At 50.0% G+C, this 71,428-nt stretch overlaps 2 protein-coding genes and 1 pseudogene across 2 annotated transcripts; 2 read left to right on the top strand and 1 right to left on the bottom strand.

The window, feature by feature from the left end:
* Window positions 1-41,045: 41,045 nt before the first annotated feature.
* On the top strand, window positions 41,046-43,738 carry LOC136517787 (subtilisin-like protease SBT1.7). The gene has a single exon (XM_066511433.1). The coding sequence runs from the start codon at window positions 41,250-41,252 to the stop codon at window positions 43,533-43,535; it is 2,286 nt and encodes a 761-aa protein (XP_066367530.1). The 5' UTR covers window positions 41,046-41,249; the 3' UTR covers window positions 43,536-43,738.
* A 9,279-nt stretch (window positions 43,739-53,017) lies between these two features.
* Window positions 53,018-55,510, bottom strand: LOC136538008 (pentatricopeptide repeat-containing protein At1g77360, mitochondrial-like). The gene is made up of 2 exons (XM_066529991.1): window positions 53,882-55,510; window positions 53,018-53,714 (listed from the first exon to the last, which is right to left on the bottom strand). The coding sequence occupies exon 1, from the start codon at window positions 55,361-55,363 to the stop codon at window positions 53,900-53,902; it is 1,464 nt and encodes a 487-aa protein (XP_066386088.1). The 5' UTR covers window positions 55,364-55,510; the 3' UTR covers window positions 53,018-53,714; window positions 53,882-53,899.
* A 158-nt stretch (window positions 55,511-55,668) lies between these two features.
* On the top strand, window positions 55,669-63,527 carry LOC136536127 (protein arginine N-methyltransferase 2-like; annotated as a pseudogene).
* Window positions 63,528-71,428: the final 7,901 nt, after the last annotated feature.

The following is a 71,428-nucleotide window of genomic DNA, read 5'->3' as shown; positions in this document are numbered from 1 at the left end:
TTGCGGTTGAGCTTGGAGTTAAACGTCTCTATGTCTACGGAGATTCGGCTCTGGTCATCAACCAACTCAACAAGGACTGGGACACGACCAGTGAAAAGATGGACGCATATTGCAAATCGATAAGAAAGCTGGAAGGCAGGTTCTATGGCATCGAGTACATACACGTGGTCCGGGACAAGAACCAGGCAGCAGATGTGTTGTCAAAGTTAGGATCATCCCGAGCCAAAATCCCACATGGCGTATTCGTCCAAGACCTGCTCACGCCCTCCATTGAAGACGAAGATTCAACGACCGACAAAGTCTCAGACCAGCAATTAGTGGCTACGGTTCCAGCGCCGAGCACAACCGAGCCGCTTCCGACCACTCATGAGCTAGACTGGAGAACACCTTTCATCAAGTACTTAACAGACGGTAGCGGTTATATCGATCGAACAGAAAATGAACGCCTGATGCGTCGTAGTAAGCAGTATCTGCTTGTCGATGGCAAGTTATGGCGCAAAAACGCTAAGGAGGAAATTTTGATGAAGTGTATAACCCAGGAGGAAGGCAAGCATCTCCTAGACCAAATCCACTCTGGCTCCTGCGGCAACCACGCGGCATCAAGAACACTGGTCGGTAAGGCTTTCCAAGCAGGGTTCTATTGGCCCTCAGCAGTGGCCGATGCAGAGAAGCTAGTCCGCCGCTGTGAAGGTTGTCAGTTCTTCTCCAAGAGAATCCATGTACCGACACACGAGATCCAGACGATTCCAGCCTCTTGGCCCTTCGCATGCTGGGGACTGGACATGATCGGGCCTTTCAAACCAGCCCCTGGGAAATTTACATGCGTCTTCGTGCTAATTGATAAGTTTTCTAAGTGGATAGAATACATGCCTCTGGTACAGGCATCCTCAGAGAAAGCCGTCACATTCCTCGACCAGGTCATCCACCGTTTCGGCGTGCCCAACAGCATCATTACTGATCTGGGTACTCAGTTCACCGGGAACGCTTTTTGGGACTTCTGCGATGAAAGGAGCATAGTTGTAAAATACGTCTCGGTGGCGCATCCTAGAGCTAATGGACAAGTCGAGCGGGCAAATGGCATGATCTTGGACGCATTGAAAAAGAGGATGTACAGAGAAAACGATAAAGCTCCTGGAAGATGGCTCAAGGAGTTACCAGCCATTGTCTGGGGCCTCCGAACTCAGCCCAGTCGTAACACTGGCGTCTCACCATACTTTATGGTTTACGGCGCTGAAGCAGTCCTCCCACCAGATATAGCTTTCCGATCAGCACGGGTAGAGAACTTCGACGAAGGCAAGGTCGACGAAGTACGGGAGCTAGAAGTCAACAGCGCAGAAGAGAAAAGGCTTGATTCTTGCGTACGCACGGCCAAGTACCTTGCTGTTTTGCGCAGGTACTACAACAAGAACGTTAAAGAGCGTTTCTTCGTGGTCGGGGACTTAGTCTTGAAGTGGAAGACGAACCAGGCTGGTGTCCACAAACTCGCAACCCCATGGGAGGGACCCTTCATGATCAAGGAAGTCACACGTCCAACGTCTTACAGGTTAGCTCATCTAGACGGCACGGACGTACCGAACTCATGGCAGTCTACCTAGGGGACTTCGTCGACACTCGGTCTCAGCCATGGACTTCTATAGCGCCGCCTCGGTCTCCACCTGGCGGACCTTTGCTGCCTCAAGCCCCTGCTTAGCGACGGTCGCTCGCTTCACCACCCATGCCTCTGTCACCTCAGCCGCCTAGCCTTGAGACTCATGGCGGGTGGACTCTAGCTCATGCTCGAGTTTGGTGACCTACCTGAAAGGTCCTAATGGCTAGAGGGGGGCGAATAGCCTATTAAAATTTTCTACAACAACACTTAACAAACCAGTTAGACAATTATGAGGCGAAGCAAGTGCTGCGCTAGCCTACTAAAAAGCAAGCCACCTACCACAATTCTAGTTTATATAGTTTCTATCCACACAATAGCTATGACACTACACTAAGTTAGTATGCTCTCAAAAGCTAACTAAAGAGCCACACTAACCAAACTAACAAGCTCTCACAACTAGCTACACTAAAGAGCTTGACAACTAGTTTGCGGTAAAGTAAAGAGAGTGAGCAAGAAGGTTATACCACCATGTCAAGGAAGGAGCCAATCAGTCACAAGAATGAATAACAATGAAGACCAATCACCTCGGAATCAAATGATGACACAATGATTTTTTTACCGAGGTTCACTTGCTTGCCGGCAAGCTAGTCCTCATTATGGCGATTCACTCACTTGGAGGTTCACGCACTAATTGGCATCACACGCCAAACCCTCAATAGGATGCCGCACAACCAACACAAGATGAGAATAACATAAGCCACGAGCAATCCACTAGAGTACCATTTGGCTCTCCGCCGGGGAAAGGTCAAGAACCCTCACAATCACCATGATCAGAGCCGGAGACAATCACCAACCTCCGCTCGACGATCCTCGCTGCTCTAAGCCATCTAGGTGGCGGTAACCACCAAGAGTAACAAAGCAAATCCCGTAGCGAAACACGAACACCAAGTGCCTCTAGATGCAAACACTCAAGCAATGCACTTGGATTCTCTCCCAATCTCATAAAGATGATGAATCAATGATGGAGATGAGTGGGAGGACTTTGGCTAAGCTCTCAAGGTTGCTATGTCAATGAAAATAGCCAAGAGAGTGAGATTGAGCCGGCCATGGGGATTAAATAGAAGCCCCCATGAAATAGAGCCATTGTACCCCTTCACTGGGCACAACACGGGGTGACTGGATGCTCTAGTCATATCGACCGGACATAGGACCCTAGCGTTCGGTCGTGCGATGCACACCACGTGTCCCCTCTCTTCAAATACTGAGCGCCTGATCCCAATGGTCAAGTGATGACCGAATGTGCTGCTACAAAGTGACCGGACGTTGGACCTCAACGTCCTGTCATTTCCAGTAAGCATCCAGAAACAATTTTTCCCTACCAGACGCATCTGGTCATACTCGACCGGACACACCTAGTGCCCGGTCACTTGGTGTCTCCTCTGTGCGCTTTCACATCAGCAGAATTGGACGCAACCCTCCAGTGTCCGGTCAGAGACAGACTCCAGCGTCTTCGCTGCTTCTACTGACTTGATGTGCCGGTCCTACCGAGACCAGCGTCTGGTCACTTATAGTGACCTCTGTCTTTTCTGTATAGGGCATCAGTGGCATAGTCAGACTGTGTATCACCTTGTGCACATGTGTTAGCATATTTTTCACAAATATTTTCAAGGGTGTTAGCACTCCACTAGATCCTAAATGCATATGCAATGAGTTAGAGCATCTAGTTGCACTTTGATAACCGCATTTCGATATGAGTTTCACCCCTCTTAATAGTATGGCTATCGATCCTAAATGTGATCACACTCACTAAGTGTCTCGATCACCAAAACAAAATAGCTCCTATCATTTATACCTTTGCCTTGAGCCTTTTGTTTTTCTCTTTCTTCTTTTCAAGTCGAAGCACTTGATCATCACCATGGCATCACCATCATCATGTCATGGTCTTCATTTGCTTCATCACTTGGAATGTGCTACCTATCTCATGATCACTTGATAAACTAGGTCAGCACTTAGGGTTTCATCAATTCACCAAAATCAAACTAGAGCTTTCACTGCTGTGACACCGTGGCCTCCTAGGCATGCTCCATTCGAAGGAAATGAGACTTGCGGCTTGACATCTCCTCTAGACCCTGCAAAACAAGAAGCAAGCATGCTAAGGCAATCGACAAAAGACCAAGGAGTCATGGACGAACACAGAAAACTCACCTCTATAACCCAGGGCAGGTCGACCATGATCGCCTGATGGATGGACTTGACCTACTCCAAGGCCTCCTCGAGCTTCACCCTAGTTTGGGTGAGATCGGACTCCATGGCGAGTCCTCTCCCCCAAGCACGTCCTAGAGCTGATTCTCCTGCTCATCTTGAAGGATGAACGAAACCTTCCTCGGGTCCTCGGGGCAGGGCCACACTAGGTCAGTAGCCCCCAGCCCGTTGGAAGGCCTAGCCGATGATCGAACCACCTCTAGCTCCAGCGACGGCGTCGGCAGCTCCACCCTATCACCAGCTTCACCGTCGGAGGAGACCTCCACTATCTCGATCTCATGGCCCACTGGCGGACCTTCCACCTCCCACCTGGCCGTGTCTTCCCCTGACACCTTGAGCTACGACTAGGAGGGCAAGCCATGTGGCCCTCCGATCAGCGAGGCAGGAAGCCCAGTCTCCCTCCCCCCTTTCACCACAGCCGGTGCAAGAGGGGCCACAATGGTCACCTCCGACGTGGCCTTCGTGTTGCCACAGGGATCACCGCCAACACCATCACCGCCGTCGTCGTCGTACTCATGATCGATCCGAGGGGCGCCGCCCCTGAAGGGAAGGTCGCACCGCCGCCACCCTGCTCTCCCCATCGCTCATCACGACGGGATGCAAGGTGGGCCTCCACTCCTCCCACACAGGAGGCAGGGTGATGCACAACCCTGGCAACATCTGGCCACTATTGAAAAAGTACAAGTCAGTTGCACTCCAAAAAACTCAACTACAAGATCGAAAAGAAACGAAGAAAGCATGTCGAGATGTAAGCGGTAGGGCTCTCAAGCCCCGACCTGCCGGCAATGGGCCCACCAGACTAGGGCTGCTCGTAGGCCGAGATCCATGCCCCTTCACCCCCACCAGGGGGAGTCGAACTGACAAGCTCTAGATCGGCCTGCGAGGCATCGCGATAGCCGGCTCGAGGCACGCCGACCAGAGCGGCCGGTGAGGCGTCCTGCTGTTGCGGGTCACGCACCGACGTCAGCCCTAAAGATGCATGGGTGCGAGCCCACTCCTCTGACCACATGGCCTGCTCGGCGACGCCTTCAAAGGGCGTGGCGACTGCGTCTGCTTTGCCTCCCGCTCGCCGATAGCGTCCGAGATTGTGGCACGCTTCCTCAGCGTAGGAACATCACCACACCTCTCTACCTCCCACCCACCAGTGGTAGATGCAGCCGTAGGCTAGCGATGCTCCATCGAGGTCACGGCAACCTCCTAGACGCCCTCATCCTCGGAGGAGATCACGTCATTACCCATCTCCGTGGGATCCTTCGACCTGAGCTCTGACTCAACATCGCTCCTGTTTTCCCCGGACCGCATGAAAGGTCCTTGTTTAGTTTTGGTAATTGAGTGACAACTTAGGTAGACTAATTGTGTTTATGTGAGATACACAGGTGATTAGTCCACAGGTACATGTGTGTGAGCAACATATGCCATGAAGGTGAAAATGGCTTTGAGATGTTGCAAAGCTCACACATGTGATGATGAAGGAGCTTAAATGCACATGAGACATGACATTGAGGCACATTTACAAAGGCGGCACTTTCGGGAAAATGGAATGTCTATTTTCTATTGCGCCGGATGCAAATTCTTGTGGTTAGCACACTTGAGCAAGGGTGAAGAGAATGGAGGAGATGCCAGCATTGGTCAAGTGACCGGACACTGGATCCAAAAGCACCAGACCCTGACTGCCTGCATCCGGTCGCGCTGACGTGGAGTGTAGCAGTAGCTGGAGAGTGACCGGACGCTGGTGCTGCGTCCGATCGCGTTCAACCGGACGCGTCCAGTCATGCTCGGGAGCTTACTGGAAATGACCGAACGCTGAGGGTCCAGCGTCCGGTCAGTTGAAGCTGGAGCATCCGGTCAGGTCAAGTGACCATTGGAATTAGGACACGTGGTCGTCTGCGAGCGACCAGACGCTGAGGTCCAGCGTTCGGTCAACACGACCGGAGCATCCGGTCGGCCCGACCGTTGCCCAATGAAGGGGTAATGGCTAGTTTAGCCCTTGGGGCTATAAATAGAAGTGGCCTTCGGCCATGGCCGGTGCTAAGCACCTTGGGGGACTTTGTGTCCATGCTTGAGAGTGCTTGGGAGCCTTCCATCACACATATACTTGATAGTGATCATTCGATTGTGTGAGTGAGCGATTCTAGTGCGATTGCATCATGAGGTTGCATCGAGTGGCACTAGGTGATCGAGTTGCAAGCCGGTGGTGCTTGTTACTCTTGGAGGTTGCCACCTCCTAGATGGCTTGGTGGTGGTCTCCGTCGAAGCGCGCAAGAAGCTTGTGCGGCGCTCCAGAGAAGTGCTTGTGAGGGGCATTGTGCTCGCCCCACGGGAGCCGCGAAGAGCAACTCTAGTAAAGCGTGTCATTGAGCTACCCTCACTTCCGGGGTAGGTTCTTGCGGCACCCGACGTGCGGGCTTAGCGGGTGATGCTAATTAGCCGCCGAACCACCAAGTGAGCGGTCGACACAACGGGGACTAGCGTGTTGGCAAACACGTGAACCTTGGGAGAAAAATCATCGTGTCAACCTCGTTCTTCCCATTGGTTTGCATCCCCATTACACAAGCTTGCAATTACTTTTATACATATTAAGCTTGTGTAGTTGCTCTTGTAATTAGATAGCTTGTGTAGCTTGCTAATTACCTTCTTGCTTGTGTAGCATAGAAGTAGCTCCCTTGCGTGGCTAATTTGGTTTTAGTAACCTTGTTAGTCACATTGCTTAGTTTGTGTAGCTAAGTATTAGCGCTCTCTAATTAGGCATTGGTTGCCTTGTTATTGAGCATTGCTAGTAAGCTTAGTTAGCTTTGTGCTTTTGCTTACTAGCATGTGTAGGAGCTCCCTTGTTGCTTAAAGTACTAGTGGTATAGGTTTGTGTAACCTTGCTCCTAGAATTGTTTAGGAGAGCTCTAACTAGCCCGGCACCTTTGTTGCATAATTGTTATCTTTGCAAGGTGCTAGTGAACATATATATTGGGGTATAGCCTTGGCTAGACCGATAGTTTTAATTCCGCATTTGTATCGGTTAGCCGACGTGTTTAAGTTTTAGAAAAGACTATTCACCCCCCCCCTCTAGTCGCCATCTCGACCCTTCACCGCACACGCCAGGTGATCTCCATCTCCTTCTCATGCTTTCGTCGAGCCTTCTCAGCTCTCTTCTTCTTCTCAACTCTGTCTCCTTCAGGGCGGCTTGCCGAGCCACGCCCTTCGGCCCCTTTGGAAGATGTGGCTGGGACTTGTAAACTCTGAGTCCCTACGAAACGAATGACACAAAGTCAAGATATAGGAGAGCAAAAGGGGAAAAGAACATAGAGTAAGGAGAGGGGAGCATACCAGATTGGACTGTTTCATGGCGTGGAGAGGTCCGGGCTTTCCATCAAGGGTCTCTGTAGCCCTCAGCTGCAGCACCCGATCGAGATGACTCGAGACCTCATCATTCACCAGCTCCTCTGGTGATGTGTGGTCAGGGTACGTCGGGCTGGTGTACATCCACATCGACCATGTCCTTTCTACAAGCAGGGTGACCCGATGGCGGAAGAAGGTGTGGAACACCCACACCCCATCGAGGCCATGCCGCAACAGCTTATGAAGCTCTGCCCCAATAATATCTAGCTTCTTGTTCTATCGGCTGACGGGGCCCCACGACCAGCTCTCCTGCCTCTCTGGCCTCCTACCGGTAAAAGGCGGGAATGGCGCCTCCGCTAGGTTCCTGATGTAGAACCATTTCCTGTGCCACCCTAATTGGAATCGTAGGGGGTGTACATGGGGTATGAGCACGACACGCTTAGTTTCTTCTGCAGCGCAAACCCCCCACCGGCGCAATCCTGAGCGATTTCCCCTCCGACAAATCTTGCCTAGAGAAGATCTACTAGAAGAAGTCCATGTGTGGCTCCATCCCACGGAAGGCCTCGCACACAGTGACGAAGCCGACGATATGCAGCACCCTAGTCAGATTGAGGTGCTGCAGCTCTAGGCCCCACTCATTGAGGAGCCCACACAGTAACCAGTGCATGGGGTATTCTAACCCATGCTCATAGAAGGCGAGGAAGGAGACAACCTCGCCGTCCTGAGGTTGTGAGAAATCCTCCCCCGTAGGAGCCCTCCAGTGCGCCACCTCCTTCGGTGGCAGCACCCCCTTCTCAGCGAAGGTGGCCAGCACCGACTTGCTCACAACAGATGACCTCTAGCTTGACATTGCGCTCTGGATTCATGAATGGATCTATGAGTTTCTCCTCTCCCTCGCTTTCCCTTTTTTCCTAGGAATCACCACGACACACGAATGCTGTTGGCAAGAAGGAAGAACGAGGAAAGGCAGCAGTTGGGGAATAGGCGAAGGAACGAACGAAATCCCTCTCCCTTCCCTTATTTAAAGAGGAGGCGTAGCAGTTGAGGAAAGACGAAAGAATGGGACGAGAAACCCTCTCCCTTCCCCCATTCAATGCGGATAGGATACAATGGGACACGCCCTGACCGATGGGACACCCCCTACCCGACAAGACAACTCCTGGTTAGACGGGACGTGGCCTAGGTATAGCCCACCACTACCGCATGCTGGGCGTGGGAAACAAGGCGTAACTACGCGTATGTGGCCCTCTGCCTTCCCAGGCAAGACTTGAAAAGGCACAACAACGGGATCTCCGGCCAGGGGAGACCAACGGGCTTCCTGAGTTGATCGGACGACTTAGGCGAACGCCAAGAGATAGGTAAGGAGCAGAGGGACAGGACACCCCATGCGGGCCATGCTGACTCTGTCATGAATGATGAGCGTGGATCCCATTCGGACATCTCCGATAAAAAGCTCTCCAAAGCCTGCCACTCGAGTTATCAAGGTAACTCTACCAATCCCACTTACTTCATTTTATTTGTCCAAATGCATAAACATTCATTCATCCATTCTCATACACGCATTCACACATTAATTCATGCAATCATTCATTCATCCCATACATCCAAAGCATCGCATATGCAGCTAATGCATCACAACGCTTCGTGTTGCGTCATGAAACGGTAGTTGCCTCATTCAACATGAGCAACGATTGACCAGGGTTCAAAGCCCAACCCATGAAGGGCTCAAGGCCGCCTCACGTCAAACAGAGCTAGGGGAGAAAACATAGATAAGCCCCAGCGGCCCTCGCCCAGTCTGCTCTAAAGCAAACATGGTCATCTTAACCTTCTCGTTCGATCCAAACCTCGAGCCATGCCCATAGAATCTCTATCGAGGGGAGGCCAGTGGGCCACCTGGGTCGGTCTTCGAAATGATCCAGGCATCTACCGGGATGCGGGTTAAGGAGTAGTAGAATGCCACATGAGGGCTATGTCAACCCCATCATGAACGACGGACCCAGATTCCACTCGAACATACCCGTTACCGAGCTCACCGAGCGCGTCACTCGAGCAACTGAGGCAGGCGATGTTAGCTCAGCCCTCCGGTTGTGAAAACCATGGACGGGGTAATGCATGAAACTCAACTAACCCCTACCAAGCCCAACGAGTCTCGGGGGCTCAGGACGCCCAATGCCTCGGCTGTCCCCCGGCAGTGCCTAACGCTTAGATTCATGAGTCCGTCTCATTCGATCCCTTGGCTGTCCCTCGGCTACGCCCGACATCTAGATCCGTAAGTCCACCTTGTCTGATCCATTGGCACGACCGATGACTTGGTTAGTGACTCCGACTCACCTGATCCCTAGATCTGTGACTCTGACTCGCTCGAAACCTCGGCACGCCCGACGCCCTGGTTGACGACTCCGTCTCGCCTAGTCCATAGGCTGCGACCAAACGCCTAGGACCGCACTCCTGGAAATGATGGGCCAGAGACTAGAAAGATGTGGCTACGCCCACTAAGGTGCACACACACACACACCCGCTGATAAAACCCCCTAGGCGATTCTTCCTGAATCGCCCGGGGGCACAGGGGCTACACCCATGGGTGCGCTCGCGCGCACCCACAGTCAAAACAAAAATTCCCCATTGGCAACACGAAAACCCCCCTAGACGATTCTACTCGAATCACCCAAGGGCTTAGGGGCTACATCCGTGGGTGCACTCGCGCGCACCCGCCGTCAAAAATAAGAAAAATCCCCCAGACGATTCTACCCGAATCACCCGAGGGCTCGGGGGCTCCTATCGGGTTCATAAACTTGGGATCTCTCATGGATCTGCTTCCTAGCAAAAGCTCAGCCCAGTAGACGATGTTGCAAATGACGTGCAACTCCTAGGCCGGCCAAAAAACCCAATGACAGGCCAGAACGGCGATCTCCGACCGCAAGGCCTAGCCAAGAAGAGGACCGACGCTCGTTTCTGACTCCGGCCCGCCTCTCTGACTGGAAGGCCTGACCAAGGTGGAACAACACTCGCCTTCGACTCTAGTCCGCCTCTCCGATCGAAAGGCCTGGCCAAGAAGGGAGGACGCTAGCCTCTAACTCTGGCCCGCCTCTCCGACTGGAAGGCCTGACCGGCTCACCTCGAAATCCAGCGCTCGCTTCCGACTCCAGCCTGCCTCTCCGACTGGAAGGCCTGGCCGAGAGGAACGACGCTCGCCTCCGACTCCAACCCGCTTCTTCGACCAGGAGTACATCGAACCTCTGCTTACAACTCTTCTTTGACTGGGAGGTCGGAGCCGACTGGGGAATAACTGACCGGGAATGCTCGTTCAGTGAAGACCCAGAAAACAGACAGGGCAAGTAAGGCCGGATGCTTTAGTCAACCGCAATATCAAGGACCGTACCCTGCACACCTACGGGACAGTACTATTAGGTCATGTTAGAAGAGTACTTTATATCCTTCCAAACATGTCAGAACACCAACAATGTTATGAACGTCGACATTTACCCTACAGTATGGTAGGCGCCGACATCGGCCATACCGGAAGATCATAATGGAGCTTATCACGTGCATCTGGACATCAACAGTGTTGTGGGCGCCGACAAACCACCTTGTACCTGACGACGTGGGCAACAAGACTATATAGCACACACACTCTCTTTCTCTCACGCACTTTCTCTTGTAAAGTCATCCCCTTAATCTATAAAAGGGAATGCGCTCTCTTAAAAAAAGGACGATTCCAAGACGATTGATTCACAAACAACTCAACCATTAGAGGATCGATTCACGAACAATTCCAATAGAGCACACGCTCAAATACTTAGCGCACGTAGGAGCTCACGTCTCTCTGGCCCTTTGGTCAAGAGTCCGACCGAACCTCTTGCACCCCCATCTCTCTCCTTCTCGTTTGTAACCCTACAGCAAACTTTGAGCACATGGGCTTAGGAATAAAGTCTCCGACCGACTCAGACTAGACGTAGAGCATGTTGCATGAACCAGTATAAACCATGTGTCATTGAGTGCTAGGCCACATCCGATCACAACGTACGGCAAAACTATAAATATTTACGTGTTGATCATTTTCCACACCGACAAAGCTACTTATCAACATCAATGGGAACGTAAGTGCAACAGCAGTCATGTGCGGAGAGACACCAGATTACCATATGGAATCCGATATGTGTCTGAGGTATTTCAGCTGATTTTCTGAGGACACGCCAAATACCACTTGAAATTGGTATTCGATATTGGTACGCATATAGGTAACAGAGTACCATAAAAAACTAGCTCATATTACATAGACAACCAGGTGCAATTACTGCAGTGCTAATGAATAGATTTAAGATCAACTAACAATGTATGGTTAGCAAGACTGATAACTAGGTCATAACCAAGCCTGTTCGTTTGGCTATGGCTTGTCGTAAACGATCGTAAATTTCCAGCCTGTCGGTGTTTCGGACCGGGGCATCCCCAACCACCCAGTAAATGTGAACTGCGTGCTCCCAGTCCTGGATGGTTATGCAAAGAGACACAAGGTTTATACTGGTTTAGGCAATCGATGCCCTATGTCTAGTCTAGGAGATAGATCTTGTATTCCTTGCACCGATGTGCTCATGGTAGGGGGTTACAAGCACGGTGAGAGAGGGAGCTAATCCTAGGTCTCGGCGAGGCATCATGTGGGCTGCTTGAGACGTTGCTCTTAGGCGGCTGGGATGTGTATGTGTGTGTGTTACAAGGTGTTCTTCCCTGTCCCTTCCGTCCATCCTTCTCTAAGTGGCCCAAGTCCTCTCCTTTTATAGTTGAAGGGAGGGCAAGGATAGTACATGTGCTAACTACACGGTGTCCTGCCAATAGGGGCGGCATATTCGAGCCCTATGGACTGTTCCTGTGGCGGCGTGGTCGTCGGAGTGGTCCGTCCTTGGAGCACTGGGGTGGCGTGCTAGTCCCATCCGATCCTATGCGTCGCGGGAGCCCCGGGACTACCTCGGAGTTGGTGCGGCGATGGGCGTGCAAGCCGCTGTGGATGGACTGTGCGCGAGGCCGAGGCTTGGTTGGTGCCGAGGCTGCACCGCAGTGGGGGGTCTCGGCGGGCACGAACCCCGAGATAGCCGAGACCTTGGTGCATAGTGTGATGTTGTTTTCGAGGCAGGGATCGCGGGACATAGTGTAGTGTGGGCGCTGATCGTGGGCACAGCGTCAGAACACAGTGGCCGGTAATCCCCGGCGTGCCCTGTCCTAGCCGGTATGGTGCTGATGTGACCTCAGGTCCTGTCGGCCATTCCGTGGCGTCAAGCCATCATCCGGCTGAGATTGCGAGAGTGGTTGAAGTATTAATGAGACATGACGTACTGTCGGGAAGACCGGCCGAGGCAGGGGCGACGGACTATGGATAGGCTAGCCTCATGCGAGACGGAGAGCGGAGCCTCACGCGAGACGGAGATTGTACTCCCTACCGAGGCCTTCCATGAAGAGCCTCGCGCGAGGCGGAGATTGCGTCAGGACGCTGAGACCTCCTGTGCGAAGCTCGAGGCGAGGCGGAGAGCCTGGTGGGCTTGGACGTGGCTGGTGAGGGGCCCACGGCTTACCTTCTAGCTTTGTTTTTTGATGGGACTTAAGTGACCCCTTTGATGTTCGCTCGGGGTACCCCGTTCTATGGTAACCGACAGTAGCCCCCGAGCCTCCAGGGGAGTGCGTGCACTCTCCCGGAGGGTTTGCCGAGGCTTGGTTTACACCCGCTCCCGTAGGGATTGGGTTTTGTTTCTTGAGGTTTCGTTGGGTGCGCGCGAGCGCACCCGCCGAGTGTAGCCCCCGAGGCCCTAGAGGAGTGGAGTTACTCCTCCAGGGGCTTTTTTCGTTTTTGCATTTTGAGTGAGGATTTCTTATCGTATTTGCCGAGCCCACAAGTGCGAATTCGAGTTGCAGGGGTCTCGGCGAGGTTGCAGGGAAAGCCCTCTAGCCTCCGCATGGAGCGAGAGGTTTGTCAGGGGTCCCCCTGGCTTTTGGTACGACCCTCACGCTTCCTTTTTGCTTAGAAGGAGGGGTGGAATGTGCCAGGCTACCCTCGATGGGTACGAGCGTGGGCACTTTCGGTGAGCTGTTATCGAGTGAGTCCGAGTAGAGGCCCGTGCCCCGTTCGCTTGGGGACGGCTAGTGGTCCAGAGACACACTCTAAGAGTACCAGAGGGTTTCTCTAGTGGGTACTGAGGCCGTTCGCTGGGGCTCGGTGGCTCGGTGCCTCCCTACGGTGGGATCCCATTCAGAGACTTCCCTGCCGGTCTTGGACACGACTTAGGATGCCCCGAGCGATTGTTCACTCAGGCCTCGGCCATTCGTAGGCTCGCCCCGAAGTCGTCCCTGACTCTGTTGCCCTAGGGTGGCTGTCGAAACCTCTAGAGGCCCGGCCTTCGAACCCCTGGACCGTAACGGGCTCGGTGCCCTTTATCGTATTTGCAATGAAACCTCTAGCGTGGACTTGGACCATTTGTCTTTGTCTTGGGTGCAAGAGGAGCCCTCGAGCCTCTGCCTGGAGCAAGAGGGCGGTCGGGGGTCCCCTGACCTTTTCATCTGACCCTCACATATCCTTTTCATTCGGACATAGGGTTTGTTTGCCGAGCCCATTCTGGTCTTGGCAAGGTTGCAGGAAGAGCCCCTAGCCTCTGCGTGGAGCGAAAGGGCTGTCGGGAGTTCCCCTAGCTTTTTATACGCCCCTCGCGCGTGAGGGTTTGTTTGTCGAGGCCCCTTTGGGCGCGAGCCTGGGTCATGGGGTCTTGGCGTATCTACAGGAAGAGCCTCCTAGCCTCTGCACATGGTGAGAGGGCCGCCAGGAGCTCCCCTGTCTTTTTATATGACCCTCATGCTTCCTTTTTGCTCGGAAGGAGGGTTTGTTTTGCCGAGCCCCTTCGAGTGCGAGCCGGGGTCGCTGGGTCTCGGCAAGGTTGCAGGAAGAGCCCCTTAGCCTCTGCATAGAGCGAGAAGGCCATCGGGGGTTCCCCTGACTTTTTGTATGACCCTCACGCTTCCTTTTCGCTCGGAAGGAGGAGTGGAATGTGCCTCGCTACCCTCGGTGGGCATGAGCGGTGGCACTTCCGGTGAGCTGTTATTGGGTAGTCCGAGTGTAGGCCCGAACCCCGTTCGCTAGGGGACGGCTAGCGGTCCAGAGACACACTCCAAGAGTACCAGAGGATTTCTCTAGTGGGTGCCGAGGCCGTTCGCTGAGCCTCGGTGGCTCGGTGCCTCCCTACGATGGGATCCCATTCAGAGACCTTCCTGCCGGTCTCGGACACGACTTTGGACGTCCCAAGCGTTTCGCTTGCTTGGGTCTCGGCCCCGTATAGGCTTGCCCGCGGTCGTCCCTGACTCTATTATCCTAGGGCGACTGTCAAAACCCCTTGGGGCCTAGCCTTCGAACCCCTGGACCGTAATAGGCTCAGAGCCTGGTTCCTTCATATGAAAGGAATAGGCGGTGGGGAATATCTTCCCTATTGGCTCGGCAACGGGTGGTGCGCCTTTTGAGGTAGTTTCCTGGGGAGGCAAAATGACGCCTGTTGCCGTAGTGGCCGAGCATGATGTGGTGAATGGGACGTAACTGTTCTCGCATTTAATGAGGAAGACGTGGGCGCGTGGGCCGGTGAAATCGGCTCGTGGTTAACTACGCCGGATCGGGGGGGAAACTTCCCCGATTTTGTCGCCCGTTCGTTTCGCCTCCTCCCTGCATAAATACCCGAAGAGTCTCGCCCCTCCTCGTCTTACCTTGCCTGCATTAGCACTGCCTCCGTTGAGCCATCGCTAGAGCAGCGGGTGCCGGGAAGAAGAGGGGAGAAGAGCGAGACTAGGGAGAAAGCGAGAAAAAAGCGAGAGCGTGGGAGAGAGAGAGAGAGAAAACTCACCGCCGCATCCGATTCCTCCATCGCACTCATGCCCAGCGACATCGTCATTGTCGAGGTGGACCCCTGGGATCCGTCGGACGTCATCGAGGAGATGCTTCAGTCGCTTGTCGACGGTGGACTCCTTCACCCGGTGACAGACCCCACTAGGCCAGAGTGGATTGCTCCGTACGGCGAGCCAGAGCCGAGGCCTCGCGACGGCTATGTCGTGAGCTTTGTCTCCTTTCACGAGCGCGGCCTCGGCGTCCCGGCGGATCGATTCATGCGGGCGCTCCCGCACTACTACGGTGTGGAGCTCCATAACTTCAATCCCAACTCCATCGCTCAGGCGGCTATCTTTGTTGCCGTCTGCGAGGGGTACTTAGGGATTGCTCCCCATTGGGAGTTGTGGCTCCACCTATTCCGGGCGGGGCATACTACCAAGCCAACGGGCACATCGGGTACGAGGAAGGCGATGAGGGCCAGCGGCTGCACTCTCCAAGTGCGCCAGGACCGCCTGCACCTCTACATCTAGGCCCAACTCGCGTCATCCAATCGTCGGTGGTACACGAGTTGGTTCTACCTTCGCAATGACGACGGAGGACTTCCCCCCTACACTAGGCGGATTGTGGGGAGTTGCCCGGAGAGATGGAAGTACGGCGTCCCGAAGGACGACCAGCCCAAGCTGCAGCCGCTTCTGGAGGGGCTGGCGAGGCTACGGGGCCACGGTCTCACCGTGGCTGTGGTCATGGCCACCTTCCACCACCAAAGGGTGCTGCCGCTGATGGCTCGGCGGCGGTGGCTGTTCGAGATGAAGCCGGGTGAGCCCATTGAGGGCAGCTGGATGTCCGCCTCCGCCCTTTCCGACGAGGAAATTCTTCGTCGGGTGGGGGAGACGGTAGAGGCGAAGCTGAGGGGCGGCAACTTGACCCCTATCACGATGCGGCCATCGTGGGGGTTCCTCTCCCTGGTAAGTCGTGTGCCGCTGTAGCCTCCGAGCCTCCTCAGTCTCCCCTTACCCCTTGTTCCCTTATGCACATCCGTCGTTCCTGCAGGGGATGAGGGACGTGCGCTCTTCTCTACCGCCCGTTCCCGAGGATGCAAGGCGGTGGGCGATCAACCGGACGCATGCCGACGCGCAGAAGAAGCAAAAAGACGCCAAGGCGGCAAAGCGCACGAAGCAAATCCTCGCACGCGAGGAGCTGGATAAGTGCCGCCGTCAACAACGAAAGGATGGTCTCCCGTTAGAGGAATCCCCATCGACGTCGCTGTCGACGGAGGCCTCGGACAGGGATGACGGGGGCGAGGTGGGGTGAGGTACCCTAGACCACCTTCCTGACGTAGTGGAGGTGGTGCCCGGGGCGTTGGTAAGCAGCCCGGCACTCCCGGGAGGAGGAGGAGAAACGGACCCAGGGTCGGCGATTGCCCACTCCGGGGCCGAGGCCAACACGCCCGAGGCGCGGGCGTTGGGCAAACGCGCCATCAGCCCGGTGGGCTCGGCGGCTGTGGTGGAACAAGTGGCGGTGGAGACGATGCCAGCGCCCCCGCAGAGGACCGAAGGGGCGCCGGGGTCCATTGAGGACCGGCCGGCGCCGATGGACACGGAGGCGACGCCTCTACCGCCGCCTCCACCGTTGCAGATGAGGTTCGCCGTGGCAAAGCGGTTGCCGCCCCATTCAAGGTAAGTGCATTTTTGGTAGGGTCCTAGTGCCTTCCGTTCGCCTTTTGGTCTCGCGCTGACCCTGTAGGTTATTTTTCCTTAGTCGGAAGCGGCCCGCGGATGAGCTTCCCTTGGCGCCCCTTAAGGCGCTCAAGGCGAGCCCTGGCTCCTCCGCCCACTGGGTGGTGGAGGCACAAGCCGCTATCCAACACGACATGGTGTCGGCGAGGGTCGACCCGAAGGAGCCGGCCGCCCAAGGAGGGGCTGCCGAGGCGACCCCTACACAGACGAGGGAGGGAGTGCTTCCGCCCCACGAGGGCAAGGCTCACGAGTCAGATGGGGCCAACGTGCCCTTGGTTGCTGAGGCCCCCGGGGTCTCTGAGGCTGAGGCGACGGAGGTTACGGCGCCCAAGACCGCCGAGACTGTAGTGGCCGCGGTCGGTGTTTCTGCGTCCACCGAGGCCACGACGCCGGAGGCTGGAGCCCCCGAGACCATCGAGGCCATAATCTCGGAGGCCGGAGCCCCCGAGATCACCAAGGCCATCGTGATGGCGGTGAAGCCGTCTGTCCAGGAGGCGGAGATGAAGGCGGCAGAGGCCTCGGTGGCGCCCTTGGTTCAGGGGCCACCGTTGTTACGAGAGAGCGCCCGGGAGGCGGAGGTCTATCCGATCTCCTCCGACGATACTTCCTAGGCGCTAGAGGTGGTCGACGCCGAGGAGGCCGGTGCCGTGGAACAGCCGGTGCCGATCTTGGACGAGGGAAGCTCGGCCCTCGTGCGGGCGCGACCTGAGCCTCGCGGGTGGGATCACCCGTGGGTACTGTGGCGAAGCCAGGATGACCCTAAGGGGGAGCCTCTGTTCGCCCTCGAGGACGTAGCCGAGGGTGGGCACTAGGGCACCTTCGAGCAATACCACCAGCTGGCGGAGCGGTCGCTACGGACGGCGCTGTTCATGGTGGCCGACGAACTGCCCGGAGTCGCCTAGGTTCGTGTTTTCCTTTCTCGCGCGACGTTGTCCCTTTCTGGGTTTTGTTGCCATCCATGACCCATGTTCTGCTTCCCTAGGAGCTCGAGACCCGGTCCCTTGGGAAGTCGGTCTTTCTCCGGCGGGAGAGGGGCGTCTGGGACCAGCTTCAGCGACAGAAGGGCCTTCTTGCCGGCGCCAATGAGCTCCTATCGGTGCGGAGCACAGAGGTAGAGGACCTCCACCTTCGTTGTGCCAACGCGAAGGTCAAGGCAGCCACGGCCCAGACGCAGCTCACCCCTCTAGCGGTGCGGGTCAAAGAGTTGGAGGAGGAGCTCACCCACGCGGTCAGAGATCAGGATACCTTCAGGGGCCGAGCCGTTGAAGCTACGGCCTCAGCCGCGGCTCTCGTGGGGCAGCTGGGGACGGAACAGAGGGCGCACCAGCTGACGAAAGGTGCCTTGGATGAGGCCCTTGCTGCAGCTGAAGCCTCGCGAACTGAGGCTGTGGTTTGGAGGGGGACGGTCGAGGGTGAGTTTTAGTCCCTTCATTTTGTTTTCTTTTCCTTATGTTTGCTCCCTAACTCCCTTGTGTGACACAGAGCTGGGGAGTGAAGCTTCCAGGGCGGCCGAGGCTTCTCGGGTCGAGGCCCAGCGCTTGAAGGAGGAGGCCGAGGCTTCCAGGGCCGAGGCCCTACGCTGGAAGGAGAAAGCCGAGGCCTGTCAGGTCGAGACCCAACACTGGGAGCTGAAGGCCAAGGGTGAGTTCCGTGGGCTTCCTCTCCTAATTTAGGTTGTTTTCCCCTCGCTCAACCTTACTCTATTCTCCATGGTGCAGAGTCAGAGGCAGAGGTTACTTGGGCAGCCGAGGCTTCCAGCGCGGTGTAGACGGTGCTCGAGACCAAGATCGGGGAGCACGAGGCGCTGAAACGTGCTGCCCTTTCTGCCTGTGAGGCCTTGGAGGTTGAAGGGGTTTAATCAGGCAGCTCCCTAGGGAGCCGTTTGATCGCGCTGAGCAACTAGATGCGCGAGCGGCTCCGAGGAGCGCTGCACACGGGTGTCAAGCGCGTGCTGACCGTCATCTCTTCTCACTATGTCGGCGTCGAACTCCCGGCCATCAGTGATGGGTATGTCCTGCCTGATGATGAGGAGGAGGCTGACGCGGCGGTCATGAAGCTGATGGAGGCGGCGGAAGGCCCTGGCACGGCGCTGGCGACGCTCTTTGAAGAGGAGGTGGTTCCTACCCTACCATCTGCCGGTGCTAAAGGCCCTGAGCCTTGATCTGGGCCCTAGGGGCTATGTAAAAATAGAGTAGGAGTTATTTTTGTATCGTAACGCTTGTGGCCATCGAGGCCTTTATTTTTGAAGTATTTGTGTTTCTTAGTTATTTTTCTCATGTTTCCGAGCCTCTGCCCTCTATTGCTCCTGATCAGATTTCGTTTATAAAACACCCCCTTGGGGCCTAAGCCATCCCTTGGGCGAGAGGTGGTGAGGGAGTGCTGTAGCCCAGAGGCGTAGGCCATCTCACGACTCTACCGGCCTCTTGCTTAGGAAACAGACCTTGGTCCGAGGGGTTTTTACAATAGATTCGTCAGAGCATGCTAGAGTCTTGGCGTAGGAATTTTTGCAAAAAATGACTGAAGAATGGTGTGTGGGACCTAGGGGGAGTCCCCCATCTAGCCCCTGAGGGAGGCTTGGTTCTGCCGAGGTAGAGCCGAGTCTCCCTTGCCGTGTTACTGTATTGCCGAGACCTACGATGGGCTCGGGGGGTTTCTCGAAAAATTAGACCAACTAAAGAACGCTTTTTAATTGTATTTCGAGAAACGACATATACAATGCTTGGAAATTTAGGGATAAAAGCGACGTAGCTGTTCTATGTTCCAAGCGTTGGTGAAGACTTCGCCCTTCTAATTGGCCAACTTGTAGGTCTCGGGCTTCAGTACTTGGGCGATGATGTACAGTCCTTCCCATGGCGGGGTCAGCTTGTGGCGGCCCTTGTTGCTCTGTGCTAGCCTCAACACCAAGTCGCCTACCTTCAAGTCTCGGCCTCGGACGCATCGGGCCTGATAGCGCCGTAGGCTCTGCTGGTATTTGGCTGAGTGTAGTAGCGCGACGTCTCGGGCTTCCTCCAGTTGATCAAGGGCGTCCTCTCGGGTGGTGCGGTTACTTTGTTCGTTATAGGCTTGTAGCCTCGGGGAACTATATTCCAAGTCAGTGGGGAGGATGGCCTCAGCCCCATAGACCAGGAAGAAAGGCGTGAACCCCGTAGCTCGGCTTAGAGTGTTCCTCAGGCTCCATATGACCGATGGGAGTTCGGCGAGCCATTTCTTGCCAAACTTTTTTAGCCGATTGTGAATCCTTGGCTTAAGGCATTGTAGGATCATGCCGTTGGCACGCTCTACTTGGCCATTGGTCCTTGGGTGTCCTACGACCGACCAGGCCACACAGATGTGGTGGTTGTCGCAAAACGTCAGGAACTTTTTGCTGGTGAACTGTGTCCCGTTGTCGGTGATGATGGTGTTGGGGACCCCAAATCTGTGGATAATGTCAGTGAAGAACAACACTGCCTGCTCGGATTTGATTCGATTGATCGAACGAGCCTCGATCCATTTGGAGAACTTGTCAATTGATACCAGTAGATGGGTGTAGCCCCCAGGGGCCTTTTGCAGAGGCCCGACCATGTCGAGCCCCCACACGGCGAATGGCCATGTGATGGGGATGGTTTGTAGGGCTAGGGCCGGGAGATGTGTCTGCCGAGCATAGTACTGGCATCCTTCGTAGGAGCGTACTAGCTTGGTAGCGTCGGCGACCGCCGTCGGCTAGTAGAACCCTTGGCGGAAAGCGTTCCCCACAAGCGTCTGAGGCGCCGCATGGTGCCCGCAAGCGCCTGCGTGCAAGTCCCAAAGGAGGGCTCGGCCCATCTCGGTAGTGATACATCGTTGGAGGACACCTGAGGGACTTCGCCTGTACAATTCGTCATTGTAGAGGACGTAGGTCTTGGCTCGGCGCGCAAGCCGTCGTGCTTCGGTCCTGTCGCCAGGAAGCTCCCCCGATCAAGCCAATCGAGGAACGAGATTCACCAATCCGTGTCCTGATCAGTCTACGGAGGCTCGGTGTTGACTTCCATGACCTCAGGCTCGGTCGAGGGGTCTCGGCAGTAGAGGGGGCGTCGAGCTTTGCCGTGGGTCCCGCAGGTGGGCCCTCCTCTATCGTCGAGGTGTAGTCAATGGAAGGTTTGTGGAGGTCTCTGGCGAAGACGTTCGGGGGGACCGGGGCCCGTGCCGAGGCCATCTTTGCCAGCTCGTCGGTGGCCTCGTTGTACTTCCGCGCGACGTGGTTTAGTTCAAGGCCATCGAACTTGTCTTCTAGGCGACGTACCAACTTGTAGTAAGCCTCCATTTTGGGGTCGAGGCAATTTGACTCCTTCACCACTTCATCCACGACGAGCTGTGAGTCACCTTGGACGTCGAGACGCCGTGCCCCAAGTTCGATGGCAACTTGCAAGCCGTTGATGAGGGCCTCGTACTCGACCACATTGTTGGAGGCGGCGAAGTGGAGCCACACCATGTAGCGCATGTGTACTCCGAGGGGCGAGATGAAGAGTAGACCCGCGCCTGCCCTGGTCTTCATCAGGGATTCGTCAAAGTACAGGGTCCAGCACTCCGTCTGAATTTGAGCAGGTGGCAGTTGGGTGTCTATCCACTCAGCCACGAAATCAACCAAGACCTGAGACTTGATCGCTTTTTGAGGCGCAAAAGTCAAGGTTTCCCCCATAAGCTCGACGGCCCACTTGGCTATCCTGCCTGAGGCCTCCTGGTTATGAACTATCTCACCCAGGGGGAAAGATGACACCACAGTCACTGGGTGAGACTCGAAGTAGTGATGCAGCTTGTGCCAGGCTAGGACCACGGCGTAGACCAGCTTCTGGATGTGGGGGTAGCGTGCTTTGGTCTCGGAGAGCACCTCGCTGATGAAATAAACAGGACGTTGGGTGGGCAGAGCATGCCCCTCTTCCTGCCTCTCTACCACTACGGCAGCGCTGACCACTTGGGTTGTTGCAGTGATGTAGAGTAAGAGGGCCTCATCCCCGGCCGGGGGTACCAGGACAGGAGGATTTGTGAGCAGCGTTTTGAGTCTGTCGAGGGCTTCTTCGGCCTCGGGGGTCCAAGAAAAACGCTCGGATTTTCTCAAGAGTCGGTACAGAGGCAAACCTTTTTCACTGAGGCGTGAGATGAAGCGGCTCAGGGCCGCAAGGCATCCCATGACCCTCTGTACTCCCTTGAGGTCTCTGATTGGTCCCATGCTGGTTATAGCCGAGACCATCTCTGGGTTGGCTTCAATGCCGCGTTCCGAGACTATGAATCCCAAGAGCATGCCTCGGGGGACCCCGAACACACACTTCTTGGGATTGAGCTTGATGCCCTTCTCTCTAAGGCATTTGAAGGTTATCCTCAAGTCACCAACGAGATCTTCAGCCTTTCTGGTCTTGACCATGATGTTGTCTACGTAGGCCTCGACGATCTACCCGATGTTGTCGCCAAAGACCTAGGTCATGCACCGCTGGTACGTGGCACCTGTGTTTCTAAGGCCAAAAGGCATAGTCACGTAGCAGTACATGCCGAATGGAGTGATGAAAGAAGTCGCGAGCTGGTCGGACTCTTTCATCTTGATTTGATGGTAACCAGAATACGCATCAAGGAAAGACTGGGTCTCGCACCATCCTCCATTTCCTATTTTTTTTTCTTGACTAACACGGGGTTAGCCAACCACTCTGGGTGGGACACTTCCTTGATAAACCCGACCGCCAAGAGTTTCTACACCTCTTCGCCGATGGCCCTACGCTTTTCCTCGTTGAAGCGGCGCAGGCGTTGCCTCGCCGGTCTAGATCCGGCCCGGATGTCTAGGGCGTGCTCGGCGACCTTCCTCGGTATGCTCGGCATGTTCGAGGGACTCCATGCAAATATGTCGGCATTTGCACGGAGAAAGTCGACGAGCATGGCTTCCTATTTGATATCGAGGGTGGCGCTGATCCTCAGCGCCCGGTCATCGGGGCAGGCGGGGTTGACCGAGACGAGCTTGATGGCCTCCGCGGGCTCGAATGTCCCTGTGCGACGCTTCGAGTCAGGCGCCTCGCCACTGAGTTGGTCGAGGTGGGCGATGAGGGTCTCGGCCTCCGCAAGAGCCTCGGCGTACTCGATGCACTCAACATCGCAGTCGTATGCGTGTTCGTATGTGGACTCAATCGTGATGATACCGCTGGGGCCTGGCATCTTGAGCTTGAGGTAGGTATAGTTGGGGACTGCCATGAACTTGGCGTAGCACGGCCGCCCCAGGATGGTGTGGTAGGCTCCCCTGAACCCGACTACCTCGAAGGTAAGGACTTCCTTGCGGTAGTTGGAGGGGGTGCCGAAGCAGACGGGAAGGTCGATGCGCCCAAGGGGTCGCGTGCGCTTCCCTGGTATGATGCCGTGGAAGGGTGCGACGTTGCCTCAGAGCCTCGACCGGTCGATCTCCAAGAGCTCCAGGGTATTGACGTAGAGGATATTGAGGTCGCTGCCTCCGTCCATCAACACCTTGGAGAGTTGAGTGTTGCCGATGATCGGGTCGACGACCAGTGGGTACTGCCCGGGATTTGGGACATGGTCAGGGTGGTCATCTCGATCAAAGGTGATCGCCTCCTGAGACTAGTCGAGGTACCGGGGGGTGGCCACCTTGATCGAGAAGACTTCTCGGTGCTCCCTCTTGCGCTGCCGCGCCGTAAGGCACGCCGAGGGTCCGCCAAAGATCATGAAGGCATTGCGCACCTCGGGGAAATCGTCGTCCTTGTCATCGTCCCGGTCGCCGGCGCCCTTCTGCTTGGCGTCGTCGTCGGGGAGCCCGAGCCTGGCGTAGTAACGCCGCAACATGGAGCAATCCTCGAGGGCGTGCTAGACCGGGCCTTGGTGGTAAGGGCAGGGTTTCTTAAGCATGTCATCGAAAGGCCTAGGGCCTCTGGGGCCTCGGGGATTCTTGCGTTCTGTGGCCTCGACCAGATCGGCCTCCAGGACCTCCTGCTTCTCTAGGTGCCCCTTTTTCTTTTTCTTGGGGAGGTGGGAGGCCGAGGCCTCGGGGGCCTCGTCCCTCCACTTACCCTTGGTGTCGCTGTCGGGGAAGATGGCTCCGACAGCCTCCTTACCCGAGGCGAAGTTGGTGGCGATGTCAAGGAGTGCGGCAGCGGAGCACGGTATGTTCTGACCTAACTCTCGAACCAAGTCTCGGCAGGTGGTGCCAGAGAGGAAAGCCTGGACGATCTCTAAGTCACCGACGCTGGGCAACTCGATGCACTGTTTGGAGAAGCGCCGGATGAAGTCTCGGAGAGACTCGTCTGGCTTTTGGCGGTAGCTCTTAAGATACCAGGAGTTCCCAGGGCGCACGTATGTGCCCTGGAAGTTCCCGACGAAGATCCTAACCAAGTCGCGTCAGTCGTGGATTTGTGAGGGAGGAAGGTGCTCGAGCCAGGCTCGCGCCGAGTCTGACAAGAGCAAGGGGAGGTTGCGGATGATGAGCAGGTCATCATCCGCACCACCTAGCTGGCAGGCCAGGCGGTAATTGGCAAGCCAGAGTTCAGGGTTGGTTTCGCCGCTGTACTTCGCGAGATTGGCTGGTTGCCGAAACCGGGCGGGGAAAAGAGCAGCGCGGATGGCCCTGCTGAAGACCCAAGGGCCTGGCGGTTCAAGGGAAGGACTATGGTCCTCCTCGCTGTCATAGCGGCTGCCTCGGTGTGGGTGGTAGCCCCGAGCGGGCCCCTCGTTGTCATGGCATCGTCGCCTGCTGACCACCTCATGGTCTCCCTGCACCTCGCGTTGATTGCCGAGGCAGTCCAGAAGCATGGGGACCCTATGGGCTATCGGTGCTCGAGCGGGCTCGGGACGAGCCGAGGCTTCCCTGTCCTGCCGAGGCAGTGCCACGGGCAGGCTCGAGACTCCCCCGTGCCGTCGGGAGGTGGAACTCTCGGCCTGCTGAACCGCGGCGGTCTCTCGGAGCTCGCCGCAGACCCGCCGCCCCTCCGTGGTAGAAGGCTCGGGCATCGCGTGGACTAGCAATGCCGTAGCCACGATGTTCTGGCTAGCGCGATTGAAGACTGGGGGTTGCTCGCTCCCTTCGTCGTCGTGGATGCGGTGATGTACCTCGTGGGCCCTTCATCGGGCTCCTCCGCCTTCGCCGCGACCTCGCTGCTCCTGTTCGAGAGAGTCTCGAAGCTGCTGTAGAAGAAGTCGGTCTTGTTCGACCTTGGCCTAGAGCTCACGGAGTTGTTCCAGGTCTGGGCGCTGAGGTCACGCAAGAGCGGGGTTCTCGTTTCGTGCGGCCGACAGGACGATGCGTGGAGGTGTGGCGGCACCTGTACTTGGGCGAAGCGGGGAACGGCTGCCCACCCCCTCATCCTCCTCGCCCGCCCTCGGCATCCCGAGCCCGACGTGAAAACACTCGCGAGTGGGGTCATAGGTGCCCTCGTCGTCAGAGTCGGAGTAGCCGAAGCAGTAGTCGCTTGAGGCCAGGAAACGGCGCATAGCTCTAGGGTCATGGAGCCCAGAGAAATCCATTCCGGGCCACACCTCGTCGTCCTCCGAGGAGTCGGCGTGGGCGTCCAGGTCGAGAGCGAAGCGCTGGCGGCGTCCCAAGGCATCCTCGTGAGCGGTAGTGTAAGCGTAGGCATAAGAGGCGGCGGCATTTCTCAACCCAAAGGGGTATGGGGATGGTGCCATCGCCAGACTCTGCTCCACCGGGATTGGCTCCTCAGGGAGTGGTGGAGCGGAGCTTGATGACTGGGCATCGCCGTGTGCCACCGGCGATTTTCCTTTGTCCAAGCTCAGGATATCGGCGGATATCGGCGGTGATAGGTCCCTAGCCAAGGACCCTGTGCCAATAGCTGGTCGTAGGATATCGGCGGGGAGCGGCGTGCCACCCCGGATTCGCGTAGCGTCGGGGTGGTCTTGCTCGCGTCGTGCCTAGTGAGCGCAGCGAGAGCGGCTGCCCGGGCGCCGCCTACGCCTGGGCTGCCGGTGCGTGACTTCATCATTGGTTGGTGGGGCTCGAGGAGTGAGGAGTACCATGTCGTACTCATGCCATAGAGACATGAACTCTAGGCTTCCAAACCAAACCACCGTGCCGAGACGCAATGGTCGTACAGGGTCTGCCATCCGGAACTTGCTGGGATGACGAAACTGACACGCAGAGGCCCCTACCTGGCGCGCCAACTGTCGGTGTTTCGGACCAGGGGGTCCCCAACCAACCAGTAAATGTGAACTACGTGCTCCCAGTCCCGGATGGTGATGCAAAGAGACACAAGGTTTATACTGGTTCAGGCAATCGATGCCCTACATCCAGTCTGGGAGATAGATCTTGTATTCCTTGCACCGATGTGCTCGTGGTAGGGGGTTACAAGCACGGTGAGAGAGGGAGCTAATCCCAGGTCTCGGCGAGGCGTCGTGTGGGCTGCTTGAGACGTTGCTCTCAGGTGGCTGGGATGTGTATGTGTGTGTGTATTATAAGGTGTTCTTCCCTGTCCCTTCCGTCCATCTTTCTCTAAGTGGCCCAAGTTCTCTCCTTTTATTGTTGAAGGGAGGGCAAGGACAGTACATGTGCTAACTACACGGCGTCGTGCCAACAGGGGCGGCATGTCCGAGCCCTGTGGCCTGTTCCTGTGGCGGCGTGGTCGTCGGAGTGGTCCGTCCTTGGAGCACTGGGGCGGCGTGCTAGTCCCATCCGATCCTGTGCGTCGCGGGAGCCCCGGGACTGCCTCGGAGTTGGTGCGGCGGTGGGCATGCAAGCCGCTATGGACGGACTGTGCGCGAGGCCGAGGCTTGGTTGGTGCCGAGGCTGCACCGCAGTGGGGGGTCTCGGCGGGCACGAACCCTGAGATAGCCGAGACCTTGGTGCACAGTGCGATGTTGTTTTCGAGGCAGGGATCGCGGGACACAGTGTAGTGTGGGCGCTGATCATGGGCACAGCGTCAGAACACAGTGGCCGGTAATCCCCGCCGTGCCCTGTCCCAGCCGGTATGGCGCTGATGTGACCTCAGGTCCTGTCGGCCATTCCGTGGCGTCGAGCCATCGTCCGGCTAAGATTACGGGAGTGGTTGAAGTATTAATGGGACATGACGTGCTGTCGGGAAGACCGGCCGAGGCAGGGGCGACGAACTATGGATAGGCTGGCCTCGCGCGAGACGGAGAGCGGAGCCTCGCGCGAGACGGAGATCGGACTCCTTGCCAAGGCCTTCCGTGAGAGGCCTCGCGCGAGGCGGAGATTGTACTCCCTGCCGAGGCCTTCCGTGAAGAGCCTCGCGCGAGGCGGAGATTGCGTCAGGACGCCGAGACCTCCTGTGCGAGGCTCGAGGCGAGGCGGAGAGCCTGGTGGGCTCGGACGTGGCTGGTGAGGGGCCCACGGCTTACCTTCTGGCTTTGTTTTTTGATGGGACTTAAGTGACCCCTTTGATGTTCGCTCGGGGTACCCCGTTCTACGGTACCTGACACAGCCGGAACAGTATTTTTCTCTCACACAAACCAGCCAGCAGTACTTCTTCACGAACCAGCAACGATACGAACCAGCCAACCGAACAGACTTACATCAATGGGATCTTTATAAAATAAATGAGTTTCTTGTTTCACTGTATTCTTTTCCATCCCTCCTGTATTTTTGTCACGTCCATTACTCAATTCTCAGATCGGATTCCTCGAAACAGTATTAAAAGCCTCATATGTTCTTGTTTCCCAAAGCCATAGCTAACACTAGCTAACACATTGCTGGAGGTACAGCGCAGCTTCAGGTGGTATCAGATCAAACAGACCTGTAGCTACAGACATGCAGCCCAGAAATGCAGATACAGTGCAAGGTTTACATCGACCGGCCGCGGCAGCGGCTGCTGGCAAGAACAGGCCCGAGTCACCGGAAAACAAGCATAGGTAGGCAACTCATAAAAAAAGGGACGTGCATATCAATAATCAATCTATCTGCAGCATAGTTCCAAACTAGTGCCCTGTTCGTCTGGCTTATAAGTCGTACTTTTTCAACCAACGAACAATATTTTTCCTTTCACAATAAATCAGCCAACAATATTTTCAGTCATGACTTATCAGCCAAACGAACAGGACATAGACCTTTCTAAGACAAGACATAGCTGCAGGTATAGAATGACTTACTCCCTCCGTCCCTAAATGTCTGTCGTTTTCGCTTCCTGAGAAACAACTTTGACTAAATATATATTAAAAAATATTAATATTTATGATACATAATTAGAATTATTGGATAGATATTTGAATCTAATTTTTTAATAAATTTATTTAAAGATAAAAATGTTACACGTATTTTTTATAAATCGAGTCAAAGTTATCGGCACGTAAATCGTGACGACTAACATTTAGGGACGCAGGAAGAACTTTTCAAAGCCCTTCGTGTAAAGGGATAACAACCACCCCTCAAAGAAGTACCAGATAACATGAAAATACAAGTACTCCTGAACTTGAACTGCAGACTACCTGAAAACGGGATGCCAGCTTGGCAACAACATTTCCTATATGCCAAAATTTAGCAGGTGTAACCTCCTTCTTATTGATCCAATGTAAAATAAAAATGAATTGGTTCTTCACACACTCCCTTAGTCTGCACATTGCAACAGACTTTTAGATGACAGAGCACAGTTGTTGATCGGTATGGTTTGGATTGAATTATTAAATTCTTATAAACATATACCAGATGTCCAAATGTTGGATACCACCATCTATGTGTAAGAAACATGCCACTGTTAGCTAAGAAATATGCATAAACTGAAGTCAAAGACATTGTAATGTAGGATTCTAGCTATCAAACAGTGTCAGATAATTTATCGCACGCTCTGCAAATACTGCTATCATGCCCATATCAAACAGGCAGAACAGTCTAACAGTCTCAGAAAGATGTCCTTATCAGCTATCATATCAAGAAAGAACATTATTTTCTAACTATATCAAGATAATGAATTCCTCAAACAATTATTGTCATGGTGTCCTCATGTCAATCCCCTTCTCCCCATTAACAATTTTTTTGAACATCTGACGAATATGATATAAGGGCAATTGCAGGAAACTAGTCACATTCCATTGTCTTCTTCCAGCATCTTCAAGATCCAAAGATCTGTAAGCCAGAGCAGCAAGATACATTGCTGGATGCAATCTCCTGCACTTCCAGATTGAAGATCTGAGCTAACAAGTATTCTGGATCTTGTGCATACCAACCAAATGAGCCAATTTTAGTCAGTAAAACACTTGTGAAACTTACTTTTCAGAATGTTCATTGAAACCATCCCATTGTCTTTGAGATGGAATTGTCCTTCCTTTCTTGTCTCTCCCAAATGTTTCGATATACCATCCACCAGCATCATGCATGTAACAACGAGGCTCAAAAAGCCAATATCTGCGAAAGAGGAGTTATATAAGAGGACTGGTTGCTGTTGCCTTCAACAATGATATTTGGGCATGTCTTTCGTCCTGAAATGAATTTGTATCAGGTGCAATTTAGCATGCATTACTTGCTGGGTTACTTCAAGACGAGGGAAAACTAGAGGGGTTGTTTTTCATGGTTCAGAATACTACTTCTGATTGATCAATTGCTCAATTATACATATTTTTTCGAATGACAAGGATATCCTCTCTGGTCCTATAACCAGGAAATCTTGGATCATAAGTCATTTTGCTTTCACTTCATAGAATGGAAGATTTAGAAAGGCCAAAGATTTACTTCCATGTCCCTACCAATCATATATGTAGCTGAACAAAACATGTCCAGGGCATCTATATTTCTGTTGCACATAAAAGTAATGTCGGGCAGCATCAGATCTTCTAAATTGTTTAACCTAAAGGTTTCAAATTTAAGGCTTGTGCTCACACCATTGCCTCATCAGCATTTCAATCATGTCTGGAATGACTAATTTGCATGGTTCGTTTGATACAGAAATATATATACATGTCCGGCATAGTGCAACATGGGCACACAAGCAGCATAGTAAATTGTGCATACCTGCTAGGTGGCAATCGGGCCCTACTACATCGACACTCACAGGGTGAAACTTTATCTCCAACCTGATACCAGTGCATGTGTTTAACCTGTGCAACATATGCATGCAGCCAACATTCAATACTATAGAAGCCCAAAGATTACCGTTGCACCATCATGTGGTCATATAACCAAAGGCACCATTTATTTTGCATGAGTATTTGAATGATGTACGCATTCTAGAAAAAAACAATGTGCATAGTATAGGAATGTTTTCAATTCATATCTTTGTGAAAGGATTATCATCAATTACCAAAAAGGAATAGATTAAAAGCTCTAGTTTGGTTTTGATAAATTGATGAAACCCTAAGTGTTAACCTAGTTTATCAAAGTGATCATGACATAGGTAGCACTATTACAAGTGGTGGAGCAATGATGAAGATCATGATGATGGTGTGACCATGATGATGATCAAGTGCTTGGACTTGGAAAAGAATAAGAACAAAAACAAAAAGCTCAAGGCAAATGTGAAATTTGATAGGAGCTTTTTGGTTTGATGATCAAGACACTTAGTTAGTGTGATCATATTTAGAATCGATAGTCATACTATTAAGAGGGGTGAAGCTCGTATCGAAATACGGTTATCAAAGTGCCACTAGATATTCTAACTTATTGCATATGCATTTAGATCTAGTGGAGTCCTAACACCCTTGAAAATATTTGTGAAAATATGTTAACACACGTGCACAAGATGATATACTTGGTGGTTGACACATTTGAGCAAGGGTAGAGAAGTTAGTGAAGTAAAGAAGGTGATTGTCACTGATTTTCAGTGACCGGACGTTGCTCTCGCAGTGACCAGACATAGGCTTATGAGTCCGGTCAGTAGAGGCCGAGGCAGTGTAACCTAGGGTATTGCATCGGACGCTGTGAAGGGTCTGGTCGAGATGCGCCGGACACATCCGGTCATGATTTGGTCGCTCTAGAACATCTCTGGAAGTGATCGGACTCCAGGCGTAGATGCGTCCGGTCATGGCGTAGCAGTGGCGCGCGCGCATGGCTAACTTGGCACCGGCACGTCCGGTCTGCGCGACGGTGCATCTGGTCGTGACTTAAAGCGCGCGAGAACGGCTACTAGCCGTTGACATCGTGCGGCTAGCATTTGAAACGGGTGTGACACGTGGACGGTATCGAATGACCGGATGCTGAGGTATGTGTCCGATCACATCTGATCGGTGCATCTGGTCGCCGCGGTTGGGCTGCAGTGAGAGCCCAATGGCTCTATTTTGTGGGGGCTTCTATTTAAGCCACATGGTCAGCTCAAGCTCACTCTCTTGGCCATTTGTATTGATATAGCAACCTTGTGAGCTTATCCAAAGCCTTTCCACTCATCTCCATCTTAGATTAATCATCTTTATAAGATTGGGAGTGAATCCAAGTGCATTGCTTGAGTGATTGCATCTAGAGGCATTTGGTATTCGTGTTTCACTGTGGATTTTGCTTGTTACTCTTGGTGGTTGTCAATACCTAGACGGCTTGGTGCAGCGAGGATCGTCGAGCTGATGAAGGTGCTTGTCTCCGGCTCCGATCGTGGTGATTGTGAGGGGTTCTTGACCTTTCCTCGACGAAGAGCCAAAATATATTCTAGTGGATTGCTCGTGGCTTGTGTGATCTTCATCTTGTGTTGGTTATACGGCACCCTATTGAGGGTTTGATGTGTGATGCCAATTAGCGCGTGAACCTCCAAGTGAGTGTATCGCCACAACGGGAAGTAGCTTGCTGACAAACAAGTGAACCTCGGTGAAAAATCATTGTGTCACCTCTTGTCACCGGGACTCTATTGTAATTGATTGGCTTCATCTTGTGATTGATACAGCTCTCTACACGGTGGTATAAACATCTCAACCACTTGTGTATTTACAATCATAGTGTAGCTAAGCTCTTTAGTGTAATTACTTTTGAGAGCTGGCTTGTGTCGTATCTAGTGGTTAGTGAGTCTCTTTAGTTAGCCATTGAGATCTCACTAACTTAGTGTAGTGACATAGCCTTTGTGTGCCTAGAGATCATAAAGACTAGAATTATGGTAGTTGGCTTGTATTTTAGTAGGCTAGCGTAATATTTGTTTCGCCTCATAATTGTCTAACTATTTTGTTTAGTGTTATTACAGAAATTTTTATAGGCTATTCACCCTCCTCTAGCCATTAGGACCTTTTAATGGGGCGAGAGCGAGGAGGGAATCTGTAGAGGCGCATCAGCACTAGATCCCACGGCGGCGAGCTCGACAGTGCTGCTGCTGGTTGCCATGCCGTTGGGGCCCGGCGGCGTCGTCAGCGATGATGGGGAGGGTGCCCGCGGAGGGCCTTTAGCGCTGGTTCCCGTGGAGGAGGGCATGCCGCAGCTGGTGGCCGTGCTAGCGGGGCCTGTTGTCAGTGTCTGTGGGGGTAGGGGCCACGGAGTCGCCGGGGCTGTGGACCTAGGGCCGCCGGCGGTGGAGGCCGGGGAGGGCGCCCGTAGAGGGCCTCCAGCGCTGGTTCCCACGGTCGAGGGCTCGCCATAGCTGATGGGCGCGCTGGCGGGGCCCGACGACGGCGTCTGCGGGGGTGGTGAGGGCCATAGGGACGTCTTAGCACCGGATTCGACGAAGTTGGTCACAGATCTAGTGCCACCGGCTGTAGAGGTCGCGGCGGTGGCGTGGCTGGTGGTTCCTGCAGAGGCTCACGGGGCTCACATCCCACGCGCAGATCCCGCGCTGGCTTCGATGGTCGGCATGGGAGGGGAAGGGGAGGGGGAGGTAGGGGCGCCGGCACCGACGCCGGCGGCGGGGAGGTCGTCAGGGTAGGGTTCGGCCCACCCCGCTCGCCAGTTTTTTATAATATTATTTTCTAAAAATGGGACAATTTTTTCTTAGAGAAAAGGCCGCTTGCTAGAGGCGGAGCTATGTAGAGGCTAAGCACCACAAACAGTAAAGATCTATCCACCTAGGAGGAGTACAAGGCCAACATACCCCATTCAAATCTGTTTTAGCTCCACTCCTAACGCGTGCATGCTGCATGATAGAACATCATCATTTGACCATTATGTACAACGATCATAAATTTCTCAATGTCAGTACGTGGAGGAGACGTAATAGAATTGTAGGAAAATAAATGCGCCGAGTCTATAAAACCAAAATGAAGCCATTTTGCTAGCCACATGTCTGAGTCCGACACCTGAACCCTAGCAGAACACTAGGCTTGTGCGGGAACACACACCCTTGCTCAATCGAAGTGTGATGGGCACGAGAACAATTGCCGAGGACTTTCTAACCTGCCTTAATTCACATATGTTGGAAATCTACTCCACCCTGTTACACTTCATCAGTAGTACCTCACAAACTCGTAAAACTCGTTTCCCCTCATCCGCATACACATACAGTAGTATCTTAGAACCCGCCTTAAAAGACCTATGAAGCCCTACCCATTAGCAGTCCTAGGTCGAACCCGATGGAGCGCACACTGCGAATGCGGTTTGTAAGACACACTCTTGCACCATGTCTTGCACCATGGCCGTAGGAAAAAAGAATCTATCTAGCTAGCACTCAAGTGTTTTACCGGTGGGGAGCACTTGATTTTTTTTACTATTCTTCTTCCTTCTCCGATACCCTACCGCCGTCCACCGCCTGTCGGAGCTCTGTCAAGACTCGCGCCAGCGGTGACCAGTGGCGGAGCTTGGAGCCAAATACAGGGGGCCATTTCAGTGAGACCTGACTCTGACGGTACAGATTCTAGCATGGCTGCTATTGGCTGCCTGGGCGTTGCCGCGTTGGGGCACCGGGGGCCGGTCAGCCGACCGCCGACGAGCGAGTCAAGGAAGGCCGCCGCCGCCAAGGATTCCAGCTCGAGGCATCGACAGCTCCGGTGCTCCGACCTTCGGCTTTCGGCTCGTCGCCTCCGCCGTCTCGGTCACTCCGTGGATTATTTTGCTCGTGTTGACTGATGCCAGGGCCCAGGTGCCTGAGTCCCAACTCCCAAGTGCAGGCTTGCACGTGGCCCATCACCTGGTGGGCTAAATTAGCTAGCGGATTTGCACATCCGCAGCATATATCCTCATTTTTTTACGGGGAAGGGGGGGCCGGAGCCCTCTATGGCTAATACGTGGCTCCGCCTGACCTCCTTCTCTCCCCCTTTCCCGCCGCCGTCATGGCCATGGGTGCCCCCGCCCCGACCTGGCCGATCGCCTCTACCGCTGTTGAAACCTTAACGCTGCCCTCTCCCCATTCCCACCGTCTGGTCGGCCTGTCTCTGTCGGTTTCCTCTTCTAAGGCCGTCTGATTTGGAGAAGAAGAGAGGGAGAGTCGCCAGATTTAAAGAAGAGGAGAGAAAAAACAGAGAAACGAAGTGTTGTAACACATTAATGGACAGCATTTCTCAGGGGAGAAAAAAAAAACACTTCCGCACGAGCCTTCCACAAGACCACATCCTGTATTCCCGATGTGGATATACTGGATACCATAGATAGCACTATTGTTTCGCCGGTTGCCATATCCCAGCCGCTGCCGGCAGAGACAAGAATCCACCTACTCTCTCGGTTACTAAACATGTGTCGTTTTTGTTTTCCCAAAAAACAACTTTGATTAAATATATATTAAAAAATATTAATATTTATGATATATAATTAATATAATTAGACAGATGTTTAAATCTAATTTTTTAATAAATTTATCTAAAGATAAAAATATTGTACATATTTTTTTATAAATTAAGTCAAATTTATTAGCATGTAAATCGTGGTGACAAGCACGGGACAGAGGAGTACGTAGGTTCGCTGGAGCACGTGTGCGGCCCCATGTCATCTGCAGCCGCGCAGAGAAACGAGGAAAATAAAAATGCGAGCCATACCCTGTCCCTCGGGGCTCGAGCTCTAGCCGCCCGCGTGCCTCTGTCTGCTGACCGCCGCGGCCCACGGCTGCTCGCACTGCACGTACCCGCATGCATTACTAGAATCCACTAGTTTCCTAGAGTTTTTTCTTTCTTTCCTTAGGAAATTTAGAAAGCTCTAGGGAACGTTTGTTTCCCTGGGAAATGATTTAGAAACCGTAGGGAAACATACTTTCCCTAGGAATTATCGTTTTCCTCGGGTGAAATCAAGAGAGGCTCAGACATGTGTGCCATGTAAGCACATTGTTTCCCTAGGAAATCCAGAGAACGGTAGGGAAAATATGTTGAACGCGGGACTTTAAAAATTTTCCTTAGCAAAAATTTTACCGCCTCCAATAGTTTGTCTCTCCTCTTCTTCATCCTTATCTTCTCAACATCCTCACGCCAGTGCTGCATCTCATCCTCTCTTCAGTCTTCGCTCTCTCTTCAATCTCCAATCCACCGGATCTCTTTTTCCAAGCTGTGCGCCATTGTGCGAGCCGAGCTGCGACGACGGCTGCACGCCGGCTTGCGGCGCACCGGCCGTGCGGCGGTGGCGTCACGTGGGCCTAGGAGCTGCGTCTCCAGCGAGTTCGTGGCGCAAGCTCTTACGGCAGCGGCACTCTAGGTGTAGTGGATCTGGCTATTTCCGGCCAGGTGATGTGCGTTGTGGTCGCACTCATGGAGTCCATGCATGCAGCGCTTGCGGCAAGTTAGGAAGACAAAGCCCCGTGGAGCCTTGAAGTGAGGTGAGTACACCGGTAAAATTCCTAATCTTGTTGGCCAAAACTTTAAAACTTTGTCAGAGTAATGTATTTTTTCTTTATATTCTTGTTGTGGTTGCATGAAACGTTTAATGGGAAGAACAAGAAAGATTATTCATTTTTTATGGGGAGATTGGTTAATTCTTTGCGCTAATCCTTCTATGCAGATTGGTCAATTCTTTGTGCGGGGGATGCATCAATGGAATCAGCGATGAGCTCGCAACCCACAGTATGTTTGCTAGTAGTTGTTCGCATGGCCAGCGACGGCAAGCTGCGACATAGAAGGATTGCTCTCTTTTTTTCCAATTTTTTGTTTTCTTTCTCCTTCTCTATGATTGACATTGTAATTTGTAACCGGTGATCTTGATGAATAATTTCAATCCAAAGTAATAAATAATGTCTTTGGTAACAATTAATCTTCCCATATAAATCTTTTTACCAACCAGGATTGCAATATATGAAAAATGTTGCTCAATAAGCACTAAAATACAAAATTGTGCATTTCAATGTTAAATTTGCTGGAACGGTTTCCCTAGGGAAGTTTATTCTAGGGAAAGTACCTTTCCACGTGTGCTATGCAGCCATGTGAGCAAGTTTCCCTACGGTTTCAAATCTCTAGGGGAAGAATCTTTCCCTACGAAAACGAAGAAAAACCATAGGGCACTAGCTCTTTCCCGTCGAATTTCTGGCTAGGAAGATTTCCCTACCAAAACTCGAGGGAAACGATTTCCCTACGGTATTTTTCGCACTTTTTTATATTTCAGGTGCTTGAATTTTAGGTAACACTTTTGTATCTCTAACTAGTATAAGTAAATTGTTATATTTATGATTGGGAGAATGGTGTTCTTGCCCTTGTCCAGTAGTCTAATTGTGATTTTGCCCCTGCTTTTTCAACTTTGCATTTTTACCCCTGCTATTTTGAAATGAAGGGTCCGTTTGCCCCTGCTTTAGACATCCGTTAGATGGACATGGATTAAACGAATTAAAAAAATTATAAATCTAAAAAGCAAAGGCGAAATGACCACACTGCCCTCTATCCTTATCGCCTCGTCCCAAACAGAAGCACGGGTAGCCTCATCCCAAGTCTCCTACGCGGCTGCATCCGGTCGCGGGCTTCCAGCGGCGGCAGCGGCGGAAGAACCAGCGGGGCGGGGCGCGGCTGCCTCCTGGGCGCGGCGGCTGCATCGGCGGGGCGCGGGCTTCCTCCAGGCGGCCGCGGGGAGGTCGCAGCGCCCGCCCGTGGGTCTCGGTGTGCGCACGCTGGGCGGCGGCGGCTCCCTGCCGCGGGGCTCCGGTGGCGTCCGAACGCACGTCCCGACATCGCTGGGCGGAGGCGGCTCCCTGCGGCGGTGCGGTTGCCGGAGAGCTGTGGGGCGGCCGGGGCTCCGGAGCGCGGCGGCCGGTGCTGGGCGCGGCCCCGGCGGGTGCTGTCCCAGCCGGCGCGGCCACGGCCAGGCGCGACCCCGGAGGACGCGGCTCCGGAGAGCGGCGGCGGGGCGTGCGGCTCTACGGAGCGCGGCGGCGGGTGCCGGGCGCAGCTCCTGTGGGGCTCGACTGCCTTGCCGACGGCCGCCGATTGCTCCGCCATCGTCGCGCGGCTGTCCTCGCACACGAAGAGCCGCTAGCACCGGCTGAGGCTCCCTGACCCTCGGCGCATTCTCTTCTCCGCGCTGAGATGTCCCCGGGCGAGCGACCTTGCTGCAGGATTCGATGCGGCGGAGCCAGAGAACACTGCCTGGAGGGTCACCATCGTCGGCTCCTTCGAAGGTTGAACTATTTAGTATTGTTGCCTAATTTTCTTTTCCACTCGTGTCATTCAGGATTATAACTGCAGCGTGGAGTTCTTTCGCTCCCCATTCCTAGTCCAGGAATGGGAGATGCAAGTGAGCAATGGAAAGAAAAAGGAAACTCTCAGGCTTGATCTGGTCGAGCAATCATCATTGAAGTACAAGGATGCAGACTTTCTCATTTTCAATACTGGGCATTGGTGGACACATGAGAAAATTGCTCTTGGGTAACTCACCTTGTTCTTTGGTTGAACAAGAATCTCCACTTCATTATTGCTTAAACACTGATGACAGATTTAATGTGCCACAGGAAGGACTACTATTAGGAAGGTAACCATGTGTATAATGAGCTAAATGTCATGGATGCCTTTCATAAAGCCCTTCTCACCTGGTCCAAGTGGATTGATGCCAATGTTAACCCCAGAAAAATTGTTGTGTTATTCAGAGGCTACTCAGCATCTCATTTTAGGTGTGCATCACCTTTTATATTGCAAATTACCACATGATATATTTGATCTTGGTCAACTGAACAAATATTTTGCTGTGCATCTCCACTATGCAGTGGCGACCAATGGAATTCAGGCGGTAGCTGTGACAAGGAGAGCGAACCAATAACCAATGAACAGTACCTTTCAACCTACCCACCAAAGATGAGCATTCTGGAAGATGTGATCCACAAGATGAAAACTCCTGTTGTTTATTTGAACATAACGAGAATGACTGACTACAGAAAGGATGCACACCCTTCCATCTACCGCAAGCAGAACCTTACTGATGAGGAGAGGAGATCGCCGGAAAGATATCAGGACTGCAGCCACTGGTGCCTTCCTGGAGTACCAGATTCCTGGAATGAACTGGTTTATGCTCAACTTTTGATCAGGCAGCATCAAATGCGCCAACAATAAAGGCAACTACTATTTTTTTTTGCTGTGTACCTATATATGATCTGTTGTTTTCTAGGATAATAGTCAACACGGTGATGAAAGTAAGGTCGGCATGAGACCGAGGAACCGAGCCTTGCCAGACAAGGGCAAAATCACAATTAGGCATAAAAACAAGGGGCAAAATCGCATGGGCATTCATGTCTTTTGTACAAAGTTTAACACCGTTAGGGGTGGATGACGGAGCAGGGGCAAACTGATGCTTCGTGAATAGCACAGTAGGGGTAAATTCACAAAGTCAAAAAAATAGGGGCAAAATCACAATTTTGATACAAAACAAGGGTACAAACGCAAGAGCCCCTTTATGATTAGTTATTTATCTTTGTGTTATAACATATCAAATTTTATCCTTGTCTTCCTATAGAAAATAATTGTAAATTGTTAATTGTCATTGTGCCGACACAAATCAGATTTATCGGGTTTGTGGATTTGTATAACGGGTTTTTTATTCTCAGTTTCGAAAATTGCAGATTGCGTTTACAAAAATTACAACAAACAAAATCTATAATTTTAATATAAAATATATGTAATAACCGTTGTCTAAAAAAAATAAAACTCAGACATCTGAATTTTAGCAAATCCCTATTTTCATGCTTTCCCTAGGATTTTGGCCCTAGGGAACCAGTGCATTCCCCAGTAGTATGCCCTCTCCTCTCCGGCTCTCCCTCCCTCGCCAGACGCAGTCCAGTCACGGGCACGCGGCTCTGAGAAGTGCCGTCCACTCGGGGCGGGCTCGCCCACTCCGATCTGACGCAACGCTAGTACGCGACCCAACAAAGCTGCCGCCCCAGGAAAGAGAACCGAAAGGGAGGTCGCCAGCGCCATTCCAGGCAGGAGATGGCCTGGGCCCCGGGCCGGCGGGCTTTCAGCAGGGGACGCCAGTGCAAACGTGCAACTGGCAAAGCGGCAATTTGCAAGCCACTGGTGCAAAGTTGACGACCAGAAGACCCGCTGAAAGTTGAAAACGCATTGGATCTCGTCTTAGGGTGTGCTTGGTTGGATAGATATTATGAATAGAGAGAACCATAGGTGGATAGATGGTGTTTGGTTCGATGGCTTGGCTGGATATGGATATCAGAATATTCCTGCTAGATGCTGGATATAGTTGCCACACAAAAAAAAAAAACTGACAGATAAACTTATCCATGTTTTCTAATCTTTATCATTAGCAAACAAATAAAGGTTAATTAGTAATTATAATCACAAGATTAGTTTTGATAAGTGCTAATATGTTGATTAGCGCACATTTTGTGCGTCAATTAGGGTAGTAGTAGTGCTAATTAACATATTTTATTTTAAATTATTGATTATCATGATAAAAATAGTGTTAGTGTATAATTAGTTGTTGTTACTTTAAATAATATATATAATTAGTTAATTATTCTCATCTCATTCACTCTCATCCACAATCAAACAGAATAATGGATTGTCCCATCCATCTAACCAAACAAGCAATATGGATATTCATATCCCAAAATCTACTGGTGATCATATCTCATCCATCCTTGCCTTCAAACAAAACGCACCCTTAGCCATCCGACTTCTCAGGCGATGAAGGTTAAGAGCACATCAAGATCGAAAACAAGTAGTATGCATCAACGGCTCAAAATAATTACATGATGGTACTATGGGTCTGTCTAAAGCCTAAAATTTAATAATCAAAATACGAGTAAGCAAAATTTTTGATAGTAAAGGCCCTATATTGATCTATCCAACTAACTATTAGCGGTGTTAGCTATGAGAACAAGCTAATAATTAATTTATTAGCTGGGTGGTAGTTAAAGTGTTAACTTAACTTAGTTGAGGATCCAAATTTTTCGCAGCTAAGTTTTGTAGAGATCCAAACAGGTCTACTCTCTCCGTCCTATAATATAGTACATTCTATCATTCAAAATTTATCCTCAAATATAATGCATTCTAAAGGACAAAAACCAGTTTTCATTAAATACTTTCCATTTATCAATCGATCACCATTGATCACATTGATGATAGCGTCTGATTAGGAAATAAAATAAGGGTACATGCATCTTTTATATTCCCCCTTAATTTGTCTTAAAATTTCTAGAATGTACTATATTACAGGACAGAGGAAGTAAGGTTTAACATTTTAGTAGCTACTAATTTGCTACTTAAGTTCACCAGTATCTCACATTCATCTAGCCAAATTTTGGCAACCATTTTTGCCTAATTTGACAAGGCACACTTTGGGTTTGGTAAAACCAAGTATAAGCAATTTCGGTGGCGGATTAATGGGCACAAAAGATTCGACGTCTTTCCCCGAACCCGCTGCTGCTGCAACGGTCGACGAGACTCGATTCTCGCTCCTCCGCGCCTGATGTCTTACGGCTACTTCGGTCCCACTCCACCGTAGCCCAATTGCCAGGCGGCCCACCCAACCAAGAAGCCTCGGGCCTACGAGCCAGCCGCCTTTCTTTCTCCCTTCCACACCGCACCCGACAATCGCCGGTTCCTTCCGGCGAACCACGCACGTTCCAGGTGTCAAGGTGTGTGTGTGTGAACTGTGGAGTGTGAACCGTCACGCGGCGAAGCAAAGCACGAGGGCTTTCGCTCGCTTTCGTCCAAGGCCGCGTTCGTCCGCGTCGATCTGGACGAGCAGTTGCCCATGCAATCGTGGAACTCGCCGTCCGCTAGGCAACAACCGAACATGGGTTCGGCGAGAGGAATTGTTGTTTTCTAGCAGTAGCTCGCTTGCGGCCACGGCCAGCCAAGCCATGCCATCATCCAAGCCGGTGACGACCCACTGTCTGGCTCGATGGCCACGGCAGGCAGGCACCGCCACCGCCACCTCCCACCATCATCGACGTCCGACAACGGTCGCGGGGGAAGTTAACAACTGCAACACGATCGATGTGCAACAGCTCTTGACCAGTGAATACTTTCACGGATTGCGAGCAGCATCTTTGGCTCCAGGAACGGTCATGTGGTGGTGATGCCAAAAAACAGAAGTTAAAAGCGGCCAGCCATGTGCAGTGCGGCCACTCTCGCTCTCTCTCTCTTCCGGTCATCCCCATCCGTCTCCTCCCTCACGCCTTCCCGTCCGATCGCTGCCGCTGTAGCATCGGCCCATCTGTTCCCTTTGTCCTGTTGCAATCATTCGAGACCCCGTTCTTGATTCTATAAATCAACTGTCCCGATCTACCTCAGTCTCACTTCCACTGCCAAGAATCGCCACTCCGTTACCTTCACTCGCTCACTCAGAATGTGGCGCCATGGCGAGGTATGCGTGATTTTTGCTGTGGCCGCCGCCGCCCTCTTGGTGACGGCCGCGGCCGGACGGGAGGATCGGCAGACCTACATCGTCCACATGTCCCATTCCGCCATGCCGAGTGATTTCGTGGAGCATGAGGAATGGTACGCCGCGTCGCTTCAGGCGGTGTCAGATGCCGCCACCGTGCTGTACACCTACAACACCCTCCTCCACGGCTACTCGGCGCGGCTGACGCGCGCGGAGGCCGCGGCGCTGGAGTCGCAGCCTGGCGTGCTCGTCGTCAACCCGGAGGTGCGGTACGAGCTGCACACCACCCGGACGTGGGAGTTCCTGGGGCTGGACGGCACGGACGCGCTGTTCCCGCAGTCGGGCACCGGGTCCGACGTCATCGTCGGGGTGCTCGACACCGGCGTGTGGCCGGAGAGGCCGAGCTACGACGACACGGGGTTCGGCCCCGTGCCGGCGGCCTGGAAGGGCAAGTGCGAGGACGGCAACGACTTCAACGCCTCCGCGTGCAACAAGAAGCTCATCGGCGCGAGGCTCTTCCTGACGGGCTACGAGGCGGCCAAGGGCCCCGTGGACACGTCCAAGGAATCCCGGTCGCCGAGGGACAACGACGGCCACGGGACGCACACGTCGAGCACCGCGGCGGGCGGCGCCGTCCAGGGCGCGGACCTGCTCGGCTACGCCGCCGGCACGGCCAAGGGCATGGCGCCCCGCGCTCGCGTCGCGACGTACAAGGTGTGCTGGGTCGGCGGCTGCTTCAGCTCCGACATCCTCAAGGCCATGGAGGTCGCGGTGACGGACGGCGTCGACGTGCTCTCGCTCTCCCTCGGCGGCGGCACTGCGGAGTACTACCGTGACAGCATCGCGGTGGGCGCCTTCAGCGCCATGGAGAAGGGGATCTTCGTGTCCTGCTCCGCAGGCAATGCCGGTCCGGGCGCCGCGACGCTGTCGAACGGCGCGCCGTGGATCACCACCGTGGGCGCCGGGACCATCGACCGCGACTTCCCCGCCTACATCATGCTCGGCAACGGCAAGAACTACACGGGCGTGTCCCTGTACAGCGGCAAGCCATTGCCCACCACGCCGGTGCCTTTCATCTACGCGGGGAACGCGTCCAACAGCAGCATGGGCCAGCTCTGCATGTCCGGCAGCCTCATCCCGGAGAAGGTGGCCGGCAAGATCGTGCTCTGCGACCGCGGCACCAACGCCAGGGTCCAGAAGGGCTTCGTCGTCAAAGACGCCGGCGGCGCTGGCATGGTTCTCGCCAACACCGCCGCCAACGGCGAGGAGCTCGTCGCTGACGCGCACATTCTCCCGGGTTCCGGCGTGGGCGAGAAAGCCGGCAACGCCATGAGGGACTACGCCATGTCGGATCCGAAGGCGACGGCCACCATTGTGTTCGCCGGCACGAAGGTTGGCATCAAGCCGTCTCCCGTCGTTGCGGCCTTCTCCTCCAGGGGCCCCAACACTGTGACGTCGAGCGTCCTGAAGCCGGACATCATCGCGCCCGGCGTGAACATTCTGGCGGCGTGGTCGGGGTCCGTCGGCCCCTCGGCGCTCCCCGGCGACAGCCGCCGCGTGGGCTTCAACATCATCTCCGGCACGTCCATGTCGTGCCCGCACGTGAGCGGGCTTGCGGCGCTGCTCCGCGCGGCGCACCCGGAGTGGAGCCCGGCAGCCATCCGGTCGGCGCTGATGACGACGGCGTACAACGAGTACCCCGGCGGCAACGGCATCCTGGACGTGGCCACGGGCCGGCCGGCCACGCCGCTGGACTTGGGCGCCGGCCACGTCGACCCCGCGAAGGCCGTCGACCCGGGGCTCGTGTACGACATCACCGCGGCCGACTACGTCGACTTCCTCTGCGCCAATAACTACGAGCCGGCTCAGATCGCGGCGCTCACCAGGCAGCACCCGTCGGAGGGGTGCAGCGCCAACCGCACGTACACGGTGACCGCGCTCAACTACCCGTCCTTCTCCGTGGCGTTCCCGGCCGCCGGCGGCAGCACGGTGAAGCACACCCGCACGGTGACCAACGTCGGGCAGCCTGGAATCTACAAGGTGACCGCCAGCGCCGCCACCGGCAGCACCCCTGTGACGGTGTCCGTGGAGCCGTCGACGCTGAGCTTCAGCAAGGCCGGCGAGAAGCAGAGCTACACGGTGAGCTTCACGGCGGGCGGGATGCCGTCGGGCACCAACGCGTTCGGCCGGCTCGTCTGGTCCAGCGACCACCACGTGGTCACCAGCCCGATTGCGGCGACATGGACCTAATAGCTAGCGGCCGTAGCAATGGCATCCGATTGGGGATGGCAATGGCGAGCGCCATTCTCGAATGCAAGAGACGGCGGATATCGTTGAGGAGTGCTGTTGTATTGGATCAGTTGATTAGCTCCGGTGTAAGCTGCCGGTGTAATGTAATCTGTAACTGACCCGATTGTGGTGATGCATCAATTAATCTCAAAGGGTTGCAGTCTTTCAGTGTGTGTATGATCATGAAATGATAACAAACAATATTTTTTTTGAGGAATCAGAAGGAGCCAGAGGCTCCTACTGCAAATTTATTGAAAATAAAAGAGAAAGCAAAGTGTCAAAGATTACTGGAAAAAATAGGAAACAGCGAGCAAAACACTCCCATTCTCTATCGCGGCAAATTAACGAACAGTGATTTTTCAACAAAGCTAACAGAACAACGGTCCGAATTTGTAGGAGAATAATCATGAATGTCTCCGGCGTTTTGTTTTGTCATAAGTTTGTCAACGTTTGGGTATTTGGGCCGTGCAGCGCATCTTGCAGAACATGCTGCTCTGCCCCTAACCCACAGCAGCATGTTTCCTGTAGCAGGCTCATGTTCTTTATCCCCTCCAAGTTGAGGAATCTGATAATAGTATACTACAGCTCGCTGACAGTGGTCGGTCTTAAGGTGGATTCAAGCACTTGATTCCCAGATTAGCACACCGTTCGCTCTTGAAGGCCAGCAGTAAACCATACGCAAAAGAAGCTGGCCCAAACCGTCAAGACCACCGGCGTACGCTGCTTGCATGAAGCACGAAAGTATGCAACGCACCATGACATGGTACTTTTCAAGCCTCAACAAGTCAACATCATAAAAAATGAGGCCAAAAAAATCTCGCGATCCGTGATCCTTAAATTCCGCGTCCCGTATGCTTCAGCGCCATTGATGCGAAATCCGCTGCCGTTTCCTCGCTGGATTACGCCGCCCGGACAAGTACTGTACTCGCTGCGGTGTGCCGTGCTGCAACCATGCGCGCGCTGGGCGCTGGCTGCTCGCTTTCTACCACCCACATGCCCGTGGCGCTGCAGGCTCACATGCGTGTCTCCGTGCCGTGGTCACAGGCGGATATAACGAGCTGGTAATGGATCACGGACGCGACACTGCGACAGGGGTGGTCGTAGATATTTGGCATAATAGTCGTTTCGGTCCCTAAATAATTACACGAGACTCAGTTTTATCTCTCAACTTTTAAATCGTCTGTTTTAATCCTCAAACTCTACTTTCAAGTTCAATTTCATCCCCAAACTATGAAGATGATCGTTTCAGCCTTCAAACTTTATATTTTGGGCACAATTTCATCCATAAACTACCAAAGTGTATTTTCATCTTTAAACTTTTATTTTTCAACTCAATTTTGTCTATCCAAAAAGAAAACATTATATTTTAGGCTCAATTTCATCCACGGATTATCAAAATGCATTTTTGCACATCTTCATCCTTTGTCCAGCTCGGTGATGCCCGCTCAGTGAGGGCACAGGGATCAGACAGAGTAGATAAGGTAAGGCGCTCAAGTCAAACCGCAATACCGAGGACCGTACCCTGTCATACCCTGCGCATCTACAGGACGGTGCCACCAGGCATGACAGATAGGCACTATGCAACCTTCCAGGCATGTCAGAACCCAAACAGTATTATAGGCACCGACATTCACCATACCAGGCAAACACGGTAGAGCCTGCTGCATGCATCTGGACATAAAACAGTATTGTGGGCGCCGACAACCGTCTCGTACCAAACAGCGTGGGCAATAAGACTAGGTAGCACACATATACTTTCTCTCTCTTTTTCTGACTTGTAAGAGCCCATCTCCTACGACTATAAAAGGGGATGAGCTCTCTCCTAAAAAGGATCTGATTTTTGGATCTAAATAGTTCTAGAACTCTAAAGCTACACAAAGCATACGCTCCAATACTTAGCGCACGTTAGAGCCCCCGTCACTCTCGGCCCTTCGGTTCAGAGTCCAACCGAGCCTTTTGCACCCCCTTCTTATTACTAATCGTTTGTAATCCCACAGTAAACTTTGAGCACCTGGGCTCAGAAATAAAGTCATCGACCGACTGAAACTAGACGTAGGGCACATTGCCTGAACCAGTATAAATCCTATGTCATTGAGTGCTAGGCCACATCCGATCACAACGCACGGCAAAACTATAAATATTTACTTGTTGGTCACTTTTCGCACTGACAATATCCATATATTCTTAAGGAATAGCGTTTGAAGCAACTGTAATTGCTCCAACAAAAAAATTTGCAGTCGAATATATATAAACGGTACCATTATAAGGTAATATTAAAAATAACAACATGGAATTATTAATGGCCCGTAAAGAATTTTTAGATTATTATTTTTCTATCTCCGATGGCTGGTGGTGTTGAAGCTGATCAGGTGCAACAATACAACGTTCCACATAGGATGATAGACAAAGTTGAGTTTGAAAATAAAAGTTTAAAGACAAAAAATGCAAAGTTTGAGAATGAAAATGATCATCTTTATAATTCTAGGACGAAACTAAGCCTAAAATGCAAAGTTTAAGGATTGAAATGATCATCTTCATAGTTTTGGGATGAAACTGAGCCTAACATTAGAGTCTGATGACTAAAACAACCATTTTGAAAGTTCAAGGATGAAACTGAGCCTTGAGAAATAGTTCCTTAGCATTTCGCCTTCCAGACGCGTGACCGCTGCCTGCATCGGCATGGGAGGGATGTTGCCGACTGGTCTCTTCATTCTCATTCACCGCGGCCGTCGCCGTGAAAGTGGACATGAGATCGGTGTGATCCACGCTCGAGTCGCGTGGTGCGCCGTATCGATGGTGTGGATCTGCTTCAGCTTTTGACGGGCGTGATCCATCGGTGGCAAGCTCTAAGGCCCTGTTCGCTTATTCTGAAATTTGGCTTATGCTGATGTGTTATGCTGAAATTTTATGAGAGGAAAACAATGTTCCATGGTTGAAAAGTAGCTCAAGCGAATAGGTGTAGGGTCGAGATGGCAAACTAGAGAGGAGGGGGGTGAATAGTCCTTTCTAAATTTAATCACACCGGCTAACCAAAACAAATATGGAATTAAAACAATCGGTTTAGCCAAGAATACACCCTTCTATCAAAGTTCACAAGCACCTTATAGAGATCCTAATTAGGCAACAAAGGTGCCGGGCTAGATAGAGCTCACCTAACCAATTTTAGAAGCAATGTCACACAAACCTATGCCACTAGTACTTCAAGCATCGAGGAAGCTCCTACATATGCTAGTAAGCAAAAACACAAAGCCACCTAAGCTCACTAGCAATGCTCAATAATAAGGCTACACAAGCCAAATTATAGAGCGTAAATTTCTTAGCTACACAAACTAAGCAATGTGACTAACAAGGTTACTCAAACCGAATTAGTCACGCAAGAGAGCAACTTCTACGCTACACAAGCAAGAAAGTAACTAGCAAGCTACACAAGCTAACTAATTATAAGAGCAACTACACAAGCACAATGTAAATGAAGTAAATACAAGCTTGTGTAACGAGGATGAGCGTAAATTTCTTAGCTATACAAACTAAGCAATATGACTAACAAGGTTACTCAAACCGAATTAGTCACGTAAGGGAGCTACTTCTATGCTACACAAGCAAGAAGGTAACTAGCAAGCTACACAAGCTAACTAATTACAAGAGCAACTACACAAACATAATGTAAATGAAGTAAATACAAGCTTGTGTAACGAGGATGCAAACCAACGAGAAACAAGGATGACACGATGATTTTTATCCCGAGATTTACGTGCTTGCCAACACGCTAGTCCTCGTTGAGACAAGCTCCAAGGTTGCCGTCGGTCCTCTTGCTAGTGGTGGCCCGCAAGTCACACTCTCCCATGTGGAGTGCTTACCACAAGCTCTAGCACTTGACCCGGTCGGACCACTTGTCGCCCTTCGCGTCTTGCTCTACTAGAGTTGCTCTTCGTGACTCCCGCGGAGTGAGCACAATCCCCTCACAATCAGTTCTCCGGAACACCGCACAATCTTCTTTGCATGCTTCAACGAAGACCACCACCAAGCCGTCTAGGAGGTGGCAACCTCCAAGAGTAATAAGCACCACCGGCTTGCAACTCGATCACCTAGTGCCATTCGATCCAACCTCACGATGCAATCGTACTAGAATCGTTCACTCACTCGATCAGATGAACACTATCAAGCTCAAGTGAGTTAGAGGGCTTCCAAGCACACCTACACAAGCCACCAAGGCTCAAGGGTGCTCCGCTCCTGGCCAAAGGCCGACCAACACTTCTATTTATAGCCCCACGGGCTAAAATAGCCGTTACCCCTATACTAGGTAGATTTCGGGACGACCGGACGCGCAGGTCATGTGCACCGGACGTGTTCGGTCACTGCTTGATCGCCACGTGTCCCATTCAAACGAAATAGCCGTTGCCGCCCAACGACCCTCTCTGACATGCTCTGACGCGATGCATCGGACGCACTGTAGTGAAGTGATCGGACGCGGGAGGGGCAGCGTCCGGTCGAGTATAGAGAGCTCCTAGAGCCGCTCAACTGCGACCAGACGCGTCTAGTGTGGCCGACCGGACGCGCCCCTACGTCCGGTCCTCTCTGGACCAACACTTGCGCCCCACGTCACCATGACCTAATGCTAAACAGTGATTGCTCAGCGTCCGGTCTCTGCTACGAGCCAGAGTCCAGTCACCTCGGTAACTCTGCCCGCGCCTGGTCAGAATACCGGACACGTCTGGTATCGATATCGGACGCGTCCGGTTACATCGGGAACACTGCCGCCTGAGTCAGATACCGGACGCGTCCGGTCACCCCGTGACCAGCGCATTCAACTCCTATTCTTCACCGACTTCTTCTTTGCAAATGTGCCAACATCACCAAGTGTACAACACCTTGTGCACGTGTGTTAGCTTTTCACAAACATTTTTCAAGGAGTTAACCACTCAACTTGCCGCGCCATTCGATCCTAGCAACGATGCAAAGTTAGATCACTCGAGTGGCACTAGATGACCGATATGCAAACAAGTTTGCCCCTCTTGATAGTACGGCCATCTATCCTAAACCTGGTCAAGCACTTCTCTACACAACCTATGGCCCATGAAATAAAATGCCCTAGGTTATACCTTTGCCTTGCGCATTCCATTCCAACTCCTCTATTGTTGATGCAACATATGCACCAACCAATCACCAAATGATATAATCCACTCCATATCATCACGTGACCGTATTGGTTCATCGATCTTGACCTCACTTACTTTTCACCGTTGCTTTCGTCCATCGACGCTAAGTCTTGCTCAAGCTTTACCGCCAAACGGTCCATCGCTCCAAAGCCCCCAACTTGCCCTTCACGCTTGCAACCGGTCCATCAAGCCAAGTCTTGTCTTGATTTTCTCCACCTTAGTCACATGACTCAATGTCGTGTCTCATATGCAATGAGCTCCTTCATCACATGTGTGAGCCTTGCAACATATCCAAGTCATCTTCACCGTCATTGGCATATATTGCTCACACAGATGTACTTATGGACTAATCACCTGTCTATCTCACATAAACACATATTAATCCACCTAGGTTGTCACTCAATTACCAAAACCAAACAAGGACATTTCAACAGGGCGCGCTAGCTAATAGCTAAAAGATGCTAAATTTTAGTTAGCTAATTTTTAGCGGGGGCTGTTTGAATGCACCTGCTAATAAAAGGTTGAATGCTAAGTTAAAGATGCATATGAACTATTAGCTTCTATTAGTAATCCCAAACCTGGTAATGTAACTAATAGTTAGCAGTACTCTAGATAATAATTAGCAGGTCTATTTAGATCAACTAGTACTAATTTTAGCTGGTTTATTAGCATGTCTATTTGGATCCACTACTACTAATTTTAGCTGCTAATTTTTAGTGGTAATAGATCCAAACAGGCTCTAAGAATCAAGCTGATAAAGCACTGTTATTTCATTCAGCCTAATCGGTTGCGCTTAGTGTAGTGTTCCCTCTATCTTAAAATAAATCAACTTCTGAATTTTTTTTAGAAAAATATTTATTTAGTGTCATAAGTATAATTCTTCACTATGAGGTTGGTCAAACTCAAAAATAGTTTAAGTTAGGATGGTTCTAGGAGTTAATTTATTTTGGGATGCGGGAAGTACATGTCTAACTCGTGTTGTTTAGGTTCATAAGAAATTGTTTGCCATATACTCCCTCGATCCAAAAAAAACTTGTAATTATGTTTTTTCAAAAGATCAAACAATTTTAACTTCAATCAGATCTCTAAAAAGCACTAAGATTTATGATACATACACTAAGAGTATCATTAGATTAGTTATAAAATTTATTTTCATAGCAAATCTTTTGAGAGATATAAATATTGATATTTTTTCTATAAATTTATTTAACTTGATTTAAATTTAAAGTTGCGTTCATTTTACCTTTTTGGAACGGAGGCCCATCTACGGTCTACCCGTGTCACTAGCTCCAGCAATGGCGGGGCTCACGAGTCACCTCAATATGACCAGTGAGTAGACGCGCGAGCACTGTGCTCCACAATGTCCACAGTGCCGTTTGCCTTTGCCGCCACTTACGGGGCTTGTTGAGACTGGGGTTACAAATTAGTATTGGGTACGGTAGTATTTTTGTTTGTATTTAATAATTATTATTTAATTATGATTTGAGGTGAACGGAGAGAGAGTGAAAAAGGCCCGGGCAATGAATCCCGTCATCCGTGCGCGGAATTTAATGCGGCGAGCTCGGTAGATGCACGGCGTACGGCGATCTCGTACGGCCCAGGCTCTACTGCGCCCTACTCCCTCCGTCTATTGAGTTTGTCGCTCGGGAATCGGAATTGTGAGGGAGACATAGTTTTTAAACGACAAACTCAATGGGACGGAGGAAGTACGTCGCTACCCATGGCCCCATGACGCGGCGCCATTATTCTACCCATTCAGTCGGCTTTGCCTGAAATCTTAAGCAACGGACCTGCTAAAGGCGTGTTTCATCCGATGACTAAAGTTTAAAGTCTAAGAGTGTCACGTGAGGTGTGACACGAGATGTTTAGATATTAATAAAAAAAATAAATTATAGAATTTATTTATAAATAGTCTATAAACATTCGATGGGACGGAAAAGTGGAACCAACTCCCCCCCTAAATGCTGCGGTGTTATTATTTATTGTTAGCTCCCCGAGGAGGCGAGGACGGCCGTGGTCATCATACTCGAAATGGCAGGACTATCGTGCTTTAGCTGGCCCACACGAAATGGTAGTATTCAGATACTCCTTGGTGTGAACTATTGCAGAGTAGCAACTAGTTCATTTTTTTTTTCCCGACGGCAACTTGTTCATTCTTGTGATGATAGTAGAGATACGTGTTGTATTTCACTTTCTGGATGGCTGCAGAAACACTTGTATCCAAACACGCATTGCATTGTCATGTATTTGGATGATGTGTGTTTCTAGTTTGCAGTGTGGGATTCCAAACACCGTGCAGCGGAGAGTATGTGTATTTTTAGAGTTGTATTATGGATATTATGTGGATATGTGTACCGTTGAAAATTACCATAAAGAAACCAATGTTTTGATTATCCTCTGCAACTGGTTCTTCTGGTATCTCAAATTAACGACAATTCAATTTCTGTTGTCCATATGAGGTCCATGGATGGAGGAGGCCTAGAGCTAAAAAGGTGCAAACATGTGTAGTGTGGTTCTTTTGGTATGAATGGCTTCAAAACTATCGATCCTGATATGTTAGTTAACCTGAACAAGGCCATTTGATATACCAAGATTGATACTATAGATTTGTTTCAAAATTTCCAGACATGTTATTCCTAAAATTGCTTCCAGACTTAGCTTCCAAAACTGAATGTCAAATTTGTTTTCAGAGTCGCAGGTACAGGTTTCATAGTTTCAGGTTTACGGTCAAACTTTAACTGTGCCACACAAAATTCCTTCCAATCCTATATGCACGTGGTCCATACAACCATAAGCAAAACTGTTCTGTTCTTGATCTATATCTCTACCTTTTTTGTTAAAGCACATATATGAATTAGTCTTTGAACTGGTAGATCAAGGAGCTCAAATGTTACTTGCGAAAATTTGTTTTCAGATATGAACTTCATAGTTCAGAGCTAAGTTTCAGAGATATATCAAACAACTTTCTCTAGCATTTTTGTTCAGTTCAAATTATTAATTAGATCGTTCATCAGCAAGGAATACATTATTTGATAGGGCCAAACACATAGTTCAAATTTAGGGTGAATTATTGACATGTAAGTTCATAAATAAATTTTCTTTAAAATGAACACCAAACCTTGAACATTTTAACTGTTTTCGGACTTGGCAAATTGGAACTAAGTTTTACATCATCTCAAAACATTCAAATGTAAACACCACATAAAAAATAGGATTTCACAAAACTTTTATCTGAGCTTTATTTAAGCTGGAACACATCATATAGATCAAATCATGCTATTGCTGCGCTAGAGGAAAGGTTAGCGTCTCAAGAGAGGCCTGCTATTGCGGACAAGTTTAAGAAGCTTGCGCATGAAAACAAGCCTGCTTGGCTGCTGTGTGGTACAGAGCAAGTACATGATATTCCTGAGTCCTCTGTAGTAACCTGGAACTTTTGAATTGCAACGTGCGATAGCTTAAATCATCATGATTTTCTAAGGACATTGACTGTTGTGTGGTGTGCACTTGGTTTTCCTTTGAATTATGAAAGTAAAAGTCAATTACACAATTACAAAGGATGTTGCAAGCTAATTCTAGTTCTATATGCCTATGTGATTAGAATGTTAGTTCTGAACATTCTTACGTTTTTTTCTCAGTTTAGTATTTCCATTCAACATATGGTTATCAACTTATCATGATTTGATTTTGCAACCTTACTATTCTGTAGTCTCTACTCTAATTTTTACTCAATGTATCAGCGGGAGTTGAACAGAGAAACAAGGTTTACATCAAGATGCTGATCCAAAGAAATTGTCTGCAAGATTGAGGAAGCTGCAAAAGTGTCAAAGTTTTAATTGATTATGGCAGATAGTCTCAGATTATTTCATATTTTAATTACCTATTTATTTGTATGGAGGGACCTGTGATATATTTCATTTAGTAGAATTTTCATAAAGTACAGAGAAATGTTGTCAATATTTTTTGGTTAAATTTGAGTTCTGCATGTTCCAGTTTTTGGTTTCAGAAAGAATCTAACGTTTTCATTTGGACAGCATGTGTAGTTTTGAACGTGACAAGTTTTTTTTTGATTTTTTGAGATATTTTTTATATCCTGGAATTTCTGCCCCTTGTCTTCCAAAGAGACACAGGGAACAAATCCCCAAAGGAACAGAGGCACAGGAATCTAATGCTAAGAACCTAAGGTCAACTACTTGGCTACTTGTACGACACCAAAACGTTTTTTATTCACCTTTTCATGCCTGTCATCTAGCTTCACACAGGGGCACAGGGCAATGCCAATTGGTTTGACAAAAGAGGAAAAAAGTCTGTCACATGTAACAGGAAAAATATAGTTAAACAGGGAAAAAACATTAGCAAGTCGTTTATGTTACCTTTGTTATCAGCACAGGGACACCAAACACGCAATTCACAGTCTTCTTGAGCTCAGTAACTTCCTTGGTATTCTTCATGAACGTCAACTTATCCTTTCGGAAGGAAAGCATGGAGCTACTTATACTGCAGGTAAGAGCAATTCCAGCCACCATTTTAAGTACTCAAGAAATGCCCCTTTTCATAGATCAAGTGCTCAGACTAGTACAAGTTTCGATATACTGGTTGGCAGTTCGGCCCTTTTCATGGAGTAGTAGTAGTGACTTGTGCCTGAACAAGTTGGCAGTTTGGCACGAAGTTCTCGAGTTCAGCACATGGGCACTTGTGACTGACACCGGTCCTTGTAGGATTCTTGTGCTGAACAACTCCTCTTGATCCATCGACCACAGTTCATTGCTTTTGTAGGACTCAAGTACGAGTCCTACAATACAAAAGTTTCCGGTGAGCTAAAATATCAGCAGTTCAGCATTTTGGCCATGAGGTGTTTGATAATTGATAGCCATAATGATTGAGTGAGACGCTAAAAACACAGCCATGGCTTGGTTGGGCATCCATTCATCCTTCAACTGGGAGATTTTATTCATAAAGCCTAAATGATAACAGATATGCTCAGCAGCTGGAGTGGCACATAAACCATGAAGAGTATCAGCAACAGAAACTCAGATATAGATTAATAAATAGCACTGCAAATTAAAGAATGAAGAAATAAGAGCAGGTATTTGGAGCATATACCCCATATTAACCATGTGTATCCAAATAGATGACAGGAGTAAGCATCCATACCAATGGAGAAGTGAAGGGTCAATCATACAAAGGTTCTTGAATGAGGATCTTCATTTTCTCGACAAGAAAGTCAAGCACATCCTTCCTTCCTTCTTTCAAAAGTAGCTGCCTCAGCTTGCCAAAAGTTGAACCAGGAGGTCTAATGCCCTTCTCTATCATATCTTCAAGCAGGACACAAGCTTGGCTAACCTCACCCTTGTCACAGAGACCACTGATCAGCACGGAGAATGTGTGCATGCTCGGCAAGAACTGCTTCAACCGCATATACTTCCATACCTTCAGTGCCATCTCTATCTTATCATTCTCACAGAACATCTTTATCATCATGGTGTAAGTATCAGAGTCTGGTTTGCAGCGCTTAATCATGCTGCGGAAGACCCTATATGCCTCATCATCCTTTCCAAGGCTAATCAAAGTATTTAGGATGATGTTCCAGGTCCTTGAGTTCGGGGAGATTCCATGGCCTTCCATGTCATCCATGACTCTGAAGGCATTGTCAAACTTTTTCACTTTGCAGAAGGCAGTGACGAGCGCATTGTACACAACAACATCAGGCACAATCCCATCCTTCTCCATATCCAAAAATGTTGCAACAGCATCCTCAATCCTCATATCAACTCCATAAGTATGCACTAAGACGCTGTATATGAAGGTTGTGGGTTGGCATCCCCTGGAGCTCATGTCCTGCACGACACAGACAGCCTCTTCGACTCGGCCTGTCTTGCAGAGTGCATCGACCATGATACCATATGTGACAATGTCAGGTTGGCAACCAGCGGCAAGCATATCACTATAAACCTCTCGCATCTTTGGGAGGTTGGGTGCTCTCCCCCAACCCTCAAGCAAGATGCTATAGGTCTTGGCATCAGGACTGAACCGATTATTCATCTTGTCAAAGATATCCTGCGCCTTGCATACGTTCTTAGACTTGCACAGTGCACCGAGCAAGCTGTTGAAGGCAGCGAGGTTGTGGGCAACACCATACCTCTCCATGATGTTGAACGTGTAAACTGCCTCATCGAACTTCTGCGCCCGGGCATATTTGCGCATGATGATGCCGAACGTCTCAACATTGGCCACACCCTCCTTGTGCATAACGGCCACGACGTCCCACATGAGTTGGTACTGCCTGATCTTGGCTAGGGACGCGACCACCGTGTGGTAGGAACGCACGGTATGGGCACACCCACCGCGCTTCTGCCTGCGCACCCACTCGAAGAAACGGTACGCGAGCATGCCGGCGTTGTCGATGCGCTCGAGGACGTGCTCCGCGACCTCCGGCGTGACGCGGACGCCGCTATGGTCGAGCTCATGCTCGAGGGCCGAGGCCTTCCGGCAGGAGATGATGAGCTTGCAGAGGCGCTTGGCAAGGTCTGAGGCGTCCAGCAATGTATCACAGCCCACGCTGGCCCCGCCTCCACTCCTAAGCAGTCTTACAAACACCTTGCGTGCCTTCAACCAGGTGTGGTGGAAGTCACCCATTTCTCTTCCGGCACCCACCGAAACCGCTGTGACCGAGACTGTTGCTAAGCTTAGCCAGTCGAGGCCTCGCTGAATCCGGACACACAGGCGAGGCGAAGGCGTAATTGCTCCGCCGTGATCGGCGGCGGCGGCGACTGAGCGGGCGCTACGCAGCTACCGCCAAATCGAAGAGAGGAACAGGTGCGACTGTGCGAGTGCGATCCGGTCCGTTTTGTGCAGTGACCTCGAAGTCAAAAGGCATACGGGCTTTAAGCCTGGTGAACTGATTGGGCCGACATAGGTTTAATGAGAAATCATGAGGCCCAATGCTGGTGAGCTAAAACCTCAGAAAGCGAGAAAAGGGGAGACTCCACTGCTCGACCCAAAAAATCGCGGCGGCGCCGGGGAGCAAGTCGCCGGAGGAGCTGCTCTGCGCGGCGGCGAAATCCGGTGAAGAGGACGAAGTCGCTAAACTCGTTGCCTCAGGAGCTGACGCGACCCACTTCGATGCCGAAGGCTTGACCCCGCTCATGCACGCGGCCGCGGGGGGGGCACGCCGCCGTTGCGCGCCTCCTCCTCGACTGCGGTGCGCCCTGGAACGCGCTCTCCCCCTCGGGCCTCTCAGCAGGGGACTAGCCTCCGATCCCGACACCTACGACCTCCTCCTCGACCACTCCCTCCGCTCCGAGCTCGTCCTTGGCACCGTCGCGCGGCGGCAAGTGGCCCCCGCGAACGCCTCGGACGCCCCCCGGCGGAGAGCTACCTCGAATCCAGGGTCTCGTTCAGCGAGGAGAGGGTTTTGGACGCGGAGAGCAAGGCAGTGATGATGGCGTGGGAGCGGCCGCTGATGGAGGCGCACGCGCGGGCGGTGTGCCAAGGCGGTGGCAAGGTGCTCAACGTGGGGTTCGGGATGGGGCTGGTGGACGAGGCGATACAGAGGTACGAGCCCGAGGAGCACACCATCGTCGAGGCCCACCCAGAGGTGTACGAGCGGATGCTCAAGCTCGGGTGGGGCGAGAAGAAGAACGTCAGAATCGTGTTCGGGCGATGGCAGGACGTGATGCCGCAGCTCGGATCTTATGACGGTATAACATACCTTTTACCTTTGCTTATTCATCTCATAGTTGTCATGTTTGGTCATCGATGTTGCAATGCTAAATGCTTTCTTGTCTGACGGTAATTTTTCTGTTGCGGAATGTCTTAGGTGTGTCTCAGGTGAAATTTCCGTAGGTTGCATTATCCTTGGCATGCCCTAGTAGGTATTATGGAGTATGGAGAAGTTGTGCAAAAGCTGAAGGATAGGTTTTTTTTTTTTTTGGAAGTATGTCTCAGGTGAAATTTCACAGGTTGCATTATCCTTGGCATGCCCTAGTAGGGATTCAGGAGTATAGAGAAGTTGGGCAAAAGCTGAAGATAGGAAATTTCTGGAGTATGTCTCAGGTGAAATTTCCATAGGTTGCATTATCCTTGGCCTGCTCTAGCAGGAATTCAGGAGCATGAAGAAGTTGGTAGTATCTAACAAGAGTTTTCTCTCTGTTTGTGGCCTTTCTGGAGTAATGTTCTGTAGAATGACATAGGATTTGATCATGATACGATTCAATGTTTTCAATGAATCATAAAGAAGCTTTAGTTTTCCAGTTGGTTCTGGTGCTTCCCCGTCTGACCATTCCTCAATTACTCTCCCTGTTCTTCCCCGTTGAATGTTACTTTTCACATTGTTGTTCCGCCATCCACCGGCATGACTCCACCAGTACTGGTGCTCACTGCCCAGTGACCGCATCAACTAATGTCGCTGGTTCCCAGTGTTTACCTCCTGCGCTGATGCTGTTGTTCTCAGCCAAAGGGATGGCCATCTAACATTGATTTGAGAGAGTGAATTGCGGAGACCATGGATCCTGTCTGGATGACTCTCATGTTCCTCACCTAGTCCATCAGAGTACAGCATGCTTCACCACCGTTAAGAACTCCTTGGCCTCCATCGATGCACTCACAGAAGCTTGGGCCTCCATCACGGCTGGACCTCAGATCTGAAAGGAGAGGAGGAAAGATGAATGAATGGGGAGTGGGATGCTCAAGATAAGGGCTTCCACCAGTAAGCTTGTACCTGAGATAGAAGCAGGACATTCTGGGTGACAATATTCAGTTGTGTCTCCACAAGCGGCCCCATCCAGGCAATCTTTGTGTGAACCCCACAGGCTGCGCTAGCCAACTACTGCTCATTCCGAGCTGTACCTGAGGATACTGAGAGGAGCATGTTCGGAGGAGAGGGACTGCCGCTGTCAGCCGTGGAGATGGTGGCTGTCACAGGACGGGACATGGAGCTCATAGGGATGCAGGGCATAAATGGATATGATGCGTTTAATTAGACCAAATTTTATCCAGTGACAAGTATTGGTGCACTTTTCCAGAATCTGACAAACATCAGCTATTATTGACTGGAGGGAGTATATTCAAAGTTTTCAAGCTAGTATTTCTAAAAGTTTTTGTAGTAGGTAAATTTGGACCTTTTGTCAGGAAAAGTGTGTCTAGATAGTTTCTGAATACATGTTTACATTGGAAGGCGTCTATAGAAGTGCTTACCACATGAGTATTATGTTGCAAACAGCCATTTCATGGCTCTGTGTGGCACTTGGAAACCTTGTTTAGCTTCACTCAGGTGGGGTAATTTGCAACAGTGTGCATAGAGCTACTGTTTTCTTTTGATGAAACTTATTTAAAAGGTGAACCTTCGTTTATTTTAGTAATCTTACTCTTAATTTTTGGACATCTCTCTTCATCCATTGAACAACAACAACAACAAAACCTTTAAGTCCCAAGCAAGTTGGGGTAGTCTAGAGTTGAAACCCAGCAGAAGCAATTAAGGTTCAGGCACGTGAATAGCTGTTTTCCAAGCACTACTATCTAAGGCTAAGTCTTTGGGTATATTTCATCCTTTCAAGTCTCCTTTTATTGTCTCTACCCAAGTCAACTTCGGTCTTCCTTTGCCTCTCTTCACGTTACTATCATGGCTTAGGATTCCACTACGCACCGGTGCTTCTGGAGGTCTCCGTTGGACATGTCCAAACCATCTCAACCGGTGTTGGACAAGTTTTTTTTTCAATTGGTGCTACCCCTAATCTATCACGTATATCATCGTTCCGAACTCGATCATTTCTAGTATGACCGCAAATCCAACGCAACATACGCATTTTCGCGACACATATCTGTTGAACATGTCGTCTTTTCGTAGGCCAACATTCTGCACCATACAACATAGCAGGTCTAACCGCCGTCCTATAAAACTTGCCTTTTAGCTTCCGTGGTACCCTTTTGTCACATAGGACACCAGATGCTTGGCGCCACTTTATCCACCCTGCTTTGATTCTATGGCTAACATTTTCATCAATATTCCCGTCTCTCTGTAGCATTGATCATAAATATCGAAAGGTATCCTTCCTAGGCACTACTTGACCTTCCAAACTAATATTTTCATCCTCCCGAGTAGTAGTGTCGAAGTCACATCTCATCTACTCAGTTTTAGTTCTACTGAATCTAAAACCTTTGGACTCCAAAGTCTCCCGCCATAACTCCAGTTTCTGATTCACTTATGTCCGGCTTTCATCAATTAGCACTACATCGTCCGCGAAAAGCATACACCAATGGATGTTCCCTTATATGTCCCTTGTGACCTCATCCATCACTGAGGCAAACAGGTAAGGGCTCAAAGCTGACCCTTGATGTAGTCATATCCTAATCGGAAAGTCATCCGTGTCTCCATCACTTGTTCGAACACTAGTCACAACATTATTGTACATGTCCTTAATGAGTCCGACGTACTTTGTTGGGACTTTATGTTTGTCCAAAGCCCACCACATAACATTCCTTGGTATTTTATCATAAGCCTTCTCAAAGTCAATAAAAACCATGTGTAGGTCCTTCTTTTTCTCCCTATACCGCTCCATAACTTATCTTATTAAGAAAATGGCTTCCATTGTTGACCTTCCGGGTATGAAACCAAATTGGTTCATAGAGACCCGCGTTATTACTCTCAAGTGATGCTCAATAACTCTCTCCCATAACTTCATAGTATGGCTCATCAACTTAATTCCTCGGTAATTAATACAACTTTGAATATCCCCTTTATTCTTGTAGATCGGTACCAATATACTTCTCCTCCACTCGTCAGGCATCTTGTTCGATCGAAAAATATGGTTGAACAGCTTGGTTAGCCATACTATAGCTATGTCCCCGAGGCATCTCCACACCTCGATTGGGATACCATCCGGTCCTATCGCCTTACCTCCTTTCATCATTTTCAACGCCTCTCTGACCTCAGATTCTTGGATTCTCCGCACAAAGCGCCTATTGGTGTCATCAAAAGAGTAATCCAACTGAAAGGTTGTGTCTGTATTCTCACCATTGAACAATTTATCAAAATACTCTTGCCATCGATGTTGGATCTCATCCTCCTTCACCAAGTGATGCTCCCTTTCATCCTTAATGCACTTAACTTGGTTGAAGTCCCTTGTCTTTCTCTCACGAACCCTAGCCATCCTATAAATGTCCTCTCCTTTCTTCATACTTAAATATTGATAAAGATCCTCGTACGCTCTACCCTTTGCCACACTTACAGCTCGCTTTACTGTCTTCTTCGCCACCTTGTACTTCTCTATGTTGTCCACACTCCTGTCATGGTACAAGCGTCTATAGCATTCTTTCTTCTCCTTAATAGCCCTTTGGATTTCCTCGTTCCACCACCAAGTATCTTTAGCCTCGCCTTCACTTCCTTTGGTTACTCCACACGCCTCTGAGGTCACCTTTTGAATGTTGGTTGTCATCTTCTCCCACATGTTGTTTATGTCCTCTTCTTCCTTCCAAGAGCCCTCTGTGATAACCCTTTCCCTGAATACCTCTGACGTCTTCCCTTTCAGTTTACACCACTTTGTTATTTCAATCTTAGTTTGTTTATCCCTACGGGCACGCACATGAAAACGAAAGTCTGCCACCAAAAGCTTATGTTGAGAAACAACACACTCCCCTGGTATCACATTGCAACCCAAGCATGCTCGTTTATCCTTTCTTCTTGCGAGGACAAAGGTCCCAAGCCAAGGTAAAGGAGGAGGGTTGTGATAGGCGTGGTGAGCCAACGTTAAATCTAGCCATTCTAATGGAGATGAAACCCGAAAGAAAACCGTTGGGGCGTAACCCTCTTAGCGACGCGCTATATCGGAACTCGGGTATGGTGCTAAATGGGCAAGGGCCGGGTCGGCACCCCCTTGGTGACGCGCCGTGTCGCGATCTGGGCATGGTGTCAAGTAAGCAAGGATCGGGGCGTCGCTTCCTTAGTGGCGCGCTACATCGACGCTCGGGTGTAGTGAAAAATGAGCAAGGGTCTTCACATCTGAGTCGACGGGTGCGAAGGGTAAGGAAGCTAGTCGAACCAACTAGGATCCGTTTAGGTAGTTGAAAGTAGGGTCGCTTACAGGTAAGTTAAGAGAATTAGTTGATACCGCGACTAGGAGGCGTGTAAATATATTATGCGTTCAAGAGACTAAATGGAAGGGTCAGGAGGCGAAGAAGGTGGACAATACAGGTTTTAAGCTTTGGTACACAGGGACAGTTGCGAATAGAAATGGAGTAGGAGTTTTGATTGATAAGAGCCTCAAGAATAGTATGGTGGGAGTGAGAAGGCAAGGAGATAGGATTATCTTAGTCAAGCTTGTCATTGGTGATATGGTCTCGAACGTAATTAGTGCGTATGCCTCCCAAGTAGGCCTCGACGAGAGTGCTAAGAGACAGTTCTGGGAAGACTTAGATGGCCTGATTAGAGCTGTACCTAGTAGTGAGAAGCTTTTTATAGGAGGAGATCTTAATGGGTATGTATGTACTACAAGCGTAGGTTTCGAGACAGTTCATAGAGGTTTTGTGTATGGTAGTAGGAATCAGGAGGGGGAGGAAGTTCTGGACTTCGCGGTAGCTTTTGACCTGATGATAGCCAACATTTTCTTTAGAAAGAGAGAATCTCATCTAGTGACCTTCAGTAGCGGACAACACTCTAGCCAACACTTTCTTCATCCATTGAAGTAACCATTTTTTTGGGCATGGTGGTCATGGTGGTGGTTGTGCTAGTCCAAATAAGAATAGTTGGTTAGTGTTTTGGCCATAAGACCTCTTTAGAATGCATAAATGCGAAAAAGAATACAAAAACATTGCAATTGGTAGTTGAGAAAACATAGGAACTTAGAAGACACTGCAATACATATAAACAAATGTGATGTGTGTACATTTTAGTCAACATGCAATGGGAAACTGTGAAAACAGAACCTGGAAATCTATCTATTTATATTACTGTGCTTTCTCCATGTCTCTTTCTCCTCCTTTTTCGTTGTTGCTCTTCTTATATTAAGAGCATAAGCACCTGGACTTCCCTACCAAACAACACAACTCGTCAACACCCAAGCATTCCCGATAAGCAAAACCCTTTATCTTCACTGTGTTTTTAATCCTTGGGTAGGGTGGAATCGTTTTCTCCATGGTGGCGCTTTTGAAGATGAGGGCGACAACTACGGCGTCAACAACTTCATCGGCACGACGACATGGAGACTTTTCTTTCCAGACGGTGACATCAAGGCGGAGATGATATCGCCGCCATGGAATAATTTTCTCCAGTCTCTTATCCGTTTTGTTGTGGTTAGATCTGGCCATGATGAAGGACTAGGGAGAATAAATTTCAGATCAGACTTCCTCATTCTTCGGTGGCAGAAAGAAGAAGAAGGAAGACATAAGAAAGAAGAAGTTTCTCAACTCTGCTTGCAGGAATGTTGGCCGTCGTTCGCTGGGCATTTGTTCTCAGGCCATTTGCCAAGTGTTTGCCTGTGCGGTCATCTATACGAAGCGTCATACAGGTTTGGGTTTGAGATCTGGAGCTATTCACAGCGTGGGTACAATTTAGATGAAAATCATTTTCTGAGTGCTTGTAATGTGTTGATGTACCCAGCTTTTATCTAATACAATTCTTCTTTCGTCTCAAAAGAAAAATAAGTGATTTGCATCTTCTTGAGTCCATTCTAACGCTGTGGATGCATATTTCAACATCATGTTTTTTCATACTCCGTTTATGAGCATAGATAACAATGCCATGGAAGATGTCAATCTTGCTTGCCAATTATTATTATGGTAACTTGAGTGATGAATAATATATGTTCAAATAGAAGTAGGTCAGTGCATGACAATTGATTGATTTCAAACCCTAGTCACCATCCTCTGGATAAATTATTGAAGTATGAGCACATATGTCCTCTATGAATCTAGTTTCGGATATTTCAAACCAAGTGCAGTTTGCCATCTCTGAGACTTTGAACTGCACATAGACCATTTACCTAGTTTTTATCTTTGAAAATATCAAAGGGAAGGAAGAAAGGAACCTGCAACCAACTATGTTATAGTATTTGTTATGATAGCTGAAATTGATATGTAACTGACTAACTGTCAATGCGATAACGATCTCCTTTTGATTTTGTAATCAAGCAAAAGTTATCATCTATTTACCGTCAGAGATGAATATGAATTCACGCTCAGAATGGATACTACCATAAAATAGCTTGACTTTCCTCGAGTACAGCCATCAAAACCATAGTAGGGAAATCATCTCTAATGCCATTGTTTTATTACGTGTGCAGGCATATTTTTTGACACATACGGAGAATATTACGAGGACATGAGAGAGTTCCACCAACACCTTCCTAAGCTAATGAAGCCTGGAGGCATCTACTCATACTTCAATGGCCTCTGCGGCGACAATGCGTTCTTCCACGCCGTGTACTGCCAGCTTGTCGCATTAGAGCTCGTGAATCTGGGTTATTCGACGCAGTTCATCCCTTTGCCGGTCAAAGATTGCCTGGCGGAAGAAGTTTGGAAGGGCGTGAAGCAGAAATACTGGCAACTGGATACCCTACTACCTCCCTGCTTGCCAATCAGAATCAGAGTCAGAGTGAAAATTCTGTCAAAGTAGTAATGGGGTATTTGTAGTTTGCTTCTGAAGTTTGTTGTCTGTTTTGAGCTGCTACATTTGTTCAGGCATGCTGTGTTTCAAATTAGTACCGTTTCACTTTCAGGAGCTGAACTTTCTTTCTGCATGTGATAATTTGCCCTTGTATGCTCCTGATGCGTGCGTTCGTGGTCCATAAAAAAGAATCCTTATGAAATTTGGTTCCCTGACAATCATTTCCCTTGTCATGTTGGACCGTGTGGTTCAGAATAGGCTTCCAACTCACCTACTGCCGACTGGTGGTTTTCACATCGAGTGGCGCCACTGGGTCACTGTTACTGCCTGAGTGCCTTGGTCAGTGGAGGGTGGTCTGGGTGTCTGACTAACCTTCAAAGCTGGAACGGTCGGTCTCGTCGATGCCGTGCAGACTCTGCGGTGCATGTCGTTGTCGTGGAACTGATCTCTGTGCCTTGGTTTTCCATGCCTTTTCATGTTCTGGACGAACGCAGCTTTGTTGTGAGGGATCCTGTGCAAGACTTTTCCATCGTCTGCTCGATGTCGCAATAGCTACACGATGCAGATAAAGCTCGATGGAACGTGGTGATTTCTCCGCTCCCGGTTTCCTGTGTGCGGCCTTATTGATGACAATTGACCAACGCGTACTATTACTAGTACGTTTCCGTGAAGGAGGCATGGGTTCTCCGCTCTCGCTCTCGCTCTCGCTCTCCGCCGCCGTGCAGGCGCTCACTGCTCAGAACGTTGCGACGTCCATACCGCCGTGCCGTCGGCGTCGCCCTCTGCGCACGCAGGCTACAGGCACAGTACAGTGCCCCATCCCTAGAACTCGTGAGCTGCGACCGTCTGTCGTTTGTTGGGAGCGACGCGGTCAGAGTTCTGGTTGCGCCTCCCCGTGATAGCGGTCGAACCCGGGGACTTTCTCGACCGAACCGTCGCTGTCCGTGTGGTCTTCGGGCCTGTTTGGTTCCATGGACTAAACTAAAATATGAACTAAAATACTCATTTTTAGTCTTTAAAATGCCAAACACATGGACTAAAATTTGGACTAAAGGGTTTAGTCCTCTAGTCCATGAGGGGGTGACTAAACTGTACTAAAGTGTTCTGGAGACAATCCTGCCCCTCTTTACTCATCATTTCACCCGTGGCCAGCAGCTGTAATATCTTCGTCTCAACAGGAGTAATATTGTCTTTATATAACTGCATTAATAAACTTTAGTCCCTGGAACCAAACAAGATCCAGACTAAACTTTAATCCAGGGACTAAACTTTAGTCATGCACTAAAGGAACCAAACAGGTCCTTCACCGGCCCGGTACGGCTGGTTAGCTAGCCCTGCGGGCCCGGGGGCACCTGCGCTGGATCGATCAGGTAGTTCGGCGAAGGCATTCGCACTCGCACACGGACACGGTGCCCAACGGTCCAGTACTCGTACCAAACAAATACCGAACCTGTCACAGGACGGGACATGGAGCTCACAGTTGTGTGTCTCCCCTCCCTCCGTGCAGCGAAACCGGACTCCGACTCGCTCACGCCAGGGTATTCGTCACGGGGCAATGTCTCCCGGTCGCGTCAGCTTTGACGTTCGTTGCGCTGTTGAAGCAGATGGCATGCAACACCTGTCCACTCGGCCACGTACCGCGGCCCCGCGCTCAACACACATGTCCACGATCCACAGCCATACGCAGCCGCCAGGGTCTAGGGTCTCGCGGCTCGGAGCGTTGCCGGCGCCACCACTGGTCCCCCCTCCCTACCCTTCCGGCGTATCGTTGGAGGCTAGAGAGAGTGGACATGCATCGTTTTTAATAATTTTTTTCATTAGATCGAGTCCTAGGGTTAGAGTCTTTTCATGCTAAGTTTTTTTTTTTGGTTTTGATGATTTATTTCCTCCTCCTTTCCGGCGACGGCGAGAGGACAGGGTGGAATCGCTTCTCCATGATGGCTCTGTTGAACATGAGAGCGTCAACCACGGCGTCAGCATCCTCACCAGTATGACATGGAGACTTTTATTTCCGAACGGTGACATCTAGATGGAGGTGGTGTCGCCACCATGGAATAATTTTTTCCGGTCTCTTCTCCGTTTTATCGTGGTTAGATCTGACCATAATGAAGGACCAGGGAGATTAAGTTTCAGAATGGTCTTCCTCATTCTTCGGTGGAAGAAAGAAGAAGAAGAAAGACACCAGAAAGAAGAAGTTTCTCAACTCCGCCTACATGAATGTTGGTCGTCGTTCGTTGGGCATCTATTCTCAGGCCTTTTGCCGAGTGTTTGCGTGTGTTGTCATCCATACCGCAAAGCGTCATATAGGTTTGGTTTTGAGATCTGGATCTATTCACAGCGTGGGTTAAATTTAGATAAAAAATCAATTTCTGGATATTTGTGTAATCCAGAGTGCTTGTAATATAATTCTTCTTTCGTCGCAAAAAAAACACACATGTCCACGAGTACTCCTGGGAAAAATTAGATGCATACTGTATCCATCATGTCTCATGCATACATACCATGAATAGTTGCCATGTGTCCGGTCAACACAATCTAACCATGTGTTTAGGAGATTCTCTTGAAGGCTCTGCATGCAGATCAGTGGTTCCCACGCCCGCTGCTTTTTCATCTCCACCATACGCGGTTAGATCGTGTTGATCGGACAGATGGTAAATATCTATGGCATGTATGCATAGAGGTACGGTAGATACGGTTTGCATCCAAATTTTTTTCCCAACAACCTATCAAGGTGGCGCGCCAAAAAGTCCGCTTATCGTCACAACTGTGAGCTGGGCCGGAGTTATCGGGTCTATGCAAGACTTCACGGGGGTGTACTTTGATCGATGATTGGCCATTGCCGTAGTAGTGCCAGATGCCAAGATTAACAACCTAACACGTCGTTGGGATCTTTTTTTTTTTTTTGCCAAGCTCATCTGTGTAAAGTGAACTGTACCAAACTTGTGGCTCCGAGTGACCTGGCCATACGTAAGTATCGCTTCGTGTCGTGCAACACACGTTCACAAGTGCACCGTTCTTCTCCTATGCCACCTGTAGAGGCTATGTGTCCACCGTTACCACCATACCTTGCACCGCCGTCCTAGCGACTCGTGCGTAGTACCAGCAATATGTTCTACAGTGAGTGACCGTCAAATTTCGTTGAATACGGCCATGTGGCGCTGTTATGATGGTGTGGTTGCTGGTCACGTGCACGTTTGTTATCTGTGTGTTTCAAACTACCAACGGATTGTGTAAGGACGTCGTGGAGAAAAAACCCAAACAAGAGGGGGCCACTTTTCAAGAAGTCTTTCTTTACAGCCATTTTTTCTAGAGCCGCTCAACATTTGTATAAGTATTAATTTCACAACATTTTAATAATATATTAGAAAAATATGGCTCACGATGAATCTAAAAACATAAGTAGGCTTTGTTTTAAGTACAATCGATAGGTATACCGTCCCTTTTAGAAAAAAAAAACAAAACCTTAGGGTGCTAAACTATAGGAATATCTACAAATTAATGGTTAAATATAGAAAGACTGATTTTGATCAAAACTAGGATGACAATCTTTATGAGATGGGGAGAGAGTAATATGTAGCATGGCAATAAATTTGCATAGTCATAGCATGTTTCACAGGTTCACTTGCATAATTAGACTTGAAACTAATTCACCCCACCAATGCGTCTTGGGCGTCAGAATTTCACAAGAACTCCACTAGAAATGAGCGGGTTTCCATGTTCTCATATAGATCCTTGGTAATGCATCATGATATAGACACTTCTCAGAGTTTAGGAAACTTGTTGAAGTACGCTATCACCCTATCAAATATCAACAATGCCTGACCCACATAGCAATAACAGACCAATGACTAGTTGATAACCAACAACCTTCGGACAAAATAAATTGAATGTAGATGCTGAAATATTCAAAAGCGATGAGTCAAACAACCATGTTCGCTTGAGCTACTTTTCAGCCACGGATGTGTGCCAAAGCTGGATGGTTTCACACTGGACGTACTTGATCTGTGTCGTTTTCTGATAGGCGTGGTTGTATTTTCCACATGGAAATCGAGTTCCTTAACAGCGACTACAAAGAAGAGTACTACGTATATTCCTCGTTTCGTCGGTTCGTCCAACGCCTGCTGACTGGTGAATGGTGATGTCCGCATCAAGTAAACGCAATCACTTACCCGTAACGTCCATGCCGGTGCTACACCACATTTCCACTGCTCGTCCACGGCACATGGATAGGTGGAGTGGACCTGCGGCCAGGTTCATTTGCGTTCGAATAGTCGCGAGTGCACGGCGTCAGTTGTGCGGCCGTCACGGCCCGGCCTCGTCGTCGTCGTCGTCGAAGACATGCAGCGCGCGCAGGTCACTCCACTATACGTTCCGACCTGATTTCCGTAAGCTGTAAGTAAAAGGCTTTGCCATGTCCTGCGAGTGCTCTCGCCACCCTGCGAGTGCTCTCGCCGTCTCGCGCACAGCACAGAGCAGGGAACGTACGTCGTTCTCCGGTCCACGGCCGGCGTCGCCCTTTAATTTTCTCCACACGCAACGGGCCGGCAAAAAGTCTGCCACAGCCCACAGATCGAGCCGCATTCCTCGTCGGACTCGTGAGCGGCGACGGGCTGGCCGGCTCACCGACGCTCCGACGCCTGCCGGACCGAGGCGACACGTAACGCGCCCACTTGGTCGTCGCCACGACTAGCGCACGAGCTACGCTACGCACAGGTGGCGCGCAGCCGTGGTGGCACCTCCCCGAGTCCCCGTGAGCCCTGACGTTGCCGTCGCGGCGGTGACCTTGCTTGCTCCGTTGCGCTTGCGCATGCGCGGTGCGAGTGCGCTGCGGCATCACCGGTGGGTGCGCGGCGGCTGTCTGCTACTCGGGGCATCGGGCCACGCTCCCGAATATCTGCCGCCAGCCCGCCGCTCAGCCTGTCCGCTGGCCTATCAGCCTTTCGCGCGCCAAAAAGTCCACTTATCATCGGCGGCACAGCTGGTCCGGCACCACGGGGTTTCTGGAAGACTAATCACGCTTTATTTTATTCAAATTCAAAGTAGCCATGCCAGATTAGCCAGGCGATACGTTTCGGCGAATCTATGCGCGTGCAATTCCTCCCGATCTCCTTTGTGTTTTTTTTGGCTAAAATCTTCAAAAACACAACCCGCTGCAAGCTTGGAGTCTGGACCTGTTTCTTGTCAGTTAGTAGTAGAACTCGTATGGCCCTATTCGTTTCTCATGTAATCCGTACTTTTCAGTTTGCTTTTTTAGTCGAAGCATTGTTTTTCTCTCGCAACAAATCAGCCGGAACAGTATTTCGGCTTATTTTTTCAGCGAAACGAACAGAGCCTAAGTATTGACTATCATCAGCATTATTTATTTAAACATTATTATTATTTATTTAAACTGGTAGTAATCAATCTGTAGACCCCCTTCTATATATCAACACTTTTCTCTTCCAAGGGCAACCAATCACTAATGTGCAATCTACTTGGGGTACTTGGTTGTGATACTTGGGCTTACTAATTGGGGAAGTCCCTTTGTCAAAATCTCACTTTAATGTACAATAATAATTTCAAATTCTTTGCCCCTTCCAAACTATAACTAATTGTGTCAAAAAAAATTTGCCCCTTCGAAACTATGTTTCAAACAACTAATTGTGCCGTGCACACCTACAACTCCCCCTTAATGACTAATTGTGCCATGCACAACTGCAACTCCCCCTCAATGATGTGGTCAATCAGTCCACACACCAAACCATTCCTTTGTGCTTTAAGAATCATTATACATCAACAAAGTTGAATAAGATTGGTGCTGCCTCACACCTTTGAAGCTTTTGATATATGGACCAGTTAGGTTACCACTTTTGCAAAAAAAAAAAAACTTGCTGCTTAACATTGAAAGAGAAAGTTCCATTTCATTTTATAGTAGGCCTTTTCAAATGATACCTATCTGCTTCTTCCTCTTGGTTTCATGCAGCAATAGGCTCTATTCTTAGTGTAAGAGTCTTGGTAATCAATTTATACAAACAGTTAAGCAAACATATTGGCCTCAACGGACTTTGTGAGTAAAGTTATACTGCCAAATGTTCAGCCCACAAGTTACTATCTATATGAATGTTGTGATCCAAAAAGCTTAGTGTAAATTGTCATCTTTTCCCAAACAAATGACTTGTTTTTTCTTTTCCTGCCATTTGCGATTTAGTGAAAATAGCTTGTATTATTGTCTTCTTTTAAGTGTTCATGGCACATATTATGCCAATATAGTTCTTCTTGTTCCAACACTTGCATATTTTCATTTAATATCCATTTTTCTTGTTCCAACAATTGCATATTTTCAATTAATAGCCAAACCTTTTGTTGTAGTTAAGCCAATTGCCTTTCTTTTATTGACTTTATACAGATGTGGAAAGGTGGGCAAAGTAAGAAGGAAAACGTTGATTTATAGGCCTCCAAAAATACTTACTATTGTGTTCAATAGATTCAAAACAAAGGTTAGGAAACAGGTTTATTAACCTTTTTGTTTATTATAATTTTGTAACATTAACGTCTTTGTATCATCAAGGTTAGGAGATGAACTTATTAACCTTTTTGTTTATTATAATTTTTTAACATCTTTGTACTTTTAGTCCAAGAGTGTCGAGGAGAATGGTGTCAAGAAGACTCAGAGGTATGTCAAGAAGATTCCAGGGTGTGTGAAACTCCCTACAAAGCTGAATCTTAGTCCCTTTATGACTAATGAAAACATTAGGGATATGTCATATGATCTCTACGGAGTAATAGTTCATGTGGGAAGTTCGGTAACAGAAGGTCATTATAAAGCATATATCAAGACTCACAATGACACCTGGTATTGTTGCAATGACGATGAGGTATGATACTTTTTTATATTTAAATGCCTTAAATATGTCTTAAAATGTGTTTGATAGGTCTTTAAAAATAGTTTTTATATCTTTTAATTATGTGTTGCAAGGTTGAGACTTTTATATCTTTCAATTATGTGTTGCAAGGTTTTGTTGAATCATGAGAGCATATCTGATCTCAAAGGTTTTGTCATGTTCTACATCAGGTATATAGTTTTCCATTTGTCCTTATGAATTTTCTTATCAATTTAAACAAAGTAGAATTCACCTTATGAAGTAAAACAAAGTAGAATTCAAAGATGCAAGGTCTTCTTTTTCAGAAATGATACAGTTTCTCCTCAAGTTGCTGGTGAAGTTGCTCCTCCTCAACCCACTAAACAACATGTAGAGGAAGGAGATGACATTAATGCAGACAAACTCACAAAGGTATGCACAAATAGCACTAAATCCTAACCCTATATGTTTGCATCTTTCTTACTTCAAAATAGCGCTAAATCCCAACCCACTATTGTTTGCACTATTATTTTGAAGTCTTCCGTTGCTCCTCCTCCTACTACTTCTGAAGCATCTCAAGAAGAACATGAAGCACCTCAAGAAGAACATGAATTAGAACATTCTCAAGAATAACATGAAGTAAAGGGGACCAAAACGGGTACGATAGCAATTCTTCCTCTAGAATTTGGAATTTTTAAATTTCCTATATTTTCTCATACCATTATGGTCTTCTTTGTCATATTAGGTATGCTATCTAAAACTTCTTTGTCATATTAGATATACTATCTACAACTCGGACCCTATCTCAAGAAGATATCAAGAACAAAATGGATGAGCGATATATTATAGCACAAGACCGGTGTCTCAAAACAGTCATTAAAAGAATTAAAGAGGCAATGAGGTTTTGTGATCCTAAAGAAAGCAAGTATCAATTTGAAGTGCCTTCCACAAAAACATCTGTATATGATCCTCGCATGGGCCACTTCTATCTACCTAGGATACATGGCAGATCTAAGAAACGCTCAACCCAAGACCCTGCAACTACAAAAAAAGCAAGGAGAATATTTTTCATCCTCAAAACAATCTTTAAAAACTTAAGAAGAAAAAATCCCCCAATGTGTCAAAAAGAGATATTTTACAAAGATCCAGATCTGTTTAAGAGGGACTCCAAGAAGAAGGTTAAGGACTCCAAGGAGGAGGAGGAGAAGGAGAAGAACAAGGACTATAAGATCAATTTCATGCCCCTTATGAAATAAATTGGTATTC

Source organism: Miscanthus floridulus, chromosome 2 (assembly GCF_019320115.1).
Source record: "Miscanthus floridulus cultivar M001 chromosome 2, ASM1932011v1, whole genome shotgun sequence".
In the NCBI taxonomy this organism is placed as follows: Eukaryota; Viridiplantae; Streptophyta; class Magnoliopsida; order Poales; family Poaceae; genus Miscanthus; species Miscanthus floridulus.
This window is presented reverse-complemented; position numbering and strand designations above follow the sequence as displayed.

What these genes read in the sequence shown, in the direction of transcription:
- LOC136517787 (XM_066511433.1), top strand. Translation starts at nt 41,250, where the DNA reads ATGTGGCGCCATGGCGAGGTATGCGTGATTTTTGCTGTGGCCGCCGCC.
- LOC136538008 (XM_066529991.1), bottom strand. Translation starts at nt 55,363, where the DNA reads ATGGGTGACTTCCACCACACCTGGTTGAAGGCACGCAAGGTGTTTGTA.